This window comes from Alexandromys fortis, unplaced genomic scaffold (assembly GCF_014885135.2).
Source record: "Alexandromys fortis isolate MF-2015 unplaced genomic scaffold, M_Fortis_MF-2015_v1.1 scaffold_350, whole genome shotgun sequence".
NCBI classification, from domain to species: Eukaryota; Metazoa; Chordata; class Mammalia; order Rodentia; family Cricetidae; genus Alexandromys; species Alexandromys fortis.
The window spans coordinates 382,148-436,270 of NW_026068263.1; the positions used below are offsets into that span (position 1 = coordinate 382,148).

Below are 54,123 nucleotides of genomic sequence, written 5' to 3' on the forward strand. Positions count from 1 at the left end.
CTGTTTTCTTTCCTATTGTGTGGGATGCTGAAGATCATTCTTCATGAAGCCATCCAAGTAATGCAGAGTGCTGTATTTAATGATTTTACATGGGAACAGGCCTTTTATACCAGATCTACCTAAGGGAGTCAGATAGGGAACTGTATGAGAAAGGCTTTGAGAGGCAGGTCTACTGTGAGACCTGTGTGACAAGTTTGTTTAATCATTATCATTTTTTTACTGTGACAAATATTCAGCTATCTCTCATTCTACTAGATATATATTACCTGACTTCAGAGGATCCAGGCCATGTTCTGCCAAAAGAGAAATATGTTACTTCTCAAATATGATAGCTGTCCTAAATAATTTTTATTATTACTATCTTTGATGATGAAAGCAAAAGTTTGGGCTACTTAGTATGCTAGCTTTCAAAACTTTCTATAGTAAATATCACATATTGGGTAAGTTATTCATAATTTTTTTCCAAAATTTCTGAAATGTTGGATATGTTCATCAACAGAATCAGCCAAACCTTGCCCAGAATAGTTTGTCATTCGGGTATAGATGGGTATGGGTATGTTTTTGTGTATATACATGTGGCCTTTCCTACTTCTGTCACTGTGGTAATTTTATATCCTTGTAAGGTCATATTTTATGCTGTATTGGAACATGAACTGTTGGCCAGATTCTTCATAATTGGTTTTGCCATTGTATGATCATAGTTTGAAATACTGAGGATAAATCAAGTAACAAATAAAATATGGGGTAAACATGACACTTTCAAAAAATTACAGTGTTCTTACTCTGTGTGGCCTGTACTTACCTTTGTAAAGATATATGGGGGGATCTGGGCAGAAACCTGAAAAGTTAGAAAGCCGTTGTTGTCATCTTCATAGTGCCGATGTTGTATCTAGCTGTAAAAAATATTTTAACCTAGAATCACAGAGAAGTCCTATGCATGGAACATGGTCAAAAGCATTTAGAACATAGGTGGGATAATATCAAACCCAGTATAAAAGCTGGAAAAAGAAGTGCAAACATGTATAATTCTAGTACAGAAAATAGGAGACAGAACGTAGAACATGAAATGCTCCCATAAAGTCCTGGTCCAGATATCCTGTGGCGCTGTATCATAAAAACAGAAGAGAATTTATCTCAAGGATGTAGAAGCAAAAACACACACCTGAGACTTTCCTCTGATTTTAATAAATGCGCCATACCATGCAGATGGAATGCCTCCCATATACTCAAAAGTTTTAAACTTGATTTCCTGTGATAGCAGTGTTTAGGAAGATTGTGAAACCTTTAGGTAGTGAATCAAGTGGGTCTGTAGAGTGGACATTGAAATTTTATAGCCAAGACCCAATTTCATCTGTAGCCCAACTGGTGAACTCACTGGGTTTACAAACCGAGTACACACAGATGGCTTTGGTTAAACTGGGTGGCTCATCAAACAAACAAACAAGCAAAAAGACATGAACATGGAACAGGGACAGAGTGGAATGAGTCAGTGTGTGACAGGGTGGGAGGGAGGTATAGTGGGGTAAAAGTAACCAGAATACATTATATAGATGAATAAAGTTGTCAAAGAAAAAATTTAATCAACAAAAAGGAAATATAAAACATTTGTTAAGATATCTGTTAAAATGCTAACTATTCATTCTCATCAACAACTGGCATTCAGTAAGACAATAATGATTGACATAATTTTTATTTTTCTTCAGGTGCACTGTGATATTGGTTTTCCTCATTAAAAATTAATTAATTATAATTCAATTTGTCCCATTTTTCCTCAAAGTTTGACAAGCAACATGGAGCCCAAAAACCTAACATTTGTTTTACAATTCCTTCTTCTGGGATTTACAGATGACCCAGAACTCCAGTCGCTCATCTTCGGCCTCTTCTTGTTCATAATCTTGGTCACCATCCTGGGAAACCTGCTCATAATTCTAGTTATAAGCTTCGAGTCCCACCTACATACACCCATGTACTTCTTCCTCTATAACTTGTCCTTTAATGACATCTGTTGCAGCACAGTCACAGTCATCAAGATGCTAGTGAACATCCAAGCAAATGATCAGAGCATCACCTACACAGCCTGCCTCACACAGCTCTTCTTTGCACTTGTTTTTACATACTTTGAAAATTTTCTCCTTGCGGTGATGGCCTATGACCGATATGTAGCTATTTGTAACCCCTTGAGGTATAATATTATTATGAAACCTAAAATATGTGTTCTGCTCTCACTGATATCTATGTTCATTAGTATTATTGGTGCCTTGATGCACACTTTGATGGTGCAACGGCTGTCCTTCTGCACAAATCTGGAAATCCCCCACTTCTTCTGTGAACTTGTTCAGGTCATCAAGCTGTCCTGTTCTGACACCCTCATTGACCAAATCATGCTCTTAGTTGCAAATTGTATAATTGGTGGTGTTCCTCTTTGTGGAATCATTTATTCTTATTATCACATTGTGTCTACAGTCTTGAGAATAGCATCACTGGAGGGAAAGTGCAAAGCCTTTTCTACCTGTGGGACTCACTTGACAGTGGTTTCCTTATTTTATGGAGCTGGTTCTATGGTATGTATCAGCTCTACAAAAAGTGCCTTACCAAGAAAATCTGCAGTGGCTTCAGTGATGTATTCTGTGTTTCCTCAAATGATAAACCCCTTTATCTACAGTTTAAGGAACAAAGACATGAAAATCGCCATAAGAAATCTTTTAAGTTCAATTATGTCACTTGAATAACATATCCTTTGTTTAGGGTTTGTATGTATAGAATTAGTAGAAATGACTAGATTTCTGATAAAGTACATATCTAAGACTGCTGTTACTATACTGAAATAATACTTTGACAAATTGATCATATGTTTTAGTATAAATCTGGATTTCCTTTGTGTCAACATTTTTAAAATTTAGAACAAGGTATTACCTCTTTAACAACATTTTCATTCTTCAGATTTTTTGAGCATAATGCAAAAGAAAAAAAATCCCAAAGTAGGCACATTTATTCTTGTGTAATCTCAGAAAATGTAAAAATTTAGAAATATTAATGTAGAAATTGTTATCAGTTTCCTCACATGTATAGAATAGTATCTGGACCAATAAATAGCTCTCTAAGCAAACCCACATGCCTCTAAGTCTAGGACCTCACTTAAAACCCTGGCCACAAGATAAAAGGAAAGGACTGACTTCTGCAAGATATTCTCTAAGATTCACATACATGTTATGATTGTGTATGTACCAAACACATATGTTGCATTCATTCATACATGTACACAAAAATAAATAAAAATATATAATAATTTTTTAGATATTTTGTTGATCTTGGCTGTTCTAAATCAGATAAAATGAAATCTCAAAGAGTTCTGATTTTTGTTTTCCTGATAACTAAATATGTAAAACATTTTTTAAATTTCTCAGCCATTTCTGCTTCATCTTTTGAGAATTCTCTGCTTAGTCCACTACTTCATTTTTAAATGGTTTTTTTCTTTCCTTGATGTCCAGGTTTTAGTACTTCTTTATATGTTTTATATACTAAACTCTTAGGTATATAATTGTTAAAGATCAAACCACCATAATCCTTCCCTAGTTTTATTTTTTTCATAACATCATATTCTATTTCACCTTCTTAGAAGACTCTCTTCCCACCCTCCAGCAACTTATTAGGCCCCTAACTTTGTGGTTATTCTGATTGTATCATACCTAATGAAAGCTTACAATCTAACGTCTACATAAAGAAAAGATGTGACGTGTTTGTTTTGGAGGATCAGATTACCTCAGCTGGAGAGTTATTTTCTAAATCTATCATTTACCTATAATTTTCATAATATAATTTTTTCTAAACATATAAATGATATTCTGTTGCATATGCATACCATTTTTATTATCCGTTCATCAGTCATTGGGAATCTAGGTTGTTTCCAATTCCTAGATACTGTGAATAGACCAGCAGTGAACATGATGAGCAACTATCTCTGCATTAGGATTTTGAGTCCTTTGGGAATATGCCCAAGAGTGGTATATCTTGATCTCGCTTCCAGAGGAAACTCTACCCTGATTCCCACAATGGCAGCACCAGTTTGCACTCCCACTAGCAATGATTTCATGTGCCCTATTTCCCTGCATCCTCACCAACATGTTTTATTGATCTTGACTGTTCTGACTAGAGAATGTGAAATCTCAAATGGAAGTTTTAACTTCCGTTTCCCAGGTGGCTAAGTTAACTAAAGATGTTGGAGATTTCTTTCTGTATATTTCAGTCAAATATTATTCTTCTAAAATCCCTCTGCTCATTTCTGAACCTAACTTTCAACTGGGTTATTTCTTTCCTTGACAATTAGCTTATTTTTATATATTATAGATAATAGCCCTTTATAAGATGTATATGCGCTAACGATTTTTTCTCAACTGAGAGTCTACTACTTTATTTAAATTGTGCTGTGACTTGCTGTACAGAAGTTTTTTCAAATTCATGAGGTCACATTGTTTCTTTGCTTTATGTCCTTTTATCAGTGTCTTGTCAAAAAAGCCCTTCCCTGTGCCAATGAGGTAAAGACTATTCTGTAATTTCTCTTCCACCAGATTGATTGTATATGGTTTGGATGAAAACTATGGTCCCTATGTATTGAGTTTTGTACAGAGTAATAAATATTAATCTATTTTCATTCATTTATATGCAGTGATCTGGTTCGACGAGCATTCTTTGCTGAAGATATTTTTCTCACATATGTGTATTTTACTTCCTTATCAAAAGTCAGGTGTGTGCAGTTGTCTCAGTGTTCAGTTATAGTCCATTAATCAACTTACCTAGTTTCATGTCAATACCATACTGCTTTTATTACCACATCTCTATAATATAACTTAAAATTGTGGATAGAGATACATTCAGCAGTTCTTTTATTATTTGTGACTGTTTTAACAATTTTGAGATTTTTGTTTCTGTTTGTGTGTGAAGTGTTTGAGTGTGGGGGTGTGTGAGCATGTGTGTGTATGTCTCCATATGAAATTAAATTTTCTTGGTTTGTGTAAAAAATTTTTTGGAATTTTAAAGTGGATTCCATTTATCCTTTAGATTGATTTCAGTAGGATAATTATTTCATAATATTAATCTTATGAGTCTATGATCATGAAAAATTTTACCACCTTCTGGCAGCTTTTTATTTCTTCAGTGTCTGAAAAGTGTTTATTATGACAGTCTATCCTTTGCTATGTTAACAGTCACTGCAAGATATTAGAGGGGAATTTTGTGAATGGCCAGAAAGTTTAGGAGAATGGGGAGCTCCCCTTTCCGGGTTGTCAGGCCAGCCGCTGGTCGGGCACTCACTCACCCCTCCGGAAGGACGGATCTTCTGTACAGGATCCAGGCCACTTGCTGGCCAGGAACCTCACAGACAAAAGGGCGCCCTTGTTGGTTGCAGGCTCAGTGGGACAAAGAGAGTCCTGCAGCATTTCCCTCACCACTTTAACCCCAGACCCTCAGCCCCGAAGCCGGCTGAGTTGGAGAATCCTATGACACCGCAGATGGAGAGGTGTGTTTGGGGGGGGGGGAAGCTGGGATGGAATAAGGAGTAATGCAGCAGCCACGGGGAAGCCCCCACTGAATGGCCAGAAACTTTAAGGGAATGGGGGGGGCGCCTGAGCTCCCCTTTCTGGGTCATCAGGCTGGCAACTGGTCGGGCACTCACTCCATTTGAAATTCTTCTGATGACAGTTCTCTGTTTAGTTTAGTACACCACTTTTTCATTGGGTTATTTAGAATTTTAATGTCTAATTTCTTGAGTTCCTTATGTATTTTGGAGATCAGTCCTTTGTCTGATGTGGGGTTGGTGAAGATTTTTTCCCATTCAGTAGGTTGCCTTTTTGTCTTATTGACTTTGCTTTACAGAACCTTCTCAGTTTCAGGAGGCTCTATTTATTTATTGATGCTCTTATTGTCTGTGCTACTGGGGTTATATTTAGGGGGTGGTCTCCTGTGCCCATGCATTGAAGGTTACTTCCCACTTTCTCCTCTATCAGGTTCAGTGTGGTCAGATTTATATTGAGGTCTTTAATCAATTTGGACTTAAGTTTTGTGCATGGTGACAGATATGGATCTATTTTCATTCTTCTACAGGTTGACATCCAGTTATGCCAGAACTATTTATTGAAGATGCTCTCATTTTTCCATTGTATCTTTTTTGTTTCTTTGTCAAAAATCACATGTTCATTGGTGTTTGAATTAATATCCTGGTCTTCAATTCAATTCCATTGGTCAATGTCTCTGTTTTTATGCCAATACCAAGCTGTTTTCATTACTGTAGCTCTGTAATAGAACTTGAAGTCAGGGATGGTAATGCCTCTGGCAGTTCCTTTATTGTACAGGATTGTTTTTGCTATCTTGGGTTTCTTGTTTTTCCATATGAAGTTGAGTATCATTCTTTCAAGGTCTGTGAAGAATTGTGTTGTGATTTTGATGGGGATTGCTTCGAATCTATAGATTGTCATTGGTAAGATTGCCATTCCTATCTAAGTGCATGGGAAATCTTCCCATTTTCTGGTATCGTCTTGAATTTTTTTCTTCAAAGCCATAGAGTTCTTGTCAAATAGGTCATTCACGTCCTTTGTTAGTGTTACCCCAAGATATTTTATGTACTTTGTGGTTATTGTGAAAAGTGATGTTTCTCTGATTTCCCTCTCAGCTTTTTATCCTTTGTGTACAGGAGGGCTACTGATATTTTTGAGTTGATCTTGTATTGTGCCACTTCACTGAAGGTATTTATCAACTTTAGGAGTTCTCTGGTAGAGGTTTTGGGGTCACTTATATAAACTATCATATCATCTGCAAATAACAAAAGTTTAACTTCTTCCTTTCCGATTTGAATTCTCTTGATCTCTTTATGTTGTCTTATCGCTATTGCTAAAACTTCAAGAACTATATTGAAGAGGTATGGAGAGAGTGGACAGCCTTGTTGTATTCCTGATTTTAGTGGAATAGCTTTGAATTTCTCTCCATTTAATGTTATTAGCTGTCAGATTGCTTTCATTATATTTAGATACGATCCTTGTGTCCCTAATATCTCTAAGACATTTATCATAAAGGGATGTTGAATTTTGTCAAATGCTTTTTCTGCATCCAATGAAATGATCATATGTTTTTTTCTCTTTCAGTTTATTTATATGGTGCAGTACATTGATTGATTTTCATATGTTGAACCAGCCCTGCATCTCTGGGATGAAGCCTACTTGATCATAATCGATAATTTTTTTGATGTGTTCTTGGATTCAGTTTGCCAGAATTTTATTGAGAATTTTTGCATCCATGTTCATGAGTGAGATTGGTCTGTAGTTCTCTTTCTTGGTTGAGTCTATGTGCAGTTTTGGTATCATGGTAACTGTAGCTTCATAAAAAGAGTTTGGCAGTGAGCCTTCTGTTTTTATTATGTGGAACTCTTTGAGGAGTATAGGTGTTAGCTCTTCTTGAAAGTTCTGGTAGATTTCAGTACTAGAATTATCCAGCCATAGGCTTTTTTTTTTTTTTTTGGTTTGGGAGGTTTTTGATGGCAGCTTCTATCTCCTCACAGCTTATAGGTCTATTTAAATTGCTCATCTGATCTTGATTTAATTTTTGTAGATGGTATCTATCTTTAAAATTGTCCATTTCCTTTACATTTTCCAGTTTTGTGGAGTACATATTTTTGTAGTAGGACCTAATGATTCTCTGAATTTCTTCAGTGTCTGTTGTTATGTCCTCCTTTTCATTTCTGATCTTGTCAGTTTGGATGTTTTCTCTCTGCCTTTTGATTAGTTTGGATACGGGTTTTTCAACCTTGTTGATTTTCCCAAAGAACCAGCTCTTTGCTTCATTGATTCTTTGGATTGTTTTCTGTGTTTCTATTTTGTTGATTTCAGCCCTCAACTTGTCCTGTCTTATTCTCTTTCTGGGTGAGTTAGCTTCTTTTTTATCTAGAGCTTTCAGGCATGCTGTTAGGTCATTGATGTGAGCTTTCTCCATTTTTCTTATGTGCTTATGAACTTTCCTCTTAGCACTGCTTTCATAGTGTCCCATAGGTTTGGATATGTTGTGCCTTCATTTTCATTGAATTCAAGGAAGGTTTTAATTTCTTTGTTTATTTCTTCCTTGACCCAGGAGTGGTTCAGTAGTTGACTGTTCAGTTTTCATGAGTTTGTAGGCTTTCTGAGAGTAGTATTGGTGTTGAATTCTAACTTTACTCCATGGTGACCTGATAATACACAGTGGATTACTTCAAATTTTTGTATCTGTGGGTGCTTGCTTTGTTACCAAGAGTATGATCAATTTTAGGGAAGGTTCCATGAGGTGCTGAGAAGGAGGTTTATTCTTTTGTGTTTGGGGGGAATGTTCTATAGATGTTTGTTAAGTCCATTTGAATCATTACATCTGTTAGTTTTCTTATTTCTCTGTTAAGTTTCTGTCTGTTTGACCTATCCATTGTTGAGAGAGTAGTGTTGAAATCTCCTATTATTAGTATGTTGGGTTTGAGTGCAATTCAAGTTTCAATAATGTTTCTTTTACATATGTGGGTGCTCTTGAATTAGAGGCATAGATATTCAGGATTGAGACTTCATCTTGATAAATTGTTCCGGTTATGAGTATAAAATGTCCTTCTCCATCCCTTCTGATTGATTTTAGTTTGAAATCAATTTTGTTAGATATCAGAATAGCCACACCTGCTTGTTTTTTTAGGTCCATTTGATTGTTAAACCTTTTCCCAACCCTTTACTCTGAGGTAGTGTCTGTCTTTGAGGTTGAGGTGTGTTTCTTGTAAACAGCAGAAGGCAGGATCCTGTTTATGTATCCATTCTTTTAGCCTGTGTCTTTTTATAGATGAATTGAGCCCATTGATATTAAGCGATATTAATGACCAGTGGTTATTAGCTCCAGTTATCTTTTGGTAGTAGTGTTTGTGTGTTTCCCTTCTTTGCATTATTCTGTGTTACTGTGGGTGTAGTTAGCTTTCTTGGATCGTAGCTTTCCTTCAAGTACTTTCTGTAAGGCTGGGTTTGTAGATATGTATTGTTTAAATCTGTTTTTGTCATTGAATATCTTGTTTTCTCCATCAATGGTGAATGAAAGGTTTGCTGGGTACAGTAGTCTGGGCTTGCATCCATGGTCTCTTAGTGTCTGCAGCACATCTATCCAGGACCTTCTGGCTTTCATGGTTTCCATTGAGAAGTCAGGTGTAATTCTGATGGGTTTTCCGCTATATGTTACTTGACTTTTTTCTTTTGCAGCTCTTAGTAGTCTTTCTTTGTTCTGTATGCTTTGTGTTTTGATTACTATATGTTGAAGGGATGGGATTTTTTTATCCAGTTTATTTAATATTCTGTAAGCTTCTTGTACCTTCATGGGTATATCCTTCTTTAGGTTGGGAAAGGTTTTTTTTTCTATATTTTCTGGGCCTTTGAGCTGTAATTCTCCTTCTTCTACCCCTATTATTCTCAGGTTTGGTGTCTTCATGGTGTCTCAGATTTCCTGAATGTTTTGTGTTAAGAATTTGTTGGATTTAGTGTTTTCTTTGACCATTGAGTTTATTTCCTCAATAGAATCGTCAGCACCTGAGATTCTTTCTTCTATCTCTTGTATTCTGTTGGTTATACTTGTCTCTGTAGTTCCTGTTCATTTACCCAGATTCCCTCGGTTTGTGTTTTCTTTATGACCTCTATTTCAATCTTCAGATCTTGAACTGTTTCTTTCACCTGTTTGATTGCTTTTTCTTGGTTTTCTTCAGTTTCTTTGAGGGATTAATTAATTTCTTCCAGCTTTTTGTTTGTCTTCTCCTCCGTTTCTTTAAGAAAGTTTTTTACTTCCTCTTTAAGGGTCTCCATCATTTTCATTAAGTAACTTTTAAAGTTGTTTACTTCTATATCATCTGGGTTAGAATGATCAAGTCTTCCTGTTGTGTGTCGGCTGGGTTCTGGTGGTACCATGTTGCTTTTTAGGATGTTGGAGGAGTTCTTGCATTGGCACCTTCCTATCTCTTCCTTCAACTCTTATGTCTCTTATGTCCACCAAGAATTGGTCTCCACAGAGCTTGTAGGGATCCATGCATAGATGGTTGTCTAGCAGACCAACTCAAGGCTGGTGCTCCTATGTCTACCAAATATTGGTTTCCACAGAACTCACAGAGAAAGACGCATTGGGAGTGGGTAGATGGCTGTTTAGCAGAACAGCTCCCTGCTGGTGCTAGGAATGCCAAAGGCACCTGGGGGAGGGGCCCTGGCCTTTCTCCCACATGGAGGTTTTAGGGAGTAGGAGTCTGGGGTCTCAGGGCCACTGTTGTGTCATCTCCTATGTCCACCAAGTATTGGTTTCCATGGAGCTCACCAACAGTATTATTTCTAATAGACAGAACCTGGAAAAAAATCTAGATGAACCTCAACTGAAGAATGGGTAAATAAAATGTGCTACATTTACACAAGGGAATACTACTCACTGGTAAAAACAAAAAAATACATCTTGAAATTTGCATGCAAATGAAAAAAATCATTCTGAGAGAGGTAACACAGACCCAGAAAGACAGACACATTATGTAATCACTCATAAGTGAATATTAGATGTAAAGCAAAGGATAACCAGCCTATAGTTCATGACCCAGAGAAGCTGTGGAACAAGGAGTACCCTAAGAGACACATTCATGGATTCCCTGGGAAAGGGGAAATAGACAAGATCTTCTGGGAAAATTAGGAACATGGTATGGGAAAAAGGAAGGGCAGAAAGGCAGTGGAAAGACAGTAGGGGAAGATGGAGGAGAACATGAGGAAACAGGATGTTTGAGTTGGAGAAAGCACAGAGAAAGAGAGCAAGGAAAGAGATATCTTGATTGTGTGAGACGTTATGGGGTCAACATGAAATCTAACCTAGTACCAGGAAAATTTTCAGTAATCCATAAGGATGACCCCAGCTAAGACCCTAAGCATAGTTGAGGAGGTGCCTGAACTGGCCTTCCCCGGTAATTAGATTGATGACTACCTTAACTGTCACCATAGAACTTTTGTCCACCAATTGATGGATCAGATACAGATATCCACAGATAAGCACTGTGTTGAGTTTCTAGACCAGTACAAGAGAAGAAGGAACAATAATATGAGCAAAGGGCTCAAGACCAAAATACGGATACCCATAGAAACAGCTGGCCTGAGCTAGTGGGAGCTCACTGACTCTGGACTGACAGCAGGGGAACCTGCATAGGACCAAACTAGGCCCTCTGAATGTGGGGGACAGATGTGTGGTTGGGGCAGTCTTTGCGGCCACTGGCAGTAGGATCAGGATTTATCCCTTGTGCTTGAACCGACTTTCTGGAGCCCATTTTTGAAGAGTTATCTTCTCTGCCATAATATAGAGGGAAGGGCCTCAGTCCTGCCTCAAAACGATGTGTCAGATTTTGTTTTACTACCCATGGGGAGTCTTACCTTCTCTGAGGAGTAGACGGTGGAAGGTGGGAGAAGCAGGAGTAGTGAAGGAATTGCGACTGGGTTAAATATGTAAAATGAGAAAAGATAATTAAAAATAATTTAATAAAAAACCAGCTATGTACTTAAAAATGGCATCTTGATACCAACTAGAGACAACTGGAAAGGGAGAACCTCAATTCTGCAATCACCCCTATCAGACTGGTCTGTGGGAATCTGAGGGAACATATGCTTGATTGTAATTGATGTAGGAATGAATATAGGAACATCACTGTGCGTGGTGTTACCCCTAGGCTGGTGGTGCTATGTGTTATAAAAATGGCAATTAAACATGAATCCAGAAGCAAGTCTGTAATAGTGTTTTGTTGTCTCTACTGCAGTTTCTGCCTTGAGTTCCTGCCTTGGATTCTCTTTATTTTGTACTATAATTGGTGGACTAAATAACCCAACTTTGTTGTTGTTGTTGTTGTTGTTGGGTTTTTGTTTGTTTGTTTTGTTTTGTTTTTTTATATCACAGCAATAGAACTCAAACTCAAGGAAGACATTGATATCAAGATTAGGGTTTTAATCTGACATACTGCTTTTGTTGGGAAGATTGCAGAAGAAAGGGACATTGAATCCTTAAAGTTTAATGATTTATTATGAGGTTTTAAATGATATGAATGTTAATAGTTGTAAGATCATGGAAGCGTGAAAATCAAAGACTCAAGGTAGGTTATGTTACATTTTGGAATAAGAATCCTTGGACGTCAAACTTGGTTTTGCTGGAATAGTCAACGGTGCTTACCTGTGGTTCTAGAGTCGGGTGTGACTAATAAGCGACCAGAATCAATGAGATAAACTCTACAAAGTATTTCCTCAAGGTAAGAACCCAGAAGTTGAGATCTAGGGGAGTCAAGGCTGCATCTCCAGATGGCAGTCAAACTTGATGATATGCAAGGTTTTCTATACGGTACAGGGTTTATGGAAAACAGCTTAGTCTTGTTGTCATATGGCGGGTTCAAAGTTCTCTGTAACAGCTGTCATGAGTGGACCATGGTGAATGAGTTGCAGTAGAAAATTCAGGATAGAAGGGTCATGGAGAAAAAGAGAAGGCTGTTACCCTGAGGCAAGGTTGAAGCTCCTGAAGAGAGGCTAGGAAGCCACTCACAAAGGTGCAGCCTCATTTAAGTAGAGAGCCTAGGATATTGGAGATGGCAGGTCTATGGGATGGCCATTGAGCATAGTAGCAGGTGTGAAGTGAAGCAAGCCTGAGTCAAGCAGAAAAATCTGCATGTGCTGCAGGTGGGAAAGCCAGAGTTGGGGCTACCCAGATCGCTTGCAGTTCAGAAAATTATGGGTGGCTTCTAGATGTCAGACACTGAAATATTTACACTGATGGTGGTTTTATTGATTTTTATTGAGGTCTACATTATTCTTTCCTGCCTCTCCCCCTCCTCTTCAACCCTCCCCCAAGGTACCCATGCTCCCAATTTACTCAGGTTGTTTTTATTTGTTTGTTTTGTTCTGTGTGTTTGATTGCAATTATGTCTTGGTTTCTCTCTTGGTATAAAAAAATCTATGGCATTTGTTTTGAAATTTGCAAAGATTCACAATGAAAAGATTTCAAGTTATTTTTAAAATACATTGAATTTTTAGGTGCTGGAATTTTAAGAACTATGGAACTTTTTTACAATTTTTTCTTATTTTTCTTTTATCAGAAAAGTTTATTTTTCATAAAACATATTCTCAATTCCCCTTTCCCAACTCCTCCCAGATCTTCCCTGCCTCCCCTTCCATCCAAATTAATACACTTTTATTCTCCTGTTAGAAAACAGTCAGTTATTTAAAGATTAATAATAAAGATAAAACAAAAACAAATAAACCAGAATAGGACAAGGCAAACCACCAGAAGGAAAAAAAAAGCCAAGAAAAAAAAACACAAGAAACACATATAGACATAGAAACAAACATGTTTGCTTATATAGAAATCCCATAAAAATACAAAACCAGAGAACATAATATATAAACAAAGACCTATAAGGAAAAAAAACTGTCCTGAAAAAGCGTTTTGAGACAAAGACCTCCAAAATTACTATTGAGTTTGTTTAGTGTTGTACATCCGCTGATAGGCATGAGACCTGCCTGCCCTTAAGAGGGGTTTGAATCGTCAGTGAGAATTATTTTTTAAAAGTTAAGCTTCAATTTGTAAATGGTTATCAGTAAGAGATACCTTCTGGGTTTTAAATTGGGGTTTGGGTCCTCTTCCATCCCACAGTCTCACTGGATTCATATATGCATCAGTTCCCTGTGTTTAGAAATCATTTTTTCCTTGATGTCCTTCATCCACTCTGCATTTTAAATTCTAGTCCTCTTCCACGGTGTTCCTGAGCCCTGAAGGGAAAGATTTGGTAGAGTATTATCAGTTAGAACTGAGTGTTCTATGGTCTCTAACCTTATTCTCATTGTTGTCTGTGCTTCTCTGTATTTGTTCCCATATACTGTAGGAAGAAGTTTCTCTGGTGATGGTTGAGCAAGGCACTGACTTATGAATATACCAGAATGTCATTAGGAGTCATTTTATACTATTTTCCTTCAACAGAAAAGTAGTTATCAGGTTTTCCCCCAGGTCTCTGGCCTATCTTGTTCCTCAAGTTCTTGGCCACCTAAGCAATGTCAAGATGGATTTTCTTATGTAGTGGGCATTCAGTGCAGTCGGATATTGTTTGGTTACTCTCACAAATTCTGTGCCACTACTGCACCAGCACATCTTTCAGGCCAGACTTTGCTGTACATCAAAGGATTTAGAGTTGGGTTGGTGTGTATCTTCCTCCTCTGATAGTGTGCAGACTACCTTCCAGTACCAAGAGCACTAGTCAGTAAGGGTGTGAGCTGTCTAGCCTCTGAGTAGATAGCTGCTTGTCTTTCCCATGTTCAATGAGTTGTGTAGGTATTGTCTTAAAGAATAGAACTTTACAATTAGTTCATAGATACCAACAAATAACTTTTTAAGGATTCTCATAGACCCCCTAGGGCAAACAGTTATGTTAAATATAATCTATACCCAGAACTGAAGACTTTGTTTGGTAATGAGAGATGTCCAGTATATTAATATTTATTAGGAAGCCTCTACTGTGTTAAGTTTCCATATGACACCTCAAATGATCCTCGGTTTTAGCTGTTTATCTTTTGTTTTTTCCAAACTCACCCTTCTCCCTTCCCTCCCAGTTTGACTCTCCTGGTCAAATTCCCCCTCCTTGCCCACTTATAACATTGTATTCCATTTCTCCTTCTGAGGGAAATCCATTCCTTCTTGCTAGTCCCTTATCTATAGCTAATCTCAATGCTTAGATGAATGCAGTATCTTACCATCCACATAAGTGAATACTTACTGTACTTGTTTCTTTGGTTCTGGGTTACCTCAGTCAGAATAATTTGTTCCAGTTCCATCCATTTACCTAATTTCATAATTTCATATTTTAACAGTTGAGTAATTCCATAGTGTAAATGTGTGATGTTCTCTTTATCTATTCTTCAGTTTCCAATTTCTGAATATTATGAATACAGCAGCAATTAAGATGGTTGATTCTCTGTGATAGAATGAGTGTCTTTTGGATATATATGCCCAAGAATGCTATAGCTTAGTCTGAGGAAGATCAGCTCCCATCTTTCTGTGGAACTGGCACACTGATTTCCATAGTGGCTATACAAGTTTGCACCCCCATGAGCAATGAAGGAATATTCCTTTTATTCCACATTCTCTCTAGTACTACCTGTCATTCATTTTTAGCCCTTCTGACAGGTGTAAAATGAAATATCAAAGTAGTTTTGATTTGCATTTCCCTAATGACTAAGGATGCTGAACATTTCTTTAAATTTTTCTCAGACATTTGATCTTACCTTTTTTTCTGTATTCTCTGTTAAGATCTATACCTCTGTGGTAGTTTAAAAGAAATGCCCCTCCAAAGAGAGTGGCGCTATTAAGGGGTGAGGCTTTGTTGGAGTAGGTGTGACCTTGGTGGAGGAAATGAATCATTGTGAGAGTAGACTTTGAGATCTCCTATGCTCACATTACTCCCAGTGAGACAAATCATTGCCTGTTGCCCCCAAGATGTAAGACTCATGACGACTTCTCTAGCACCATGTCTGCCTGCACACACTGCCTTGTTTCACCATCATGATAATGGACTGCGCTTCTGAACTATAAGTGAGCCAGTTCTATCAAATGCTTTCCTTTATAGGAGTTTCCATTGTCATGGCATTTTTTCACAGGTGTAGAAAGACAACGCCTCTTTTAATCAGGAATATAGGTTGTTTTCCTGATGTACAGTTTTTAAGTATTTATAAATTTTATTTATTAGCTTTTTATTGGATGTGTAGCTGGTAAAAAAATATTTTTTTATAATAAGTAGACTGATGCTTTCTCCAAATGTCCAAATGATGTTTCCTTTACCATACACAAACACTTCAGTTTCGTGAGGTTAATTTATTAACTGCTCTTATTGCTTGTGATATTGCTGTTCTGTTCAGAAAGTTTTTTCTGATCCAGTGAGTTCAAGAATATTCTATTCAATTCTCTTCTATTGTATTAAGTACATCTGGCCTTATGCTGAAATCTTTTATCCATTTGGAGTTTAATTTTGGGTAGAGTTTTAAGTGTAGATCTATTTGAATTCTTCCATATGCAGCTACCCAATTTGAACAGCACCACTTCTTTAAGTTACTGTCTTTTTCCCAATATGTATTTATTTCTGCTTTATATAAAAACAACATTCATAATCGTGTGAACTGATGTCTAAGTCGTCAAGTAGATTTCATTCATCAACGTGTCTGTTTGTGTCATTTTCATGCTGTTTTCATTACTGTAGCTCAGTAGTATAATTTGAAATCAGCGATCCTGAGACCACCAGAAGTTTTTTTATTATTCAAGATTATTTTAGCTATACTGGACTTTTTGTTTTCACATGAATCTGAATATTGTCTTTTCAAGTTTTGTGAAGTATTGTATTGGAATTTTTATGATAATTACATTGAATCTGTAGTTTTATTTTGATAGGCTGATAATTTTTTACACAACTCTATTAGTAACTTTCCTTGTTGTGACTACACAACAGACAAAAAGTAATTTAGAGTTGAAGAGTCATTTGCTTTACAGATTTTGAGGATACTGTATATTGCGGCTGGGAAATCCTGGCAGCGGGGTGATTAGGCAGCTTTTCATATGGCATCTGTAGTTAAGAAGTAGTGAACAATTGGGCAATGGTGGCACACCCCTTTAATCCCAGCACCTCAAAGGCAGAGTCAGGTGGATCTCTGTGAGTTCAAGGCCAGCCTAGTCTACAGAGTGAATTCCAGGACATCCAGGAATACACAGAGAAAACCTGTCTCGGGGAAAGAAGAGAACAAACAGAAGTGCAATTAGACTATCAAACCTCAAGTCCCAGCAGGCCAGGGGTGGCGCACACCTTTAATCCTGGCACTCCGGGAGCAGAAGCAGGCAGTTCTCTGTGAATTCGTCGCAGTCTTGTCTACAAGAGCTAGTGCCAGGATTGGCTCCAAAGATAGAGAGAAACCCTGTCAAAAACACAAACAAAAACAAAAAGACAACCTCCAGTCCCACCTACTCAAAGCTCCACTTGACAAAGGTTGCACAACCTTCTTGAATTGTTCAACCACATGAGCTATGGCTGTCATTCCACATTCAGACAGTGACAGGGTTCCAGCAAGGGCAAGGAAATCACTACTGGGGGTCTCAAATTCTACATGGTGACATTTTTAGCTTCAAGGTATTCTAGATGCTCATGATGAACATACATATTTTAGGTAAATTAAGTGATGTTTTGTGTATTATTGAATGAAAATAAATGAGTAAACTTATGAAAAAATGCTGACTGTCATAAATGAAGGATCCCTACTTCCAAAAAGAGAGAAATAATACACATGCACACCTACTTGGAAGATTCTTCCATCCTGAATGACTTCATGATGTTCAGTTTGGTGTCGTGGCCTATGCCAGGAGAATATGTTGCAAATGGAAAGATTATAGGGTCATGAGAGATTCATAATTTACGTGGAGTTAGAATATTGACCAAAAGCCAAATTAGTTTGAACAATTTACAGTATCCTCATTTTATTTCATTTCCCACCTCTGTGTTTGATTGAACAAGCTTTAAAAAAAATTCTTTAACATGTATTAGTAACAGATAAATAATTTCAACCAATCCAGAAACTAAGGATACTATTGGATAGTAACCCAGACATATAGCAGTTTTCTCTGCCTTTCTGCAAGGCAGCTATGCACCCCTTCCCCACCCGCCATCAGCATATATGTTAAAAGTCTTGATCTTTGACTTTATTCATTTTGCAACCAATGAAATCTCTTGTAGGCGGTTCTGTGGTGAAATTTGTCTTTTGTGACACTCTCAGTTGTTTCTAGGTCATGGTCACTGGTATTTGATTCATAATTTACGTGGACAAATGTGTCTAAGGCACGAGCTGTTTTGTGTGAACACTGTTTTTGAAATGGACATGTGATAGAATTGCTATTATTTGAGGTTGAAGTTTCTATTTCAGCATCTTAGCATGTTTATAAAATATCTTCTAAATAAAGTAGCCTGTCTTTGGGGATAGAGGTACGGATTATGAGTGAAAATTTGAGTTTGGTGATTGTATACACAATATTCAAAGTTGGAAAAATTACTGCTAACAGGTTGATGATTATAGAAAGAAGAAGCTGAGGACAGACGCATATAGCTCTGGGGCAATTAGAACTTGGTAAAATAGGTCCGATACACACACTCGGCTTGGGCATCCTTACCATGGCTGTCAAACTTAAGAACTACATTTCCCATAAACCAATTCGATTGCAAGTTTCTTCAATCAATCGGTTTCAAGTGGAGATTTCCCAGTTTTTTCAATCTGTTGGTTTCAAGTGGAGATTTCCCAGTTCCTCTAGAGGGCACGACGCATCAAAGGTATCGAACTTCATTTCCCAAAATGCACACCGTGAGCTTTTCACGTAATAAAGGACTAATGAAGTTCCGCGAGATTTCGGAGGCGGAACTGAAGTCGGAGCCAGTAACCCAAGGAAGCGATTGACATAAGACACGTGTGAGAATGTTTAGGGTTTTCTCCCATGTATATCTCTCGGAACCCTTATGTTCCCCAAAGCGTTAGGGATCTTTTCTGTGAATTTCCAGCTTTTCCTGCCTTAGCTGAGGATACTTCCGCTTCCTGGATTCCACTCAGTCCGGTAAGCACGGGTTTCCATCACTTAACCCTTTAGCTCCCGGAAGCAGAGGTCAGTAGGTATCTGGAATGAGGACACCTGAAACCTTAGGAAGGGCGTCCTTTGGTCCCCGTAGCTGGCGACCCAGGAGAATTGGGATTAGAACAATTAGGATAGGTGACAAAGGAAGGTTCTGCCGCCCTGGTTTTAAAGCTCTGTAGAGCGTGACCCGGCAGTGGGGTCCACGCCTTTAATCACCACACTCAAGAGGCAGAGACAGGCGGAGTCTCTGAGTTCAGGGCCAACCTGGTCTACAAGAGCGAGTTCCAGGGCAGGCTCCAAAGCTACAGAGAAACCCCGTCTCGAAAACCAAAGCCAAAACAAACAAACAAAAATTCGTAGAGCAAGGTGTTCAAGAGAGACAGAATGGCAGGAGTCGCTCTTAGCATGGGTTTTCTTTCTAAAACTCGTTAGTATGAGAGCACATTGTTTTTGTTACTGTTAAACTTGGAGAATACTTTTTCTATCTCAAATCTTCAATTACTTTATGCGTTTGTTGGGTGATACACTGCCAATTTAACTCAAAAGTTAGTTCGTTTAACACTGAAGTCACTTATGTTCTCCCTTCAGTTTTCCCCATGGTTATATCCACCCTTTATCCTTTTACAATAGACATGCAAAAAGGTCCATTTTCATACTCAAATTTACAATTAAAATGACAGCAACAAGTATATTCTCTGCAGAGGCCAAATTTTTGTTTGCCATCTAGCAGGTGACAACAGTATCCATCAACAATAAACATGATTGGAGAAGTCAGTGATAATGGTTGCACAATGATGAACGTACTAGGTGCCAGCTAATTGTACACCTAAATTAAAATAAAATGTTTATTTTATATTATGAAAAATGTAAAAAGTAAGCATTGAGTGACTTTACAAGCTAGACTATGATGGAGGTCACTAAACCTTAAAAGCTCATCTGCTCTTGTTATAGTGCTTGCCAATCTCCCCTGTAATTAACCATGCTGATTGGACTCTTCCCCAAATACATATTGCACTGTTATGTACTTTCATAAAAATCATGTTGTTCATGCTGATGCAGGTATGCCATTCTTGTAAGTTAGGGATTTCTTAGTATCTTGTCCTCAGCAGGTTGTCTTCATTTTTCAGCAGTGTTATATCTTATATTTTAAAATGAGATTATAAAATCCAAATCCTGGATTTCTTTTTCTGAGGTTTGTTGAATCTGTATATAAATCTTCAGAATGTTGGCATTTTTATGCAACCCGACTATTAATAACTGAAAACTTTGACCTTGGATGTCCAATTATATTTTCTTCAGATGTTGTACTTACTGAATTTGGCATCAACATTGTTGATAAAATATATTTCTACTACTTTAGTATACTGTTTTGGGTGTTATTCATAGATAGTTGTATCATGTGAATAAAATAAGTAAATATGTATGCTTTTGTGTTATACATACTTGCTATATTCTGATTTGTCTGGAGATTGATGAATTTGTATAAAAAAATCATAGGTGGTCCTGTTTCACTTCTGACTATAAATGAAATGAACTTCTTTGTGCTGGAATTTTTGACTTCTATGTTTATTTAGGTCAAGGAACTTGTCTTTCTGGAGGGGTTATTTTATTTTTATTTATTTATTTTGTCTATTGTTTCCCTTTTCCTCCTTTCTTTTTCTGATATATTGCTTGTAGTCTTTTACCGTCTTTCAGCTATTGATAAATTTAAGTACCTTGACTTAGCTAGTAAAATAATGGTAAGCTGAATGAATGAACAAATAACTGAGTTTTTGTTTGATTATTTTGTTGTTGTTGTTGTTGAAAGAATAGTGAAATTAAGACAAATGGCTTTCCAGTGGTACATTGAATTTGTATAGGTAACTAACTTATTTAGAAAGGACACCCTGTCTTGATCTTTGAACTTCAGTGTTTTGTGTGTATGTTTTATGGTAACTTTTCCTTTTCTATTTCAGGCTTATGCCAGTCATTCTCCTAAAATGAGGCAGAGGTTTTTCCTCCTATAAATCTGGAATATTTTGAGTAAGAATATCACCATTTATTGTGCATATTGATGCACCTTTATGATTTCAATATGGAGGAAGAAGAAGCAGGAGGATCAGCAGTTCAGGCCCAGTGCAGACTGCATGCATATCTGTAGGCCACCCTGGGCTTCCTGAGACCCTATCTGATAAGAACTGCAAATGGGCCTGGTGAGATGGCCCAGTGGGTGAAATAAATCACTTGCAGAGCAGGTCTGCCTGACAATCTGAGTACACATGTCAAACCCCATCACTCCTTAAAGGAAAATGGAAGGCTAAGACAGTAAAATGGGCTAGAAGTGCACTCACTTGTGTGTGTGTGTGTGTGTGTGTGTGTGTGTGTGTGTGTGTGTGTGTAGGGGAAGGGTTAACTATTCTAGAAAACAGAGCACTGCAGAAATAACAGACAGACCCTTACTTAACAAGGTGAAAGGAGACGACTAACTCCTTTGCTTGTCCTGTGACCTTCATGTGTGTGCCCAGACACACATACACACACTTTTTTGTCTTAAAGTTATAATCTTATTTTGTAGTCTCCCAATCTTCTGCTCCAGTGGCTTGAGTGCTGTGCTGGAGTTAAGGGGTTTTGCCATCATACCCAGATTGGGAAAACTTTATTTGATTAAAGCTGTATTTGACTTTCTGGAGGACTATGTTGCGTTCTTGTTTTATATTTTCTTATGATAAAAATTTCTTAAGGAGGTTATTATTCTCATAAAATGTTTAAGCTGTGTAATCAAACTTTGTTCACAATCACTTATGTTTTAATGTGTTCTATATATTCCTAATATTTATGTACTTAATCTTTTATTATTATTATTATTATTATTATTATTATTATTATTATAACAGGATCTCACAATGTAGTCCAGACTGGCTTCTCAAATTTATAATCTTCATGGTTCAACTTCTCTCTGTGCTGAGATTATAGAGGTGTGTGTACCACTCCTGGTTTAGATACTGTTTTTTTTGTTTGTTTGTTCGTTTGGTTGGGTTTTTTTTTAGACAAACATTAGAACTTTACTTAAGACAATCCATTTTATAGTATGTATTTTCTGTCTCATAGGTTTCTGACATTTTGTCTCTTTTTTAATGGGAGGGACAGGGTCTTTGAAGCCCAAGCTGGCCTTGAAGTTTTCAGCTAGCTGAGAATGGCTTTGAACTTTCCTGATCCTTCTACCTCAATCTCTCAGTTGCTGCAATTCCAGACCTGCTCTGGCTTCAGTATTTCTTTCTTCTTTTAAAGCTTGTAACACTATTTCATTTCCCCTGACTTAGACTAGACAACTGTTACATCCCCCAAATGGAAATGCTGTTTTGGGGTTTTGTACATTTTGTTTTGTTTCCTTTTGTTTTGAGACAATGTCTTATTCTGAAACTCTGGATGACATAGAACTCACTATATAGATCAGGTAGGCCTCATACTCAAAGATGCCTACCAGTCTTTCCCTCCCTGATTCTACAATTAAAGTTGTGCATCATCCTCTGTAAAGTATAGTCTCTTTTCACATATATATATATATATTTCTAAATATGATTATCGTATGTTATAACTCCATATTATGACTCCTTTGATATGTGGATTAATGTAATAGTTTCTTCTGAATTTTATTCCTCAACATTTTGATGGAAATATATCTCACTCTTCCTTTTGACTCATGAAACATGGCCTAAATGGCAACCAGGTATATTGATATATTGATTTACTGAGAATGCAACTCATTGTTTTGCCCTAGTCCATATCATAACAAAGAGAAAAATGGATTTGAATCATAGTAGAATTGAAGAAATGATAGCATATGGTCTTCTTCATCTTTGTGTACGTTTGCATGCATGAATAGCACTGATTGAAATATGCCCAACAAGGGCAAACTTCAGTAAAAGTGCCGTTCTCTGTTTAGTAGTTGCAATTAAATGTGAATACCCTGACACTGTTTTGTGCTTTCTTGGTAAATATTATGCCACTAAACTGTATCCCCAGATCTAAATTCTACTTTATTGGTTATTTGGGTCAACAAAATATACATGAATCTATCTTTTGTATATAGGATATGTATCATGTGTTTAAGTTTTTCATTGCTGTGAAGAGACACTATGACCACAGCAATTCTTACAAAGGAAACATTTAATTGGGTTGGCTTGCTTACAGTTTTGGAAATTCAGTCCATTTTTGTCATGGTGGAGCATGGTGGCATGCATGCAGATGTAGTACTGGAGGAATAGCTGAGATTCCTCCGTCTTGCCAGCAACAGGAAGTTGGCTCACAGACTGGGTGGTATCCTGAGTATAGGAAACATCCAAGCCTGCTCCCACAGTAACACACTTCCTTTAACAAGGCCGTACTCACTCCAACAAAGCCACACCTCCTAATATTGCTACTCCCTATTATGGGGGCCAATTGTATTGAAACCGCCAAAGAATTTATGTAATGCTTTTTATTTTCATGTTTTATTCTCATTGTATTGGGCTAAGAAGGGAAGTTTGAGTCATAGTTATAGATTTCTCTAATATTTCAGACAAGATTAGGATCCAGTCTGAGATCACCGTTCTACAAGGTTGACTGTGGCTGCAGGAGGCATTGTTCCTGGGAGAAGGAAGGGAAGCATGTGTGCAGTTGATCATGGAGGGTTGCTGTGCCAGGGTACCAGTTGGGATACTGGAAAATCCTCCACAAAGGCTACAGGTGGTAAGGCCCACAGTAGGTTCTGATAACAAATGGGATGCTGCAGTCTTAGTGGAACTGGTGGTCATGAGCATCCTCATGGAATTCTTGTCCTTTGGTCTGTTTCCTAGGTACTATTCTGTGTTTCTTCACAGAGACCAGAAAGGCTTGCTGCCTGATTTCTCCTTGGCTTTGCATCTCTGCTAATCTTTCAAACTTGCCTGCTGTGGAAACAGTCTTTTACATTTCTCCTTCTAAACTCTCTCAAACACCCCTCCCCACTCCTTCACATTCGTGGCTTATTTTCTCATTAATTATTAGTGCTTAGCTATATGAATGTACATAGTCTTCCTGAATATAGCCTGCTCAGTCCGTATGTTCCTGGTATGTGTGTTTCCAGGGATGACCGTTTGGCACTAGACAACCAGCTGCTTTTCTCTTCCCTAGGGAGGACCACCCCCGTGTTCCTGCTTTCCTCAACTGCCTGTGCATTGGTGTCATTCTTCGGCTCACATCTGAGCAGTCGTGATTGTGAGACTTGATGTGTGTAGATTTTTTTTTAAATATTTATTTATTTATTATGTATACAATATTCTGTCTGTGTGCATGTCTTCAGGCCAGAAGAGGGCACCAGACCTCATTACAGATGGTTGTGAGCCACCATGTGGTTGCTGGGAATTGAACTCAGAACCCCTGGAAGAGCAGGCAATGCTCTTAACCATTGAGCCATCTCTCCAGCCCCATGTGTAGATTTTTATATGCATAGGAAATAATCTCCTAGCAAGCTCTCTGATCTTCTGGCCATTTCAATTTTTCTGCACAATCTTCCTAAATGTTATCTGAGCCTTAGGTGCAGGAGTCTTTTGTAGATATATTTATTGGGTCTGGCCTCTGTAACTCTGTGTCTTATTGGTTGTGGTTTTCTATGGTAGTCTTTGTTGCAAAGAGAAGTTCTCTTAATGACAGGGAGGACTAGACTTACCTGTAAGTATAAGAATAAATGTTTAGAAGCCAGTTAGGGATTATGCTTTTCTTTTTAGTGAAGTGGTGGTTATAGGTTCTCCTCCAGCATCCATGACTTCACTAGCACTGAGAAGCTAGTTAGGTTTCCAGTACCAGTAATGGTTTCCCTCTAGTGGAGCAAGTCTTACGTTCATTTAGAAAGCTATTGGTTACTGTCAAGTATGCAACTATTGCTCTTTTAGGGTGTATTGCATTGTAGGGTCTTGTGGAATATGCGTCATAGCTGAGTAGGACTGTAGGTTGCTTCTCTCCCACCACAATTCTGTACAGTGAAAGCTATCCTGAGGAAGGAACTCAGGTCAGGTACAATTCAAGGGCCTCTGGACCCTTTGTCTCAAGTGTTTGGGACCTTCAGCAATGGGCTCTTATATTTGGGGAATGTCTTGGACAGCCTTGGTCAACAACACAAAAAGGATTCCCCTTGTCTAGTATGAGGGTTTTGGTTAGTGTAAGTAGGTGCAACATGAAACCATTTATCAAAATACAGAACAAAACTTGCTGGACTGCCCCAGACAGTGGAGGACAGCACCTAGCTGCCAAAGCTTGTTAGGTTTTTTAGAGTAGATGGCAACGAGAGGGGAGAGGTGTTCTTGAAACCTGGCACTGCCAGGTGTTTGGTATGGGGACTGTGTCAGACAGTGGTTGTACTGAGAGTTGTAGTCAGGAGCATTCAGTCAACCTTTAAGAGCCTCTGAGAAATTCTTTAGGTTTCTTCTTCCTGGCAAAATGTCCTCAGGTTGTAACTGAATCATCGTTATTAACACTACCATTGGGGGACCTGCTTTGTGACCTTAGGTGGTTTTTGGCTCTTGGAAGGAGCACATTCAGACCAGATGAGAAAAGTTCATTAAAAATGTCTGCATTTATTTATACACATATTATGTATGTGGACTATTGTTTTTTTAAGGTAAACAGTTAATAGTATGATTTCTTGTGGCTTTTTCAGACATTGTTATTGTTATTTACCCCACTTTCTTCATCTTCTTTATTTACCTCCCTCCCTGCTCCCTAAAAGCCCTCCTTTCTCATTCTGCCTGTCAAGTAGATTGCTTGCATTCTGCTATTCCCTTTTGCCCTCTGCCTACCATCTTCTGTATTTACCCTTTGCTCTTTCCCTAATTAGATCATTTGCCCACTGCTATTTACCTCTCCAATGCTCCCCAACCTCCCTTTTGTGGCAATAGCTTAGTTTTACTTTCCAGGTTCCTATAGTTACTATAGTCACATTAGTCACATTTGAAGATTTGGAGCTAGGAACGTCCAATGAGAAAGAACATGTGGTTTGTCTTTCTCGGTTCGGGTTTCCTTAATTCAATATAATATTTTCTAGTTCCATCTATTTACTTGTTCATGATTTCAATTTTTTTTTTTTTTTTGCTAAATAGTATTCTGTAGTAGATATGTACCAGTTATACACTTATCAGTTGTGGGACATCTAGGCCTTTTCCATATCCAAGCTATTGTGAATAAAGCAACATTGAACATGTCTAAACAGATATCTGTGGAGTTGGATGTCCACATTTCAGCATATGTCAAGGAGTGGGAAGACTGATCATATGATGAATTCATTTTTAGCTTTTTGAGCTTCTCATTAATTTCAGTAGTGACCACACTAGTTTGCAGTCCCACCAGCAGTGGATGATGGTCCTAGTTTCCTCACACTCCAACAAGAGGCATCTCTACATGTGGATATCCAGTTTTATAGCACTTTCTTCAACATATGCTTTTGGAGTGCTTGTCAAATATTAGTGGCTAAAGCTATGTATGCACATGTTTGTGTCTTTGATATTGTTCTATTCGTTTACACACCTGATTTGGTGCTATTACTATGACTCTGTTATACATAAGATTTGAAATTACAATCCTAACATTGTTCCTTTTAGTCATCATTGTTTTGGCTATCCTTTCATGGTTCCATATGAGTTTTACAATATTTCTTAATTCTTTGAAGAATATTGGAAGGCTTTTGATTGGTATTGTATTAATAGCTTTTGATATAATGAACAGTTTCATAATGTTAACTCTACTAGTCTATAAGCATAGGGTGTCTTTCCATTTTCTAGTGTCTTTCTGTCTCTTTCTTTAGAGGTGTAAAGGCTAGGTTTTTTATTAGATTCTTTATTTTCTTTGAGACTACTGTGAATGGGAGTGTATCCACGGTGTCCTCCTCTGTATGTTTTCTGTTGGTATATAGAAAGGTATTGATTTTTTCCAGTTGATTCTTTGTCCTGCCACATTGCTGAATTTGTTTATCTTTTCTAGGAGTTTTCTGGTATCATTTTGGGAATCTCTAATCTATAGTATCATATCATCCACAAATAAGGGTAGTGTGACTTCTTCCTTCACTATTTATATCACTTATATTTCTTTTTCTTGCCTATTCCTTGAGTATTTTGAGTACATTATTGAAAAGGAGTGTGGGTAGTGGATATCCCTGTCTGGTTCCTGACTTCACTAGAATTGCCTCTAGCTTTTCTCCACTTAAGATGATGTTGCACACTTAAGATGATGGTTGTCATGAATAATTTTTATTTGTGGTAATTCCTGGGGACTACATTCTCTGGGACTTTTATCATGGAAATTTTTTTAACATGCCTGTTCTCTATTTACTGAGATGATCATGTGATTTTTGTCTTTAAGTCCATTTATGTGGTTTATTACATTTCTTTGCTTATAAGCCATTACATAAATATGAAAGAAAAATGCAGGTTTACCCAGGAGAGATTGATTGGAGGGAGAGGGGAAATAACGTAATAACTTCAAAAACCTAATTTTAAATTCTAATTTTCAATTAAAATTATACATATCATCAGGGTAACATGATATATATATCCTATATATATAATATATATTATATATATATCATATATATGTGGGAATTAATGCTTAAGTTGAACTAAATATTTTTTCAAGCATTTGTAGTCATTGTAAAAATATCAAAACACTTTCTTCTAGGTTTTGAAATGTGTAATTTTTTATTGCTATCTGTAGTTATCCTTCTGTGCAATAACTTTTAATACTTTAAGTGTTGAGATAAAATAAGTGACTAGAAGTCTAACTCAGTAGGTAAGAACACTTGGTATTACAGAGGACTTTCATTTGGTCCCCAGCACCCTTGTGGCAACTTAGAACAGTTCCTCCAGTTCTAGCAGTATGATACTGTTTTTTTATCTCAACAAGCATCAGGAACAAATGACACATGCGTGCATGCAAGCAAAACACTCACTCATACACATGAAAATCAATTAGTTGCCAGGTGGTGGTGGTGCTCGCCTTTAATCCCAGCAATTTAAAGGCAGCAGAAGGCTGGCCTTGTGAGTTCAAGGCCAGCCTGGTCTACAAGCGCTAGTTTCAGAACAGGCACCAAACTACACAGAGAAACCCTGTCTCAAAAAAACAAAAAACCAAAACAACAAAAAGTGAGCCTTTTTTTTAAAGATGAAATAAAAGAAAACTTAGCCGTTATTCAGTTCAGTGGTGGTCCATACATTCACAATAGACTACATTTCCCCATGTAACTTTTGAAGTTTTCTGTAATTTTAAACTGAAACTGGGAATCCCTTAAAGAGTAACTCCTTACTTGCCTTTTCCACAGATCCTGGCAAAAGCATTCTGCTTTTTGACTTCATGAATCAATCTGACTTCATGAGGCTCATGTAAGTGAAATTGCACATCTGTCCTTCTTTGCCTTGCTAATGTCTCTTAATATAAATTTTTGTGTATGTGTCATAGAATGTATCAGAACTTTCTTTTTAAAGCTGGTTGATATTTTACACATTTCCTTATTCACATCTGTTGCGTACTCTTGTAAGATGTTTGCTTCTCCTGTTTTCCTCTCTATCCCTGCCCTTTCTCTCTCTCTCTCTTTCTCTCTTTCCTGTCTCTACTTCCTCAGTATCAAGGAGTACAAATACCTAAGCTCTTCAAGGCTGTTGAAGACAATCTTTATGTATTTCTGGCTTTTTTTTTTAAATAAAAAGATCAGGTGCGTGGACTTGTCTCGGTATTAAATGTGATCCCATTTATCAGTATGTCTGTTTTTATGACAAACCATGCTGTATTATTACTATAGTTTTGTAGTACAATTTGAGAATTGAAAATGATGGTACCTCTAATAGTTACTTTATTATTTAGAATATTTTATATTCAGAATTGTGTGTATGTGTGTGTGTATAGTTATAAAAGATATTGTTTACCTGATTTCTCTCACAGTCCATTTGTATTTGCTCATAGGAAGAGTTCTGATTTTCATGTAATAATTTTGTATTCTGTAACTTTACTGAAAATGTTTCCTGATGGAATTTTTAGGGTCACATATATAATACTATCAACTGTGGTTAAAAGTCCTTTAACTCCTTCTTTTCCTGTTTGTATTCCCTTGTTCTCCTTTATTTATATTATTTTCTAAGACTTCAAGTTCTATATTGAATAGGTATGGAGAGAGTGGGCATTCTTGTCTTGTTCCTGATGTTAGTGGAAATGCTTTGAGTTTCTCTATTTAGGTTGATGTTGGCCCACTATTAGACAGCTTATGGGTCAAGAAGAAATGCCAAGAAAAAAATTCAGAGTTCTCCTCACTAAGTAAGAGAGACAGCCTTTGAAGTCGCCCTGGGGCCAGCTGTCAGCTTTGAGAAGCAGTGCCTCCTCACATATGCCTGCACTCAGCTACGGCAGCCCGTGCCCCTTAAACGATGGCTGCACTTGGTCTGTCTCCCACATTTGGTAAGTTCAGCAAATGGGCATGTCTCTTTGCATGCCTCAGATAGAGGAGCTATGGATACGTAAGCTGTTGATGGTGATGGGTGAGCTGAATGGTGCTAGTGTGTATATATATATATTATATATAGGCATGTATGGGTTTGGGGCAAAGACGAGCATGTGTATAGTTCACATATATAATAAAGAAGAGAGAGGTGAAAATTGACCTCGTGATCGATTGTTTTGATAAATTTGAGAAAAGCAGTAACTTTACCTCTTAGGACTTCCTCACTCAGAAAATGGGACTATGTAGAGGTTGAATATCCCTAATCTGAAAATCCCAAATCTGCAACTTTGTGAGGATAGCTAAGATGCCACTTGTGAAAAATTCTATACCTTATCTCAAGTGACAGGTTGCAGTCAAACTAGCTGTGTTGGAAAAGTATCTAAAATGATCTTCAGCTATGTGTGTAACTATGAAGCATAAGTGAATCTTTTGTTTAAATATCTCATCCAAAGATACATAATTATATTTATGGAAAGATGCCAAAACTTTTTTTTTTTAAAGTACCTGAAGTAAAATATGGGCCTAAGCAACTAACTCATGTTCAGGATGCATTGCTGCTTGTGGTTGTGTATCACCGACATCCTCTTCTCTGTCTTTGTTTGTGAATAAGCAGGGGAGTGTATGGGGGTGGGATGGGGTGTGTGTGTGTGTGTGTGTGTGTGTGTGTGTGTGTGTGTGTGTGTGTGATTTGAGTATGCTTACTAGAAGGCAGATGAATTTAAAGGATTTTATTTTCTTGCCTTAGTTATATCCTCTCAGGGCTCTGCAGGTAGCCAAGAATCAGAACTTCCTTCAGAATACCATTCTTGTCAGCAGAATTCGGGTTTGTTTGCTTGCTGTGCTCCAGAGCCTAATACACCAACTCGTGTTTCTTCTCAGGTACATAAGACCTCAAGGCCCAAGGGTAGGACAAGTACAATTTAGGACACCCTACCATCACCGTTGCATGGATTTCTTTTAGATTCTTATCCAGGTCAGTGAATGCCTGATCAAGGAAAGTCAGATGGTTGTAATCATTAGGGAAGTGAAAAGGAGTGGATCATGTAGCAGGTGTTCCTCTCATGTTTGCACAGTGCTCGGAATCAATTGTAAGACAGAAAGTAAGTAAAGCTACAAGCTGTCAGCCACCCTAAAGGTGGAAAGCAATTTTCTTCTTATCAGTTGTACTTGAAGCAGTGAAACAGATCTGGTCTCAGAGGGAACAGACACTGTCACATACAGAAACCTTTAGCAGACTCTATCTTGATTTCACACATCAAATCTTCCATGCCCATGTTCTGCCTCTGTTGTTTTCCTGGGAGCTGGTTTCTCACTGACTTCGAATGTATCTTATATTCTAGGAGTGTGTGACATTTCAAGATATTGCTGTGGATTTTACTGAGAAAGAGTGGCCCCTGTTGGATTCTTCCCAGAGAAAACTATACAAAGATGTAATGCTGGAGAATTATAGCAACCTGACTTCCCTGGGTAAGGCTACCATGTTCACACACCTGTTTAGGGATAAGATGTTTTACCTAGTACTTGCCTTGACCCAAGACATAGGTGGGGTTTGTAGCAAAGTTAAGAACAAGCAGAACTGGTACCCAACCTTGTAGGTTTCTCCTGGAGGTTTTCAAGTATGTGACTGAGTTTAACCATAAATTTCTAAGGTTAGTGGTCCCATTCTTGTTGATGGAGAAGGGTCTATGAGCAAGGGAATTTACTGTATTGTGTTGTGATCTGAGTTCAAGTTCATAACAGCCATACACAAAGTTGGGTGTCATTGCGGATAACATGTAAAAATTCCACAGATATGGGAAGTGAAGACAAGATAATTGTTAGAGATTATTGGACCACAGCCTAGCTCCAAGTTCAGTAAGAGACCCTTTCTCCAGGGAATGAAGTAGGATGATATATTGGGATGCCCAATGTCCTCATATGGCCTCTGAACATGGACAAGCACACATAAAGAAAAAATAATATATTAAAATTAGCAAAATTTAAAATTGTAAAAATTTATTTTAAAAATTTTTCATTCTTGTTTGGGGTTGTAGTTCAGTGGTAGAGTGATTTTCTAGATAATGGCCCATTCCTAACACTTAAAACAACAACAAAAAAAGAAAACCACATTCTTTTGGATGGCAAATGTATAAGTATGAATGGATTTGGCTTTTATGGAAGATTTTTTTCTGTGTTCCTTAAAAAATGTGACATCATCATTTTGCAGCTCCTAAGTCTGCCATGTCCACCTTCAGAAAACTCTGAAGACCAAATTATTTCCCCTGGTGTGATGGGAGGGTTGTCCTCTGCACAGTCCCCCTTCCATATGTGTCTTTCCTGGCGAGTAGGGTATCAAGTTGGCAAACCCAGCCTCATCTCACACCTGGAGCAAGAAGAGGAGCTGAGGATGGAGGAGAGAAACATTAAATGGGGTGCTTCTCTAGGTGAGTAAACACAAGACACACAGATGTGATTTGGCTATCAGCTCTTCAGTGATTGGAATGGAGGGAATATATTGTTGCTTTCCTGTTTCTGTTAGAAAATCACCTGGAACATTATTTAATTCACTTATGTATCAATTCAGGAACATGGTGCCATCATCCTGGTACCAACTGTATTGTTTAAAACATGACAGATTGTTTTTGTAACTTAAGGGAAAAAGTTTATTTGGTCATAGTTTTAAGGTTTAGTCCATCATGGCAAGAATCACCTGGCAACAGTAACTGATCCCTTAGTATTTGACTTCTGGAAGTAGAGAGAGATAAATGATGTACTCAGCTCATTTTGTCCTTTTAATTCAATCTGTGCCTTGGCCTCCACCTAGCCTGTGGCATGCTGCTGCCCACATTTAGAGTGTGTCCTCAGTTGAAATTTACTTAGAGTCACTCTCATAGATACACCCAGGGTATGTTTCCATGGTCAGACTAAACCCAGGCAAGTTAATAATGAAGATTATCCTTGAGAGCGTGGTAGTATAACTGTAGTCAAAACAAATATCCCATTGTGAAATAGGAAGCAAGAGCTAGGAGAGGCCAGTGTTGGTGTTATTTAACTGTTTTTCTAGACAGGGTCTCACTGTAGACCAAACTGGCCTTGAACTCATGATTCTCCTGCCCCAGCCTCCTGAATGCTGGTGTCACATGCATATGTTACCATATCTACCTTTATGAGACAGCCTTCTGTTACAGGACATCACTAACTTTCTAAGACCAACTTGGTTCCATCTAAGAACAGTGTAATCGGTGGCCTATTACTTCACAATAGGCCCCACCCCTTTAAAGGTTCTGCAACTTCAATGTCACTGTCCTGAGGCCAACTCTAATACATGGACCCTTGAACAAATATGCTCAAAACATTAACATGGTTCGAGACCAGCCTGGTCTACAAGAGCTAGTTCCAGGACAGGCTCCAAAGCCACAGAGAAACCCTGTCTCAAAAAAAAAAAAAAAAAAAAAAAAAAAACATTAACATGGAAGCACATTTAATAATGCTAATTAGGACATAAGGAAGTGTTCTTTGTCTTACTATCTATCTGTTTCTTTTGACCTGTAGTTTCATCTCTGTGTTCCTTTGAATCTGGCATTATCATTTTATTCATTTTTATGTTCTTCCCTTGCGCCTTGTCTTTCCTGGTATATTGTTAGAATTTACAAAGAAGTCTACATTTCATTCCTATCATCTCACCTTTTTTGAATGAGCCAGGTTATCCAGTTTTGTTTTCTTTCAGATTCAGGAACTCCATCTCAGATAAAGTGGTCCATTGTTGTGGAAGATATTTTTGGTGAGGAAACATCTAATGGAGTGATATTGGTAAGATTTCCTTAGGATATGTCTTTGTCTTTCTTGAGAAGCCCAAGGCAGCCACTAGTCAGCTCACTGAAGAATCAGTCAAGTGACCTACTCTAAAGGAAACAGGAGTTCCACAGTGCCAAGCCACAGTTGTAACTTAGTACTGAGTTCCATTGAGCTGGTTCCACTGAAGTCTCTGTGAATACCAAGTTCTAAGAGTGCTTAGTTTCTTTGTATAAAATGTCACTTAGCATAGACTGCATACAACCTGTACATATCTTAGTATATGTTCTACATTATTGTTAGATTACCTATATCACCTAATACAGTGTGGTATGTAAAATCTGTAAATAACTTTATTACTATATTGTCTAGATAATGACGGAAGTTTATGTGTGTTCAATATTAATATAGTTATATTTGTCTTTAAGTAGTCTGAGTCTGAGGTTGCCAAAATCTTGATATTGAACTCATTGACACTTAAATTGAGACACACTGAATTGTCCATTTCAGCAGGATCCCAAATCTAGCCCCAGACTTTCTCATTTAGAGTTCAGATGTAACACCCGGTTTTGGTGTTACACCCTCGGTACAGTTCACGCGCAGCTGTACCGAATGCGAGTCTGGGCAAGGGCCTGGAGATTGAACACAAGACACAGAGACCAGGGTCATTCGATAGGAGATCAAGCGAATGCCGTTTATTCAGACTTGGGGAAGCCCTTTTCTACCTAACTGCAGCACAAAGATCTCACCACCCAGGGAGGTGGGAAATAAACACACAGGAAACTTAGTTAACAATGGAGAAGATTGCCTGTAGCTAAATCACCAGGTGGGGCAGGGATAGCACGGAAACACACAGGAAGCTTAGTTAACAAATAACAAACTGTCCCCGCCAATGCACCCCAGGAATAAGGGAGACCAGGGCCCTACATTCAGATAAATAAATATTTCTATAACATGTGATGGAGATTAATTTGGTTTTAAGTACTGAACAAAGTTTGCTTGCAAAAAAAAAAAAAAACTTTATAGGGTACTACACATGAAGCTTTATGCTACAGTAGCCACATTTCCTGCTTTTTTTTAGGATTTTTTTCTTTATTTTTAATTAAAATTTTCCACCTCCTCCCCGCCTCCCATTTCTCTCCCCCTCCCCCCTCCCCCCTCCTCCTTCCTCTCCAGTCCAAAGAGCAGTCAGTGTTCCCTGCCCTGTGGGAAGTCCAAGGTCCTCCCCCCTCCATCCAGGTCTAGGAAGGTGAGCATCCAAACTGACTAGGCTCCCACAAAGCCAGTACAGTAGGATCAAAACTCAGTGCCATTGTCTTGGCTTCTCAGTCAGCCCTCATTGTCCAGCACGTTCATAGAGTCTGGTTTGATCACATGCTCCATCAGTCCCAGTCCACCTGGCTTTGGTGAGCTTCCATTAGATCAGCCCCACTGTCTCAGTGGGTGGGCGCACCCCTCTCGGTCCTGACTTCCTTGCTCACGTCTTGAGTGAGGTAACCCTGCTTTTATTTTTTTAACTAAGACAAGATCTTGTTGTTTAACCCAGGCTAGTTGGGTACACAAAGGTCTTGTGCTTTAGCCTTCCGAATTGGGTTACAATAGAGTGCCACCACCACTTCAAGCCTCCTTTTATCTTTGATAAAGCTCAGATGAAAGAGAAGCAATGACATCTTTGGCCATTCAATTTGTTTGGGAACTATTGCTGTGATAAAACACTGTGACTAAAGGCATTTGTGAAGGAAAGGGCTATTTAGCTTACACTTCCACATTCATAGTCTGTCACTGAAGACAGAAGAGGAACTCAAAACAGGGAGACAGAAACTGGTGGCAGAGGTTATGGAGTGGCGCTGCTTACTGGCTTACTCTCCAAGGCTTGCCTAGCCCGCTTTTTTAAAGAACCGAAGACCATCAACCCAGGGATGGCACCACTAAAGTGGGCAGGCTCTTCTCCATTGATCACTAACTAAGAAAATACCCTACAGTCTTGCCTATAACCCCATCTTATGGAAACAGTTTCTTAACTGAGGTTCCTTCCTCTCAGATGACTTTATAGAACTATTCAACACTGTCATAGTAATATGTTTCTGTTGGTGCTAATTTATTCAGAGATAATGTTTAAAGAGGCTGGGCCTATAGACTTATGTTAAAGCCCATACTCTGCATTTACTAGGCCTTTGGTTTAACCATCAGCACCAAAAACATAAAATGAAATAAGGGGTGTTATAAATGCCAAAGTCAGCTCTCATTTCTTAACCAACAGGAAAAATCTCATCTTTTGGAGAAATCATCTGATTTCGCCCATTTACTTGATGTCTTCAGTATTGGCCCTCACTTAAGTCAGCCAGTTGGAAGACCTGTAAACAAGAGGCCCTGTCACCGCCACAGCTGTGGAGTTGCTTTCAAGAAGAGGACTCACCTGCCGCAGCACATGAACTTGTATGATGGGAGAAAAGTGCATGAATGTCACCAGTGCCAGAAAGCCTTCACCACCAGCGCTTCTCTTACAAGGCATCATAGGATTCACACTGGGGAGAAGCCTTATGAGTGCAGCAACTGTGGCAAAGCCTTCAATGACTCCTCAGCTCTAAGGAGCCACGCAAGAACTCACCTGAAAGAGAAGCCCTTTGACTGCAGTCAGTGTGGTAACGCCTTCCGGACTCCCTCTGCTCTGAAGGTACACATGAGAGTTCACACTGGTGAAAGACCCTACAAATGCGATGAGTGCAGCAAAGCCTACGGCAGGAGCTGCCACCTCATAGCCCACAAGCGGACACACACTGGGGAGAGGCCCTATCAGTGCCAGGACTGCGGAAAGGCCTTCCAGCACCCCTCCCACCTGAAGGAACATGTCCGGAACCATACTGGGGAAAAGCCTTATGAGTGTACACAGTGCGGCAAAGCCTTCCGTTGGAAGTCCAACTTCAATTTGCATAAGAAGAACCACATGGTCGAGAAAAGCTATGAGTGCAAAGAATGTGGAAAGTCCTTCAGTGACCTCCTATCAAGGAGGAAACACATGAGACTTCATATTGTAAAGAAACCAGTTGAGTGTTGCCAGTGTGGGAAAACCTTCCGAAACCAGTCTATCTTGAAGACACACATGAACTCTCACACTGGAGAGAAACCTTATGGCTGTGATTTCTGTGGAAAAGCCTTCAGTGCAAGCTCCAACCTCACTGCACACAGAAAGATACACACTCAGGAGAGACACTATGAATGCCCTTCCTGTGGGAAGGTCTTTGGTGATTACCTGTCACGGAGGAGGCATATGAGCATTCATCTTGTCAAGAAGCATGTGGAATGTTGTCAGTGTGGAAAAGCTTTCAGAAACCAATCCACCCTGAAGACTCACATGAGAAGCCACACAGGCGAGAAGCCATATGAATGTGACCATTGTGGGAAAGCCTTCAGCATAGGTTCCAACCTTAATGTACACCGAAGGATTCATACCGGGGAAAAGCCCTATGAATGCCTTGTTTGTGGAAAAACCTTCAGCGACCATTCATCCCTTAGGAGTCATATGAAAACCCACCGGGGAGAGAAGCTCTTTGCCCCATCCATGTGGAAAAGGCTTCAGTGAGTACTCAGATGTAAAGGAAACTTGACAGGTTTAAGAAGTCACAAATCTTTCATGAACTCTCCACATAAAAAACGCAAAAGGTCACATGGAACTTGGGATAAATCCAGTTTGTGGGAAAATTGAAAAGACTTGACTTGGTATTCAGCACTTGTGATCTCTGTGAGAAAACAGGGAATTGGGAAAATTTTTGTATTGAGTATCAAGAAATTTTCAGCATAGTTCATAATCTGAAACTTATGAGAATTTAGGAGAGACTATTCAACTTGAGTGTTTAGTGATAAAAATCAGCAAAAGTTTATGGGCACTCCAAAGTGAATCTTTATCGCTACAGTGACTAGGGAACTCTTTCCTCATCTCGCGTTTGTCCCATGGGTAAGAAATCAGAGTAAAGAGAACAATCTCAGGAGTAACACACAGGAAAAACTGGATAAAGAGGTGAGCAAGCTAGCCAGCCTGTTTATTGTTGGCTCACAAGCAAAATGCTTGTTCTTTTAAAAGGCAAAAGGCATCTGGAAAATATCCTCCATGGCACTGACATACACGCTTTTGTAAAAATCTTTTTCAGACAGTATTGATTCTCAACCTGGGGCAGTTTTGCTCTTCAGAGCATTTGTCAATATCTGGATAGATTTTTGGTTTGATAATGGGGAGAGAGGTATGACAGGCATATAGAAAGATGACATCAGTATACAACGATATCATTGTATCAAGTAGCCGACAAATACACAAAAGTCATCCATGTCAAAGAATTATGTGTAGTACTATACTATAATCGTGCTGAATTTGAAGCTATCATTCATTCCTCAACTATTATGACCTCTGTGAATACTCAGATTTGGAGAAATTTTTGCAGCTTTTTAACAGAAAAAAAAAATACAATTCAGTTATTTCTGGAAATGTGTGAAAACATACACTTCTGCTAACTCTCTGTGAAAATGTTAATAGCCATAGTCTCCTTGTGTCTGAATGTAGAATTAATTGTATTTACAAGTCTTTCATAATGACAACATAATGATCTTTTTATTTTTAGAGTTACAATCTTCTGAATAACTCTTAGGCCTCTTTACAAATGGTATGTAGATACTATTTTCTTTGGAAAACTTAACCTGATTTAGAACTCTGTTATGTTATGTACTGGGTAATGTGAGTATTTTTGGTACCTGTGTCAAATGCATTGTGATTAAAGCGCGAAGCTTCCTAATGTAGGTCCTTTGGTTGCTTGTGACTTTCTGTCAGAAAGAGTAACAGAATTCTAGTTGCTTCCCCAGTATGCATTTTAAACTCCCATAACAGAAGAATCACAGTTTTATTTGATGAGTAAATGGTGCTACTATAAGAAATCATTTGCAGTTTTTCTTGCAACTAGGACTTTCTACATTCTTTTTTGTTTGGTTTGGTTTGGTTTTTTGTTTTTGTTTTTGTTTTCAAGACAGGGTTTCTCTGTAGCTTTGGAGACTGTCCTGGAACTCACTCTTGTAGACTAGGCTGGTTTCAAACTCACAGAGATCTGTCTGCCTCCCAAGTGCTGGGGTTAAAGGCATGCGCCACCACCCAGAAGTATTCTCTACATTCTATGACCCTGAACATTGATAAACAGAGGTCTTTGGCTTTCTGAGAAAAAGATCTTGGAGAAAAAAAAAGTCTGATTTTTTTTTTTTAATTCATTGTGTGACCCAGAAGATAAAAACTACAGTCTAAAGAGGACACTCTAGAAAAGTCACAGTAATCCCAATCTGTACTGTGACTTCTGAAAGACTTTACAGTGGTGCTCAATTTATTGTACCTAGACTTTCTATTACCTGAGAAAACAATAAAATTCATTACAAGTTTACAAGGGATGGATATTTGTTTCTCTGTTGGCTTTCCTGGTTGGAAGTAAGTTTTCTACCCTCTTGGTTGCTGGCCAGAAACCATACCACATTATCTGGAAAGTTAATCCCTGCTACCTTTATGTAAGGTTTGAGTGAGTACTCTTCGAATTTTTAGACACAGACTTTTAAGTACTTTAAGTCAAGTATTCATGTGGTATTATTGATGTGCTATGCTTTTGATAGCACATCACTTCAGGGTACTGTAGTAGTGCATCCCAATAAACCTATTATACAATCAAAAATTAAGTCATTCCATCATTAGATCCAGATCCCTGCAACAATGGAGTGAAGCCCTCGTATTTCCGTTGTAAATTTATAAACTTGAAAATCTTAAATGGATCTCGCAGATACCGGTTTTCATAAAACCCCAAAGAAGAAAATGTCAACATTTCCATTTCACACGTTGGCATCTGAGACAAGAAGTTTGGGTTCCTAAAACCCACTTATTAGCAAGTATTTCTTAGGATTTAAACCCTGATGCCTGCCTCTTTTATGATTGTTGAAGGAGCAGCAGGGCTGCGTTCCAGGAGCCCTGGCTCCCTCATGGCTAGCTTTACCCGAAATAATTACACGGAAACTGTATTCTTTTAAACACTGCCTGGCCCATAAGTTCCAGTTTCTTATTGGCTAGCTCTTACATAGCGATCTAACCCATTTCTAATAATCTGTGTAGCCCACGAGGTGGCTTACCAGAGAAGATCTTTTTTTTTTTTGAAGATGCATTTTTTTTAATTTTTTTTATTTTTATTATTGAGAAAAGGAAAAAAAGTTTCCACCTCCTCGCAGCCTCCCATTTCCCTCCCCCTCCTCCCACTCTTCTCCCCCTCCCCCCACTCCCCTCCCCCTCCCTCTCCTGTCCAAAGAGCAGTCAGGGTTCCCTGCCCTGTAGAAAGTCCAAGGTCCTCCCCCCTTTGTCCATGTCTAGGAAGGTGAACATCCAAACTGGCTAGGCTCCCACCAAGCCAGAACATGAAGTAGGATCAAAACCCTGTGCCATTGTCCTTGGCTTCTCATCAGCCCTCATTGTTTGCCATGATCAGAGAGTCTGGTTTTATCCCATGCTTTTTCAGTCACAGTCCAGCTGGCCTTGGTGAGCTCCCAATAGATCAGCCCCACTGTCTCAGTGGGTGGGTGCACCCCTCGTGGTCCTGACATCCTTGCTCGTGTTCTCCCTCCATCTGCTCCTCATTGGGACCTTGGGAGCTCAGTCCAGTGCTCCAGTGTGGGTCTCTGTCTCTATCTCCATCCATCACAGATGAAGGTTCTATGGTGATATGCAAGATATTCGTCAGTATTGCTATAGGATAGGGTCATTTCAGGTTCCCTATCCTCAGCTTCCCAAGGGACTAACTGGGGAGAAGATCTTAACCTGCGTCTGTCTGGAGTGGGAGAATCATGGCGACTCCCTGACTTAGCTTTCTTTCTCCCAGCATTCCGTTCTGTTTACTCCACCTACCTAAGGGTTGACCTATCAAGGGGCCTAGGCAGTTTCTTTATTAGTTAACCAATGAAAGCAACAGATAAGATACAAGACCCACCTCCATATGATAGCATTATTCTTTAATACCTAAGACTGAAAGATAGTTTTCAAAATTCTTACTGTGGTGAGGTGTTCCTTGTTAGGGCACCTGATGCATTTGTTGCTGTGTATTGGGTAATAGCAGCTAAAAAGAAAATGTTACATATGGTGCTGGAAGGCAATAGGGAGCTTATATAGCACTCGGGATTAGAAAAAAATATAAGAAAATGCTTGAGCAGAGGTGTGGTAACTGTGTGCCTTATAATCCTTGGCAGTTCAAAACTATTGAGTACTATTCTTGGCCTAGTAACTCAACAGCCAAGGCCTAGTATGAACAGAAAAAGCTCGTGGTTGAAGATGGGTGTTCGAGTACACCAGGAACCAGGTCTAAAAGATTGCCTGGTAGTCTCAGTGAAGTAGGAAGTCAATGGAGGGTTTAGTTTTGTTTAATTATTTTGAGACAGGGCCTCACTGTCTTGTCCAGACTGATCCTGAAGTACTGATCGAGTGGCATTTCCTCCATCAGCCTCTCTGATGGCTGAGGCCAAAGTCCATTGGGGAGTTAGGAGGCTTGATAACTTTCCATTTCTCTATTCTCAAAGGATCACACTGACTTCTAGGTTGATAAAGTGGAAACGAGCAGGGCCCCACCAGAAGCTAGTTATAAGGACTTTCAGAATTAATGGGAGATACAGGGAAGTGAGATTAGTTATAGGTGTGATGGGAGTGAGTAAGTCACATTGTTCAGTGATCTGTGGTTTCAATTTCCTCTTGACACAGTGATCCTCTACTATTTGACAGGGAATGAAATTGTTGAGTCCTCGCATTAAAATACCAGTCATTTTTTTTAAAAAAAATATGAGATATATTTTATGTGTATGAATGTTTTCCTACATGGATTTACATGTACCAGATGCATGTCTGGTGCCTGCAAGGCCAGAAGAGAGTGTCTCTTTCCCTGAAACTGAAATTACAGAGGATTGTGAGCAGTTATGTGAGTTCTAGGTACCAAACTCAGATCATCTGCAAGAGCAACACGTTTTAACAGTTGAGCCATCTCAACAGTTCTGCCAAGTCATTTCTGTAGTGATGGTTAAAAATACACTATGTATATTTTAAAACAAGTTTTATAAATATGCACAGGAAATCACTCAGTTCCAGAGTCTGAAACTGAGTTAATCATTACATGAACAACCCGTGTAATCACCAGAACAAGAACCTTTTTTGCTACCTCCAATTAGAAGTGCTCAGATTTCCTTGGTTTTCTTTAATGTTTGTACATACATGGTGTTTTGTCTCCCATTACTTATATTTACTTTGTATGAAAATTAAACCTATATCTTAATTATATAGCATTCACTGTGTTCTTTTATGTTTTAGTTTATACATGACTTCTTTAAGGTTTTAAATAAATATTACTCAGTTGAGATAACTTGTTTGGCAACATTCTCCACACGCAGATTTTATTGTGTAGCTATGTTGACTAGTACTGCTGGTAGCAGAGACAGTATGCAGCCTTGCTTTTTCTAAGTGGGAAATGTCTCTAATCTTTTCCATTAATTGTGGTAGCACTTTTTAGGACCAAGACATTTAGTTTCACCCTCCCAAGTAACCCCTGCCTCTTATTCTTACTCTACAAGGCATCTGGTAACCCTATTTAGGAAGTTTAATAGACAATCTCACAGATACCCATCAGCAGCTAGTTAGGTCTGTGTAATACCAGATGCCCACTGTGAAGGGAGTGTTCACACTGTTTCATAAAATCTGTTACTTAGCTCTTTGTCCTTGCTAAGTGGAAAAGCTCCAGCAACGATTTCAACATATGTTTTCAGAATAGACTTTTGCAGTAACAGGGACTGGACTCTGAATTTGGTGGTATATTTGTTAGTTGATTTTCTTCTACTGTTGGCTGCTTGGTGGTACTCGTATTACCTTCTCAGCAGCCTTGTGCCTGTGCTCTGTCACCGAACTAGGAAGCTCGTCCTATCAACACTCAAGTTTCTATCTTGTGTTTCATTCACACTTACCTTTTTGAGGATCCTTGCCTTATTATTTGATTTTCACACACTCGTCCCTACCAAATAGTAGTGTCATTGTTGTTCCTTACCAGAATTAACACAGAGGAGACATGTTCTTTATACGTTTATCCTAAGACAAAACATGAGATTTGAAATAGTGTAGTCAAGAAGACACATGGATGGGTCTTTATTTCTTTTGTTGTTGTTGTTTTTGGTTTTGGTTTTTTGATATTTTTTCCATTCAAAATTTCCACTTCCTCCCCTCCTCCCATTCCCCTTCTACTCCCCCACTTACCCTCTTCCCTACCCCTCTAGTCCTAAGAGAGGGCAAGGCTCTCCCCCCTCCATCCAGGCCTAGGAAGGTGTGCATCCAAACAGACTAGGATCCCAAAAACCCAGTACATGCTGAACTGGCCTTGTCTCATAGTCACACTGATGAATACCTTGAATATCACCATAGAACCTTCATTGGGCAATGGATGGAGATACAGACAGAGACCCACATCAGAGCACTGGACTAAGCTCCCAAGGTCCAGTTGAAGAGCAGAAGGGAAGAGAAGTTGAGCAAGGAAGTCAGGACCACGAGGGATTGGTCCACCTACTGAGACAGTGTGCCTGGGCTAATGGGAGCTTATCAAATCCAGCTGGACTGGGACTGAATGAGCATGTGATCAAACTGGACTCTCTGAATGTGGCTGACTAAAAAGCCATTGATAATGGCACTAGGTCTTTATTTCTTAGTGTTATATTTGAGAGGTCTGTATGATAAAATCTGTATGGTATACTGCCTTTTTCATTTGTAGAAAACCTTGGGGGAGTATCAGCTAAGTACCATGAGCTTGGATGTGAATATATTGAACTGTAGAATTCCCAGTCATTTTCTGCAGAGTTTTCTATTTTTTTTGATGGGGGGGGGGGGCATTTGAAGTCTTGAGACAGCATCTCATGTATCTCAGGCTGGTCTCAAAATCAGTATGTAGCTGAGGGTGACCCTGAAAAACTCCTCTACTTTTATCTGGTACTAGAATTATAGCTATGCACCACAACACCTGGTATTTACATGTGTTTGTAGTAGAAAACCTAAGGATTTTTAATTTGATAACAGAATTTTGTTTCCTTTACTCAGAGACTATATCATAACAAATAATGTTGCCTGTATCACTTTTTTAAGTCACTGAGAAAACAATTACTTTTCTCATGACAATCATGGGAACCTAGCTAATTTCCTTCAACATACATCATCGACATGTGACTTAAATATATATAAGAATTGCATATGTTCTGTACAGATAGTGTCCCATTTTGTATAGTGAACATGAATGTCTGTAGATTCTTTTATTTATAATCTCCTATAAATAACTATGTAGGTCATAGCATCTGCCCTTTTCAGGTATTCCTGGACCCTTCCTAGGCAGAAATAAGAAAGTCGTGTGCATATGAGTCTACACTAGGTTTTTGGCTTCATAATACAAGCTGATGTATTTAGCTATATAATGATGAATGCTCAGAGGAAAGACAATGTACGGGTTTAAATAGATAGGCCTAGTACATTAAACCTCTGCTATGGATAGTAGATATTCTTGACTGCCTGACCATTTCAAGAAACAATTTTCATAAAACTTTTCAGGAGATAACTGCACTTCAGATTCCTAGTCCCTTAGAATAAAGAAAGTAGGAAGAGGGTTTGTCGTGCCTACTGAATAATTGCATATGTATTTATTTTGCTATGGCAGAGCAATCCTACTTGTTTTTGTAGTATTGCATTTGCTTCATTCTAGTATTGTAGGAATTGAAAGTAGGTTGCTGGACCATGTCTAAATTTGATTTTCCTTGCTGTTTTTTAAAGCACCTGGATCTCTACTTTCTTTGACTGTTTCTGGTGCTAGAGAAGGAGCCTAGGGGTAAATACTAGGTAAATACTGTACTATCAAGTGACATCCCAGCCCAGAGCTTCTTTCCTAAGTGTTTTCGCCTCCCTGCTTTGGTCTCACAGATCTTAATCTTTACCCCTCCCCCTCCCAACACACACACACACACACACACACACACACACACACAGCATTCTTCTTTTTAAGCAGTGCAGGATGTTTTACTTGCACATTGCTAACTGTCTTCCTTTCAGATGAAGGTCAATTTTGAAATAAATTCAGTTAGTGGGCATATAAAATATATAGACAAACCTACTTTCATAGACAGATTCTCATTTTGGACTTTTTATAGCAGTCTCCACTAACATGATCTATCTTTTTTTTTAACTAGATGATAGGAAAGAATGACAAACGAGGTCTTTTGTGACTTATCTGGTCTCTATCCCAGATCCCTGCAAGATCCACCATCTACAGAGTAAGAGATGGGGACACAATCAACCAGATGGAAATGAAAGGGCAGCAATGCTCACAGTTGACCTTCACATCCTCCAACTAGTGGTGCATTTGGGCTAGTGTGTGGGCAACAAGTGTTTTAACACAGCTCTGAGTCCTGTCTTTTATTAGGAGTCCCTGCTGCCCTCTCCCGCTCAAGGTCTATTACAGGCCTTGAGTACATGTAGCTACAGGGTGAACAGTTGTATCTCCCTCAATGAACACGCTGAATATTTAGCGGGCCTCAGTCAAAAGTTTACCTAAGCTCATTAGTTACTTACAGGTTCTTGCCTAATGTTAGAGGAGAAAGATGTCTATCCCAGAGGCTTTACTTAAGGGAAGGAAACACTTTCTCAGCCTTGAGAAAAACTAGGCCATTTGTTTAATGAGGAGACTTGGGAGTGTAGTACTACTTCTCCCTAGTGCCCAATTGCTCCCTCCCTCACATCAGTTAGGGCAGACAGAGCTAATGAGTTCTCATAGGCACTTAAGTGCCCCAGGGCTCTTACATCTCTATGCCCTTCCCTGCCAATTCCCAGAAAAAAGTACCTTACATGTTTCCTCTGAAGGGAATTTCTAATTGAAGGCTAAACTAGTCTTCCTGGTTTTTTTGTTTATTCCTGAGACTTCTCCAGCATGACCCTGTCTTGTGTAACATTAGTCCAACTTCTGATCAAGTTGAACTTTCTCTTGGGAGTTTAGTATGAACATACATTGAATATCAGTTTAATTTTTGACACTTAGCTTTGAGGAATCAAAGGTCAATAAAGCACTTCCTTATCTTTAACTGAGTAAAAGGCTGGGAAGAATCCAGGAGACCAAAAGGGGAGTTGAACTTAGGGCTCTCAGACACATAGAGAAGTGATGCAAACATTGTGTGTACAAGGCTAATTAAAATTAAATAGAAACACATAGTGAATACATGTATAAAGTACTTGCCTAGCATGCATGAGACCCTGGGTTCAGCCACTAGTACTGGGGGAAAAAAGAACAACCAAAAATAGAAACAATGAATAAGTACGCTAATCTTGAATGCAGAAATATAGGAAGGCTTTAAAGAAATCACATTGTAGAAGTAAATAGGGAGTAAGAGACTATATGGTAAACTTGGAGAGAGGTGGAGAACTTGCACAGCATATCAGTGTGCTAGTGAAAACTCAGGTTACTTAGCATTGTGATGTTGGGCTACAGAAGATCACAAGCCACACTGCTCTTCAGATATCTGCTCTGTCAGTTTGTTTACACCCATTAAAGCCTTCCACTCACATGACTGACACCAGGATGGAACCTACTCAGTTTAATACAAGTGGTGTAGATGCAGGGAATTTTTTATTATTATTTTTAACCAGATCTCTTCTAGCTGTGCCTGGCATCAAACTATAGCAGAGAAGAGAATGTTCTTGAACTTCTGATCCTTCTGCCTCTACCTCCCAAGATCTAGGGTTACAAACCCATGACATTATGCACACAATGCTGGAGATCTAACCCAAAGTTTCAAGAATGCAGTAAGCACTCTATCCCCAGCCCTGTGGTAGCTATTCTTGCAGTGTACCACAACCCATTTTATTTTCATTATGAAAGTTCAAGTGAGAGTGAGTAATAGTTTTACTGACATATCTTTGGCATATAAGAAATATCATATATTTAAAGTGTATAATTTGGTAAGTTTTAAGATCTCTATTCCCATAAAACTATTACTACCATCAGGATACTGTCAAAAAAGTTTTGTGATTTGCCTTTTATCTCTCCCCATTGTTCCCTAGTCAACCAATCATTTACTTGAGTACAAACAGATCATGCCTCTATGGTGACTTTTGTTAGGGAATACTTCAAACCATGTTTTCCTGTGAGTAGTCAAAGGTGAACCTCAGCACACTACTTTACTATCCTTCTTTCTCATTTCCCTCAATAGATTCACATGGTGCTCTGGTTTAGTGCACAGGTAAGTTGATCAGATCTGCACAAACACTTAATTGGAGTTCAGAATTTGGAGACTGCCACATAGTTCATTCTAGAAATAGGTAGAAGAAAACTTGGCTTGTGATTCTAAGCAGGTATATAAAATTGTCTAGGAGACCATGGCACCTGCTTTCGTAAGATTTAAATCCTTTGTGAAGCCACTGAGACCTCAGCATTACTAATTCCTGCCTGAAGGAATATAAAAGATCTTTGTGAATATTCTCGATTTACCTTTATGTCTGAAGCAGAACAATTCGTCAATAAAGGGGAAAGAATCTTGATTATGAAATCCTGTTTTAAAAAGAAGAATTTAGCTAAAGGATGCCTCCATATGACTGGACGATAAGTACCCTCCATACTTACCAGGCTTTTTAGAAAGTATTTGAAAAGTTTGTACCATAATTAAAGCTTGGAAATGCTTTAAAAAAAAGGCTCACCTAATATTTGTTCACTAACACTGACCTCCAATTAATCTCTGTTATCCTAAGAGAGAGAGGCAAGCCTGACTTCCAGCCATCCCCAAATCATAGAACATTCCTGTAAAGGGCAGATTAAGAGGACAGTGCAGGATGACAGCATCATTAAGTCTCGGTATGCCATTATACCCTGATTCAGAAAAGGAATAATTCTGCCAGGTGGGCAAGATGACTGTAGGTAGTACTAATTATTTGAAAAGAACAGTAAGACCTATATATGCTGGTAATTTTTTCTCTTCAAAGGTGGTTTCCTTTTATGTATTAGCCAGAACCACTCACATGTTACTATTAAAGTATATTTCCTTTCTCAGTTAAGTTCTTGAAGTGATTTCTCACTGGGAAGGCATATTAATTTAATAAAACTTTGGCATTGCTTCTAAATCTCAGCTCTTCTCCAGGCAAGAATTCATGACTAGAGGCCAGTATCTTAGTGTATCTTGTTTGGGGTTTAGTTGTTTGGACACCCCTTGACTTTATTTTTACTGCTTGTACCATTTTCTAACTTCTGATTCATGATGGATCAGTAGTTCCTACCAAAGGAGATTGTGCTCTGAGAGTACACTAGAGGCATTTTGGGCAAGTATCCATGATTTAATGAGAAAAGAGCACCTGTTAATGTCATAAAATGAATTGGGACTATAAACTATGTTAAATACCTAAATATCAGAGAACACTCAGGGAAGGCTGCGCCAAGGGGGGTGGGGGGATGACAGTTACCAGACCTCAAATACCTGTAGTGTCCTTATTCATAAATACTGTAGTAGAGTAATAATTTCTAGAACAGAAGAGATCAAGGTGAACAGTCTATGCACATGAGGGTGAACATCTTTTTACCCCTATACCTAATTTCAGACACTTGCCAATGCCAAGAGATCTGAAGGGTGAGATTTTATTTTACTGAATAAACCTTTTCTCCTAAGGGGTCACTCAGTTTCTGTCTTACTCTTGGGTGCTTCTTGGATAATGTGTCTGGGCACAGCTTTCAAGAATACAGGGTCTGTCATTTGACCTGCCTCTTATTGGCATGAAATAGAAGGTTAAATAAACACAATGTTCACAAAAACGCCTGCCACTTATCAAAGATATATGTATCAGGCACATAATGCTGATTCCCTATTCAATCCAATAATTGTTGCTGAGAGACAGGAATTTCTCTAATAAATGATAAAATTACAAGTAAAACTTTTGACTTTGCCCAAGTCTATACCCACTTCTCACCAAGTGGGTGGCTCAGCATTCCTCAAGCCAACTCCGGGTAGGCTTCAGTTTTGAGATCTGTCTTAAGGTTTCTATTGTTGCAAAGAGACACCATGGCCATGACAAATCTTATAAAGGAAAACATTTAATTGAGGTGGTCTATTACAGTTCAGAAGTTCAGTCCATTATCATCATGTCAGGGACCATGGTGGCCTGGAGGCAGACATGGTGCTGGCTATATCTTGATCAGAAGGCAACAGGAAGTGGTCTGTAACACTGGGTGGTATCTTGAGCACGTGAGACCTTAAATCCCATCCCAGTGACACACTTCCTCCAACCAGACCACACATGCTCCAACAAAGCCACATCCTAATAAAGCCCTATGAGCTTATGGGGGAGGGCAGCAAATACATTCCAGCTACCACAGCATCTAAGTTCCAGAGCATTTCCCTATAAATTTAAAGATATATAAAAGATGCTTTGTCCTATCAGTTCTTTGATATAGAATTCTTGTATGGAGCTACTTTTATGTTTTCTAAGGTATTTAGTTGACAGTTCCATACATTTATAAATTAGATCTTGATTAGACCACTCTCAACTTCTCTCATTCCCATTACCAAATCCTCCTCCACATGTCTCCCACACATATTCAGGTTTTTTTTAACCCAATTGTCTTCACTTAGTGCTACACACATGCTGTGGGTGTGGGCAATCTAGGAATGGATGACCTACCAATTCCCAAACCACCAAGGAAAGATGAACTCTGCCCCCACCACTATTTGCCATAAACTCACAATAACTCTTCACTTTGAAGTGTGGCCTCACAAATCCCTCCCCCATCTATGCTGGAATGTTGACTGGCTTGATCTTTTGTAAGTAATCATAGCTGTTGTAAGTTCATAATTGCAACTCAACTTTTATTTCATGTTTGTGAAAAGGAACTAAATGTGAAGATTTGAGAAAGTATAGCTAAGCAAGAACAATATTGAGCAAATTATTTTCTAGCTTTATTCACCACTGTGAACTTCAGGCTGACTTTGAATTCCTGATTTTTCTGTTTCCACTTTCTCATTAGTAGGCACTCTGTACTTTCATACCTATTATAATATGTTGATATATATGTATATATCATATATGTGAGAAGTTAGAATTTGTGAATTAAGTGTGTGTGTGTGCATGTGTGTGTGTGTGTGTGTAAGAGAGAGAGAGAGAGAGAGAGAGAGAGAGAGAGAGAGAGAGAGATGCTTGCACTGGCTCTACCACTAACTATATCCTAGCCCCAGAATTTTGATTAAAACAAAATTACAATGAGTTTCTCATAAGTCAGTAGTAACTGCCATTTGCTCTTTTATTTTGAGAAATTGGATATCAAGCCCATGTTTCTTGCACAGTAAACAAGAGTTCTGCCACTGAGCTACACCATCATGACTAATAATAATAATAACCATAGCAAGGCTCAGTCATTACATTTTGTAGGGAAACATAGAAGTTATTTTGAGACATTCTTAGTAAAATTATTTTCCAGACAGAGGCCAAAGAAAAACAGTGCCCAGCAAGCATTGTGCAGAAGACAACAATGACTTAGATACACTGAGTCAATGATGTGTATGTATACATCTCATTTCTCTTACTTGCTGTGTTTTCTACTTGATTCTCCCATCCTTACAAATATATATCCTTGAAAATGTTTGCATAGTAAGTATAGTTACTGGTGACCCATGATTAATTTTAGTTGTTTCCATGATTATCTTTGGCTGTGGACTCATTTCATGAGTAGTATTTCTTTTTTGTATCTTAAGACTTCAGAAGAATGTAACATTTTAAGGAATACACTAATTATTACACCCTAGATTAATGTATCCACTATTCTATTATCACACTGGGATCTATCTCCAATGCTATAAAAATGTCTTCTAAAAGCCTGACTCAGGTCCCTATTCCTCAGGCTGTAGATGAAGGGGTTCAACATGAGAAATACCACAGTATACATCACTGAAGTAACTGAACACTCTCTGGAGGTATAGAATGTTTGAGAAGTGAGGTAGACACTAAGGCCTGTACCACAGAACAATGAGACTACTGAAAGATGGGACCCACAAGTAAAAAAGGCTTTATATTTCCCCCCTTTAGATAAAAGGTACACTATGGAGTTGATGATTTAGAGTAAGAGAAAAGAATACCTATCAAACCTGTTACATGGTAGAGCAAGACATCATTGGCATGGGTGTCTGAGCAAGCAAGCTTGAGAATCTAAGCAGGTTCACAGAAGTAGTGAGGGATTTCTGTTTTCTTGCAGAAACACACCCTCAAAGACATTAATGTTTGTAAAAATGAATAGGTCAGAAAGATTAGCCAAGATAGTAGAAGCAGAAGTCCACAAAGGAGAGGGTTTATGTAGCACAAGGGGTGACATATGGCCACACATATGTCGTAGAACATTACTGTCAGTAACAAACTATCCAATCCAGAAAAAAAAATGAAAAAATACATCTGGGTGAGGCAGCCTTCATAGGTGATGGATAATATTCACTAACATCTTGAGAACTATGGTGGAGATGAAATAAATGTCTGTGAAAGATAGGTTACAAAGGAAGAAATACATTGGGGTCCAGAGGTGGAAGTCAGAGCCAATGGCCAGGATGATAAACAGGTTTCCTATGATGCAGACCAAGCAAATTAACAGAAACAGTCCAAATAGAAGTGGTTGGATATCATCTTCTTTTGAAAGTCACAAAAGGATGAAATTTGAAGTGGCTGTTAAGTTCTTTGGTTTCAGATAATTTACAGGATCTTAAACTTGAGGCAGTCTGAGCTGTGTGGAAAAATTATATCTACAACAAAAACAAAAAGAAAAGGAAAAAGCTATATATATATAATCTCTTCATGTATAATATATATTTCTTATAGTTTCTCAAAATCATAGTGAAGCTATAATAATGCTTATATTATATTACTCTAATATATATTATCTAAAAGTAATTTAAACATACAGAAGAGAGTATGGAGGTTCTACACAAAAGCTATACTACTTCATAGAAGAGATTTGACAGCCACAGATTTAAAGTCATCCTAAGGGGATTACATTGTCTGCAGATACAGAGGAATAACTATAAGAATACTTATTCTATAAATGTCTGTTCACTGAATGATAGATAGTTCAGAAGAAAACTCCAAGTTAAACTAGAGGCTGTTCACCAAACCATTCAGTTGGGCTGAAGATAGAGCTCAGTGGTAGTGGGTACTCAGCATGTGTATGACTTTGACTTCAATCTTTACCTCCATAGAAATTAAAAAGTACATGAACAATCTCTTAGCCAAAAAGAGAGACACCATTTATCACTAATATTTTTAGTTGGACATAAAGGTAATGACAGCTTACTATAGCTTTTTCTCAATTTACTGCATTTAAATTTGTGTTTAGATACAATGTTCTGGCTCATAATGGAATTTATTAACTTTAATATTCTGTCTTCTATTTTATCCATGCATTACATAAGATTTCTCCCTTTGAGTTGAAATGCCCTTTCTAAAGTGCATGGTCTTAGTTTCTACTTCTTTGGAGATAAATTCTCTTGATTGATACATGTTGATGTGTATAGTGCCACTTCCATATCCTCATCCTTTTCTTAACTCACAATTATTGGACTTACCAGTGCATGCCAGAAATACAATAAGACTATGCATAGAAAAAGACAAATGCACATACCACACAATTGTAAAGCAGCACTTGGGAAGCTAAGATGGGGGAATAGCAAGGCTGAGGCCATCTGAGACTCATAGACACTGTTTCAAAAAGGAAAAAGTACACAGGTCCTTCCTGCCTTTCTGGAGATTTGAGTGACACAAATATAGTCTTTGACTTATGTTCAGTAGTTCTGGTCAAGATATGTGATCCATTTTAGCAATAATAATCTTAACTGTGTTAGGAAAAGTAGCTGTTCAAGGTGAAGGATACTATATCAGTTTTATTAACATGCAAATTAAGATTGTTTTGAGATTCCATCTCTTCCCCAGCGAAAATGGCTATCAACAAGAAAACAAATGTTGACAAGGATATGAGACGAGCAAAACCCTTCTTCACTGGTAATGTAATCTCAAGCAGTCACTATGGAAACCAGTTCAGAAGAAGTACAGTATAGCTCAGCTCCACTATTCTTACATATACCCAAAGGTCCCTGTATTATACCACAGAGATCTTTGTACATCAGTGCTCATTGCCACTGTATTCTTAATATCCAATAAATAGAGACAACCTCAGCATTAATCAGCTGATGAAAGGATAAGGAAAATGTGGTACATTTGCATGATGGAATTTTATACCATGAAAATATTAAAAAAACAGACAGAATGTGGAAAATATTGTTACATAACCAATAACCAAATCCCAAAAAATACATAGTGGATGTCCCCTATGTTCTCCCAAAAAGTACATAGTGCATGTCCCTTATGTTCTATTATGTGAATCCTCTCTCTCTCTCTCTCTCTCTCTCTCTCTCTCTCTCTCTCTCTCTCTCTCAGAGAGAGATCTGTATCTGTGTCTATTGTATGGTTGCATTTGCATAGAGGCCAGGAAACTAGAAAGGAACCCATAAGAGGATAAATAAAGGGTTCTTAAGGGAGTGGAGTAGTGAGGTTAATAAAATGCATTTAATATGAAAACAGAACAGAGAAATACAGAAAGTGAAAAGGCTTAAGTGGTAGTGAAGATAGCGAAATGAAGGAACAGAGGGGATAATAGAAGAAAATAAAATTAGTAAACAAAAAAGTAAAAAAAAGCCACACATAAAAGTATTTTATAAAGTGATTTAAAAAAATCTACTCAATATCTTACAATCCTAGTAATATCCTAAGCAATTTCATAATCAGTACTTACCTAATGTCTTCTCCTGGAGTCCTTCATTATCTGGAAAAATTCTGTCCTTTCACTTTTTGTTTGATATTACAGTGGTGGAGATGAAACCCAGGACAAGAGCTCCATCATTGAGCTATCTCCACATATTTCTCTATATTTTGTGCTAAATTCTACACTGTTGCTCACAATAAACAAGAATGACCATTTGATTTCCATTGTTCCTTTAAAGATTTGGGGTTATGCATGCAATAGTATCCTTACTGGGGATACATTTAAATGAGTTTGTAAAGTAGTTCAGAAAGAAAGATGTGAATTTTAGATGGTGTGGAAGAATTGTCTGTATTCTGTCAATCATGTTTTAAATAAATGCTGATTGGCCAGGCAGGAAGTATAGGTGGGTCAACCAGACAGGAAGTAGATGCGGGGTGATGAGAACAGGAGAATTCTGGGAAAGAGGAAGCCCATTCCCCCAGTCCTGCACAGATCATGGAAGAAGCAAGATGTGACCTGCCCCGCTGAGAAAGGTACCTAGCCATGTGGCTAATATAGACTAGAATAATGGGCTAACATAAGTTATAAGAGCTAATACAAAGCCCAAGCTAATGGGCCAATCAGTTTATCATTAATATAGACTTTCTGTGTGATTTTCTCTGGGACTAAATGGCTGGGGAACTGGGTGGGACAGAAACCCCAACAAGCAGCCCAACCCTCATGTTATAGAATGGCACCCATGTGGATAACTGCATCCACAGAAAGTCTGAGAAAGCTTGGGAAAGATTACAGCCTGTTTTCTTGGATAGCAGCAGTTTCTATAGTCTGCTCTGCTTGCTAGAGGCAAACAAGCACTCTCATTTAAGAGAGGCTTCCTGACTCAGCTTTAGCTGCAAAACCCTGCAGCTCTTTAAGAGTTCCTGCCACAAAACACTTAAATGGTGTTGAAAAAAGCTGAACGCATGCTTTTTGGTTTTTAGCTGTAGCAGGAAAAAAGCCATGCTGTTTTAAAATGCTGGCTTTCTGGGCCATCCTGCCAGTGTTAATTCTGACTCTTTGAGGCAAAAGGTCCAACTACAGAGAGAGAATTTGTGTGTTGTTTGTGGACACACTGTTGCAGCTTGAAAAGCCATAGAGTTGTGGCAATAAACATGACTACAGCTAGTACATCTGCCATTAGGTTAGAATTGCAGAATGTTGAAATAAGAGCGGCGGGGCTGCGTCCCCAACACCCCGGCCGCTTGGCTAGCTCATGCCCGAAATAACAACACACAAACTGTATTCATTTAAGAACTGCTTGGCCCATGAACTCTAACCCTTACAGGCTAATTCTCGCACCTGGACTAGCCCATTTCTAATGATGTGTGTAAGCACCCCAAGGTGCGCTTACCGGGAAGA

The 54,123-nt window shown here is 38.5% G+C and overlaps 2 protein-coding genes and 1 pseudogene across 4 annotated transcripts; 2 read left to right on the forward strand and 1 right to left on the reverse strand.

The window, feature by feature from the left end:
• Positions 1-1,790: 1,790 nt before the first annotated feature.
• Positions 1,791-2,729, forward strand: LOC126494454 (olfactory receptor 7G2-like). Its single transcript, XM_050131821.1, has one exon. The coding sequence runs from the start codon at positions 1,791-1,793 to the stop codon at positions 2,727-2,729; it is 939 nt and encodes a 312-aa protein (XP_049987778.1).
• Positions 2,730-18,453: 15,724 nt separating this feature from the next.
• Znf317 (zinc finger protein 317) lies at positions 18,454-38,316 on the forward strand. 3 transcript variants are annotated; one of them, XM_050131815.1, is made up of 8 exons: positions 18,454-18,642; positions 23,198-23,367; positions 27,962-29,088; positions 29,877-30,010; positions 30,472-30,598; positions 31,459-31,554; positions 32,838-32,920; positions 35,163-38,316. In XM_050131815.1, the coding sequence occupies exons 3-8, from the start codon at positions 29,058-29,060 to the stop codon at positions 36,480-36,482; spliced, it is 1,791 nt and encodes a 596-aa protein (XP_049987772.1). In that variant the 5' UTR covers positions 18,454-18,642; positions 23,198-23,367; positions 27,962-29,057; the 3' UTR covers positions 36,483-38,316. The 3 variants fall into 3 exon arrangements, with proteins under 3 accessions (XP_049987772.1, XP_049987775.1, XP_049987776.1); XM_050131818.1 differs by lacking the exon at positions 29,877-30,010 and adding an exon at positions 30,011-30,104 and having other exon boundaries at positions 31,338-31,554; XM_050131819.1 differs by lacking the exon at positions 29,877-30,010 and adding an exon at positions 30,011-30,104.
• A 10,896-nt stretch (positions 38,317-49,212) lies between these two features.
• The window catches only part of LOC126494470 (olfactory receptor 7A17-like), a 21,886-nt pseudogene continuing 16,975 nt past the window's right edge, over positions 49,213-54,123 (reverse strand).

What these genes read in the sequence shown, in the direction of transcription:
- LOC126494454 (XM_050131821.1), top strand. Translation starts at nt 1,791, where the DNA reads ATGGAGCCCAAAAACCTAACATTTGTTTTACAATTCCTTCTTCTGGGA.
- Znf317 (XM_050131815.1), top strand. Translation starts at nt 29,058, where the DNA reads ATGGCTGCACTTGGTCTGTCTCCCACATTTG. An exon ending in CAACTCGTGTTTCTTCTCAG is followed by an intron (nt 30,011 to 30,471) that starts GTACATAAGACC and finishes CTTATATTCTAG; the next exon opens with GAGTGTGTGACATTTCAAGA. An exon ending in TAGCAACCTGACTTCCCTGG is followed by an intron (nt 30,599 to 31,458) that starts GTAAGGCTACCA and finishes CCTGGCGAGTAG; the next exon opens with GGTATCAAGTTGGCAAACCC.